The sequence below is a fragment of the Scomber japonicus genome, chromosome 2, assembly GCF_027409825.1.
Source record: "Scomber japonicus isolate fScoJap1 chromosome 2, fScoJap1.pri, whole genome shotgun sequence".
Classification (NCBI taxonomy): domain Eukaryota; kingdom Metazoa; phylum Chordata; class Actinopteri; order Scombriformes; family Scombridae; genus Scomber; species Scomber japonicus.
In genome coordinates, this window is record NC_070579.1 from 17,019,303 (window position 1) to 17,090,888 (window position 71,586).

The 71,586-nt window shown below is 38.5% G+C and overlaps 5 protein-coding genes and 1 long non-coding RNA gene across 11 annotated transcripts; 4 read left to right on the forward strand and 2 right to left on the reverse strand.

Moving 5' to 3' along the window:
* Window positions 1-214: 214 nt before the first annotated feature.
* hemgn (hemogen) lies at window positions 215-3,625 on the forward strand. 5 transcript variants are annotated; one of them, XM_053337991.1, is made up of 5 exons: window positions 215-328; window positions 1,486-1,560; window positions 1,810-1,888; window positions 2,363-3,006; window positions 3,131-3,625. In XM_053337991.1, the coding sequence occupies exons 1-5, from the start codon at window positions 253-255 to the stop codon at window positions 3,235-3,237; spliced, it is 981 nt and encodes a 326-aa protein (XP_053193966.1). In that variant the 5' UTR covers window positions 215-252; the 3' UTR covers window positions 3,238-3,625. The 5 variants fall into 5 exon arrangements, with proteins under 5 accessions (XP_053193966.1, XP_053193934.1, XP_053193941.1 ...); XM_053337959.1 differs by having other exon boundaries at window positions 216-328; window positions 1,810-1,900; XM_053337966.1 differs by having other exon boundaries at window positions 216-328; window positions 1,489-1,560; window positions 1,810-1,900.
* A 1,916-nt stretch (window positions 3,626-5,541) lies between these two features.
* On the forward strand, window positions 5,542-9,477 carry trmo (tRNA methyltransferase O). The gene is made up of 6 exons (XM_053326277.1): window positions 5,542-5,710; window positions 5,856-6,013; window positions 6,707-6,881; window positions 7,749-7,906; window positions 8,105-8,671; window positions 9,233-9,477. Exons 1-6 carry the CDS (start codon window positions 5,622-5,624, stop codon window positions 9,475-9,477), a joined length of 1,392 nt encoding a protein of 463 aa, XP_053182252.1. The 5' UTR covers window positions 5,542-5,621.
* A 2,557-nt stretch (window positions 9,478-12,034) lies between these two features.
* Window positions 12,035-12,999, forward strand: LOC128368541 (uncharacterized). Its single transcript, XR_008321971.1, has 3 exons — window positions 12,035-12,077; window positions 12,776-12,838; window positions 12,932-12,999. It is a non-coding gene; the product is annotated as an uncharacterized LOC128368541 (long non-coding RNA).
* Window positions 13,000-17,074: 4,075 nt separating this feature from the next.
* Window positions 17,075-23,420, forward strand: LOC128365613 (sperm-associated antigen 5-like). The gene is made up of 13 exons (XM_053326278.1): window positions 17,075-17,140; window positions 18,026-18,160; window positions 18,270-18,363; window positions 18,595-18,742; window positions 18,884-18,934; window positions 19,237-19,411; window positions 19,648-19,781; window positions 20,318-20,486; window positions 20,760-20,904; window positions 22,025-22,268; window positions 22,910-23,042; window positions 23,153-23,238; window positions 23,339-23,420. The coding sequence occupies exons 1-13, from the start codon at window positions 17,075-17,077 to the stop codon at window positions 23,418-23,420; spliced, it is 1,662 nt and encodes a 553-aa protein (XP_053182253.1).
* A 3,006-nt stretch (window positions 23,421-26,426) lies between these two features.
* foxe1 (forkhead box E1) lies at window positions 26,427-27,515 on the reverse strand. Its single transcript, XM_053334370.1, has one exon. It carries the CDS (start codon window positions 27,513-27,515, stop codon window positions 26,427-26,429), a length of 1,089 nt encoding a protein of 362 aa, XP_053190345.1.
* A 23,852-nt stretch (window positions 27,516-51,367) lies between these two features.
* On the reverse strand, window positions 51,368-58,843 carry sh3gl2a (SH3 domain containing GRB2 like 2a, endophilin A1). 2 transcript variants are annotated; one of them, XM_053331166.1, is made up of 9 exons: window positions 58,781-58,843; window positions 57,377-57,449; window positions 56,377-56,520; window positions 55,868-56,001; window positions 55,569-55,727; window positions 54,363-54,466; window positions 54,042-54,157; window positions 52,972-52,983; window positions 51,368-51,564 (listed from the first exon to the last, which is right to left on the reverse strand). In XM_053331166.1, the coding sequence occupies exons 1-9, from the start codon at window positions 58,787-58,789 to the stop codon at window positions 51,368-51,370; spliced, it is 948 nt and encodes a 315-aa protein (XP_053187141.1). In that variant the 5' UTR covers window positions 58,790-58,843. The 2 variants fall into 2 exon arrangements, with proteins under 2 accessions (XP_053187141.1, XP_053187150.1); XM_053331175.1 differs by lacking the exon at window positions 52,972-52,983.
* Between the last annotated feature and the right edge of the window lie 12,743 nt (window positions 58,844-71,586).

Here is a 71,586-nt window from a genome sequence, read left to right on the forward strand (position 1 = left end):
CACATTAACTATTTGGCCATGTGCAAGTTATATGTACAGTATATACAGTAAAACAGTGTTTTTAAATCAGTGTTTGGTAGTTTAGGAAGTGCACCAGAAGATGGCACTATCATATCTACTTTGACATGCTTCAAAATTGAGTTTCATTGTGCAACAGTAGGGGTGTGTGTGTGTGTGTGTGTGCAGCTTTCTCTGCTTTTGCAGATAATAATCGGTCATTTTGGGAAGATGTAACTTGGAAGGAGTCCATTTATGAGTCTGGTGGGAGTTTTATCAGCTGAAGAGTTAACTAACAGACAGGAACTCAACTCTGATACAGGAGGTGCTGGTGAGCGTCTTTAAATGTCAAGTAGCCTGAGAGAGAGAGTGTGTGTGTGAATCACCTTTTTCTTTAAATATAACAGTGGCAATGTTTTTCATCTCAGTGTTTGTTTATGCAAGATTAAGTATTTTGATTATAAATGTAACTAAATAGGTTAAAGTGCAGATTCTCTACTCTTTAGTTGTTAGCACACATGAAGTTTGTACAACATGAAACAGACTAATAATTTACTTCTGGTGCTACTAACATTTCTAAGTGTGTATGCATTAAAAGAAACTACTGACTTTAACAAAGGGGCTCTCAACAACATTTTCAGTATAGTGCTGGAGGCAATTGGCAGTTGGGTGTTATTTACTGTGCTGGACAGCTTCTCCCTTTAAGTGGCCAAAATACACACACACACTCACACACACACACACACACACATACACACACACACATACACATCAGGGCTCAATGTGCTGCGAGAAGATCGAGAACACACCCCAACTGAGCTGCCCCTCCATCTGTGAGATAAGAGGGGTATGCCCACACTGTAGTCAAAGACAGGATTTCTAATGGCTTTTGCAATGTACTATTTCCTGTACTATTGCAGCAAAAGATGCATATTTAGACAAGGAAAAAAAGTGACACATAAAAATGTATTTGTAGGCCTTTAGTAAGAAGCTGTCCATTATTTAGACCACATTAAGACCTAAATTAAGCATTTTTTTCTATTCTCTGGCAAATTTGGTCTCAGAATTTTTGTCCAAAGGCAGTCAAAGCTCACTTTTCACCTCTCTTACTTTCCAGTTTGTTTACTAGTTTAATTTTAGTCAGCATTTCACAAACAAGCGTCTCTTTTGCTTTAAAAACAGCAGTCTAGAAAGCATACAAAGTTTTATATGTATTTCCTCCATTACCACATACTGTACATATTTTATCCCTATCTCACAGTGCCTGCACACAACCTTCCGCAGACTTTTTTTTTTTCTGTCAGTGCTGTGCCAGCTCCTCCAGCTTTACAAATATGATAAGACGAATGCTGTAAGAACTCTCCCAGCACTATGGTAATGGTTAACCAGATAACTCATTTAGGGGTGGGAATAGAAAACAGTCAGAAGTTATTTTGTCTTCTTTTTTTTGGCGCTTGCCCGCCTTCAATGTGTTGAATTCATTCATAGCAGGACTCAGAATGGAGGAGACGTTGCAACAAGAGAAACCAGAGTCGGAATATAAAAATGAGACTGAAGATCAAGGTGAGTTTAATCTAAACTAAAACTCTTATTTTAATTCTACACCAGAAAGTTGATTTAGCAAGCTTTTAATTTGCATACTGTGTGGTGTCTTTTGATCAACTGAGACAGAGAAATCTTCTCATCAGCCTCTAAACTGCATTTGTACAAATGACAGATACATTTATCACATCTGTGTTTTTTATAGTATCTATGTTATATGTTTTACTGTGCTGAATTAGTCTGGTTTCTCTGGGTTTTTGTGTTTTGTAGGAGGGATCCGTCGCCGGTTGCGGGACAGGGACCTCCTCAAAAAGAGAAAGGCTGAAGCAGAGGCGAAGGAGACTAACCAGTGGGTTTTGGGGTAAATTTATATAAAAGCACAGACGATGTCAGTACAGTGACCTACATTTACAGCTGTGTTTATGTGGATCAACCATCATTGGTTCAGCAGTGCAGCACATACCTTCACAAATTCAAGTGCTTATATCAGTGTAATGATACTGTAAATAATTGCTCTGGTGCAATGGAGAGTAGAAATTGATGTTTTAGAAAGGTTTAACAAAGCTTTTTAACACAAATTGCATTTTTAAAGATACTGTATGTTACAGTGTGTGGTGAAAACATTATCAGCAGTCCGGTTGCTTATCGCTCCTTTGGTTTATATTGAATGGGGCAAGAGCAGCCAAAGGTTGCTCTGTTGTTTCTATTGACGCCCCAGATTCAGGTCAAGGACTTTGTACTATTAGCTTTGCAAAAGAATCACAAAGAGCTGTATCGATGTCCACTGTTGCTGAAGATGATTATGATTGTTGTACTCTCTCAGGTTGGAGAGCCAGAGGAAAAGACCAAGAGCTGAGCAGAAGGGTGGCTCAAGGAAGAGAGGGAGGCCCAGAAAGAGTGAGGTCACACCAGAGATCCCTTTCCTTCAGGAGGAAACAGCGCCAGCTCAGGAGGCTCCTGCTGTAGTGGTGGTGCCTGAACCTGTGGAGGTGATCCCAGCTCAAGCATCAGGCTCTTTGACCCCTTTACTTGCTGTGGGCAGTGACATGTTTGAATCCCCGCCAGCACCTGTCATTGCTGCCCCAGCTCCTGTCATTGCTGCCCCAGCTCCTGTCATTGCTGCCCCAGCTCCTATGCTGTTTGGGTCTCTGCAAAGCCCCCTCTTTGCTCCCACTCTGATTTCTCGTGCTCCAGTGAACCCGACTCCAGCCTTTGTTTCACCCTCAGTTCTTGCTCCCGCCAAAGTTCTTGATACGGCTTCAGTTCCTGCCCAAGATTCAACTCCAGCTCCAGATGCTGTTCCCGTCCCGGCTGTGTCCCGAGACCCTGTTCCAGCTGTAGCTCAAGTGGAAACTCTTTACACAGAGTCACAAGACAGGGTGGCCCTTGACCAGGTCCTGATTGAAGACTTGGGCCCAGATGACGAGGATGACATCCCCCCAACTCAAGACAAAGGAGCTGATGAAGGTATTAATTTAAAGGGATTAAGACCTTTAAGTATGGCCTGCTTGAACTGTTTCTGCCAATTCATCTCTGCCAAAATATGCATTTATTTCACTATTAACTATAAACTGTCTGTCTTCTTTTTTAGATCTGAGTGAGACGCCGTTGATCAATGTGTCCGAACAAAGTAAAATGTTGACAATTCCCCTCTATTCCTCGCTGCCTCCTCCACAAGACTATCTCTCAGGAAACTGATACTAATTTTGTAAAGCACACTTTTTAGATACTGCCTCAGCTCAGATTGCTTCTCATTTTGGTCACAATTTGTATCTGATTGTTGCTTTGATCAGTGTTCAGCCTTCTGGCCTGAAGAGAACAGGAATGATGAGTGTATGCATTGCTTGTTTGAAAAATGAATGAATTCAAATTAAACCTATATGCTTATTTATTGTTGGTTTGTGCCTTGCTGCAACGCTTGTGAATTTTGTATTTTGAATTGAACACACAGCAACTTTTGCCTGCTTTTATTTAAAAGTAAATGATAATAATCATTGGTACAAAAAATATATTTTTAATTGTGGATTTATTTCGATGGATTTTGTAAAAGTTGTTTTTCACTTAATAAAATAAACTGCTTACATCATCATAACTGTGATCATTATTATTAGAGGTGCAACGATTAGTCATCGATTAGTCGATTAGCTTACTACTTTGGGAAACAGTAATTGATATTTTTCACAATTTTTTCTGATATTTTATAGACAATAGAACTAACTGATTAATCAAGAAAATGATCAACTTACTAATATATAATGAAAATAGTAATTAATTGCATTATTACCAGTGCCATAATAACCGGCATCAGCAGTAAATGTAACAAATACATGACCAAGAATAAATAAAAGAGATGTTACTTAAATGCATTCATAGATTTGCATCCTTTAATCACTGTTTTACAAAAACGTTTTTAGTTATTTCGGAGATGTCAGTGCTCTGTAAGCTTTTACAAAATACAGAATTTGTCACTTCTTTTATTTTCACCAAGTGTATCATTGAGTGACAAATTCTGTCACATAAATTATAAAGGGCACAATTTATATGCATACGTATTGTAACAATAAACCATGTTTCCTGCTCTGATTAATGAAATTAAAAACTATATTTCCATTATTGTTTACAGACTAAACAGAAATACTGTAAAAACAAAACACAATATAGTACTTTTTATGTAGTTGTTGTTTTATTTATTCATGGCTCTATTTTATGTTTGCTTGTATATGTATTGTATGTAGCTTATGTATAATAACATGATATAAATAATAGAAAAAAAATCATACATGAATAATGATAATATGTCCGTAGTCTTCCATAGTTTCTCTACAGGTCATCAAATACTGTCCACTAGCTCCCTTTAAAAACAGAATAAAAGTGTTTTTTGCCCTTTATCTTCATACCAAACACAATATTTTCTCTTGCGAGAGGAATATATGTTGGATTTTTTTTGACAGTCCTGTAAATCCTCCCACAATATCAGAGAATTCATTCACAGGAGAAAGATGAGTAGTTTCAGTTTCAGTATCACAAATGCTGCAGTTATTGTGATCAACACTGAACCTCTTAACTTTATACTAGATGTCTTCATGTAGGCCTACTCACGGTATTTATAAAAAAACTAAAAAAATTAAGATCTTTACTCTTTGTTGATCAGAATATACAATAGAATAAACAGAGAATATACAACCAACCAGTCATTCCAGTTCATAAATAAAGGATAAATAAAACAATTACGAATAAAATATAATAATTCCAATTGAAAGAAAGAAAAATAAATAACTGAATAAATAAAAATGTAAAGGTATAAGTGAGAGACATCTTCAATTAAAGCATTCTGAATAGATTTTGATAACAGATCAATTTTTCTTATTTTTTTTTTACTGTGCAAAGACTCAAAATAATATATGTTTCCAATTAAAATTACTTTCATAATGGGGTTGTTTTTGGCTTTGTGGATATGAAACTTAACGTACCTGACAAAATAAAAAGGTCTACAATGTTAGAAATGTTGATATTTTGATACACAAAACAGGAAAAAATACCCTTTTTCCCAATACAAATCTTATGTGAAGTTTTGGTTTAAAAAAATACCACATTCAAAATACAACACAAAATGAGTAATTAAAAAATGAATGAATAACATCCTCTTTTTCAGTTTTACAAAAGGAGCATTTGTCTAAATGTACTCACTGTATTTATAAATAAAGCTTGTTTGAAACTCATGGCTGCCCTCTGCTGACGTAACTGTGCTAGTAGTGTAAATTTATCAATGACTTTGTCAACATGCTTGTCCTTTTTATATAGAAGATTTACGATGTACTGCTTAATGTTTATATGATCATATAAACATGACATGATGAATATGACAAATAGACAGAAAGCTCCACCTATCAGGTGAGCTGTCGGTCATCAGCTGTTCACATGAAACGCTCCTGATTGGCCAACGAGAAACAGGCTACTTCCGCGTTGAGGGACTCCCACGTGTTTCTTCAGCGTGTTGTTTGTTTCTGTTTAGCAGCTAGCCAAAAAGCTGACTTAGCTAAAGGTGTTTTTTCTTTTGTTATAAAAAAGAAAGAAAGAAGAAGATGAGTCCTCGATGTGAATGCTGCGATGAACACATTAATAATCTAAATCAGCAGGTTTCTGTGATGCGAAAAGAAATACAAAACCTGAGGTAAGCTCTGGAGATAATAATAGCACGGTATATTTCACTCTTTAGATGTGGCCTTAACAAACGTTTAATTGTTCTTCTGTAGACAAGCCATCCATAACACTTTATCAATCATTGGTATTCATTTTTATTTGTCCTTCTCCAACAGGAAGATGTTGGATAGTGCAGTCAGAGCTAATCGTAAACATATGATATCCATTCAGTCTGCTGTGTCAAAGATTGAACTCAGTGAACCTGACAAACTCCAGCCTCCCTCAACAGTTTCACCAGCATCACCAGTATCACCACAGGCTGCACTGGAGCAAGGTAATTACTATTAGGGCACCAACTGAAGTTTAGGGCTGCAACTAACATTTATTTTCTCAATGAATCCATTAATCATTTAGTCTGTGAAATATTAGAAATAGTGTAAAATTATTTTCTTGATTAATCATTTTGAATATAAAATGTCAGTGTTTTTTTTTTTTTTTTTAAAGCTTTCTTGGTTAAAAAATTACTGAAGTGATTAATTGATTATCAAAATAGTTGCTGATGAATTTTCCCTCCATCAACTAATTGACTAAATTGACTAATTGTTGCAGAATTACCTCATTTAGATTTGTCTGATCAAAATGTCTAAACATACAGATGTGGAATCCTCAACTCTGTCTGACAAGTTTGCCTATAAAATTAAAAAAAGAAAGAATAAGATAAATGTATTAACAAAATAGAGGCTGCTGAATTTTTTCTTGACCCACGAATTGATTAACCAGCTAAATGTTGCAGCTCTACTCATTATACAGGATTTGTTGGGGCAAATGTGATCATAGTGAAGTAAAAGTAGAAAAAAAGAGGGACATGTTAAACTGAGGGAGGTGATGGTGCAACACATGAATGAAAAGTGCAGGTTACTGGTTACTAAGTTCTTAATTACAAGCAATGAAAACGCTTCACACAATGGTGCATCAGTGTTACTATGTTACAAATCCAAACAATACTGTTAAATATGTAACGTTACAGGAAACATCCAGACAGTCCCAATTGGTTACATTAGTTCCTGTTTCTCTGTGAAGAACGGGACACCCAGACAGCCCACTGTTTGTGGCCCGTCAAGAGCAGAACTGCGCATCCAGCAGAGCGTCTTCAATAACCCCGAGCACGCTCTGGTGGGGCTGGAGCAATACTCCCATGTCTGGTAAGAAACACACACTCCATGATTACATTTATTTTCTGCATATTCTCTTTTACAGTTAATAATTTGATGCTGAGTGGGAAATATTATCACTGTTGGTTGTTTTAATTAAAATGAAGTGTTTTGTAGTCTGCTGTGTGACTCATAATATAGAGATAATCAGCCTGTTGAAGTGCTGGAGGTTTGAGTGAATATGTGTTAAGATTTGCAATAACTTCAGAGCTGCATAAACAGGAGATCCCAAAAACTCACATAAAACCTTTTTACTAAAGTAGTTTAATTATACAACATTAAATCAAACCTGTTAAATGAGACTTTTTCATTTTCATGAAAACATTTTGTCTCATGTTGACTTTTCCTTGCTTGAATGTCGTGTACTTGATTCCTGCGGGTGTTTAAAGCTTTTTGAGAAAAGTATTGTGAATAAAGTGATAAAGAAAGATATAAATAAAGTTGATTTGACACTATTTTAAAAGTAAACCTTTCACTTTCTATGTGTGAGCTACAGCCCTGGCTCCTCCATTCTGCATGTTGAAGTGTCCTCAGGCAGGATACTGAACACCAAATTGTTCCCAGTGTGCTCATCAGAGCGGGGGTGTGAATGAGTGAATATTAGCATATCTTTTAAAGCACTTGAGGAGTTGATAAGACTAGTAAAGTGCTATGTAAGCGCAGTCTGTATACCATGATAATAGCTGTAAATGTCTTAGATCTATCTAGAACTTGTGTGCTGAAGATTTATGAATATGAACTCTTTTTTTGTTTTGTTTTGGACATACAACAGTCCCTATCAACAAACCTGTCTCTGCACACATTCAGACGTATTGTTAACTGTCATCAGTGCTTATTTTCACTGTTTGGTCTGTACAGGATTATCTTCCTCTTTCACAAAAACGGGCACCTGAATTACAAAGCCAAGGTGAAGCCTCCCAGACTGAACGGTCAAAGAGTTGGTGTATACTCGACTCGCAGTCCACACCGACCAAATGTCTTGGGCCTAACTTTGGCCAAGCTGGATAAAATTGTGGGTAAGTATCGTTTAGTGAAATGTGTCAGGGTGTCGACATTTCAGTGTGTTTACATTAAAAAAGGCCTGACTACAGAGTCTTTGTCTTTTCCCTCGCATGTAGTTAATTAAATTAAACTGCACCTCTAAATGTTAAGCTGTCAAATTGAACTCTAGTCACATCACAGAAATAATTTACATTCTCGTCTTTTATTTCCAGGTGATACAGTATATCTCTCAGACATTGATATGATTGCTGGCACCCCTGTCCTGGATATCAAACCCTACATCCCAGAGTACGACTCCCCCCACACCAGGGTGGGCATGGACTCTGAGCCTTATGAATCTAACACAGACCAGTCGAAAGCATCTGCCGTGTCACTGAATGAAACAACAGATATGTTGAACCTTGATTACGACTCTGAAACAGATGCTCAGTCAAACCCAAAAGCTGGAAAAACTGAAGACAACTCTGGGAGTCAACTCTCAAAAGACTCATCCAGAGTCCGTACTCAGTTACTTCTGCCTGAAGACCTTCGCAGTGTGCTGGATGAGGTTAGGGGCTATGTGAGCCAAAGAGACCAGATAGATTGTGAGGGAAAGCCAGTTTTAGATTCACTGAAAACCAAGCCAACAGAATCGACAGCAGACGGACCTTTCTATGGGGAGGAAACGTACAGCACCATTGCTGGCTGGATTAGAGAGCCTCCCGTTGCCAGTCTGGAGGTCCGCTTCACTCCTCATGCTGAGAGGGAGTTGGCAGAATTCCTTCCCACACACCTGTCAGGTAAGTCATTTTGAATCATGTACTTAACTTCAGAACATTATTTTCCGACATGAGGAAACTCCTTTTGCAGTATAGGACACATTCAGGATAAAATAACCTATTAAAGTTAAAATGAATGAAAACAAAGACAAGCAGGAGAATAAAGATGAGAGAAATAAAGTTCTTAGCAAGAGGCAGTTTATAATGTGTTAGATATAAGAGCACTTACTGCATATATTGGATAAATGAAACCTTGAACCTGTTACTTTTTGGAAAGCTGCATGTCTAACCAGAAGGGTGGGTGTCAGATACCTTAAAGAGATTGTTGTCTGGATTTGAAATGATAAATGTAGCTTTATGTGTGATTTGTCTTCTGTAAATGTGTGAAAGAGAAGGCTCCTGCTCACCTGTGATATTACTGATAATTTGGTGTTTCCAGGAGCTTTTTATCATTTTGAGAAAAAAGTGATGTGGTGTTTTTCTCCACAAGAGGGTGCTATTGTGAGAGATTAATATGAAAGCAGCCATTCATAGCAGGACAGTGTGCCACCACTTAATAAAACAAACCTGCATACCTCACAGGAAACTCTGAAAGTGACAGACCCAGGTTCAAGTTTCTCAGCAGTTCAGACGAGGCTGCTGCCGCCATCAGAGGGGTGCTTTCAGCAGACCCACGGTCAATATACAGGAGGACTCGCTGCAAAGACCGGCTTTTCTTCTTCACTCTGGACACAGCTGACATCACCTGCTGGTTTGGACAAGGCTTTGCTGAGGTGCTGCGGGTCCGACCTGTTGAGCACCGCATTGCTTCGATAAAAGCTTTATGAAAATAAAATCAAAGCCTTTCTATTTTTTTGGCCTCTGGTACAAACACGATTACCGACAGGATGCTTTAGTTGTGTAGAAACGTTAAATGATGAGCTTATTAAGTTAATCTCATTTTTTAAAATCAAATGTCACAAATGTTAATTATTTTAAAGAAATTAAGCACATTACTTCTCCACTAGCTGAGCAATATTTTAAGTGTGCATAAACCCATTCATCCAAGTTATTGTTAAATTGGAGGATCGTGTCAATATATTTTAATATTTTTATGTATCTCTTTTTTTTTAATTTGTAAGGAGAAATTGGCTCTGTATCCTCTGTGAAAAATAAACTGATCATGAATGTGTAGACCTTTTTGGTTTTTATTTTTATTTTTTTTTACAAAAACATTCTCAAACAGCAGACAATAAATTACTGCAGCTACAGTTTACAATAGGGTGCTTATGTCAGGAAAGGTGGTGAAGGCAAATTGGATACAATAAAACTTATGCATGTGCCTACAGACATGTATGAAGACATATAATAACACTTGGAATGATAAAGTGTGTCTGATATAACCCTCCCCCCATTTCAGAAATGTAACTGGTGAATGAGGTGTCTCCTACTTCACTGTAAAATCAATTCTCTTTGTGCACTGGAGGCTTGAAGTTTCCACATCATGTTTGTGTAAGTTGAATACTGGACCAGAATTGGCTTCCAAACTAGTTAGGATGCCACAAATCCCACTCGTAGGTTCACCCATTTAAATCTGAATTTCAGTGAGCACAGATAACCTGTCAAACTGCACATAACATCATTCTGCACGGTGAAGCTCAAACATTTAACTGTGCTGTACTTTTAGGAGACTTTAAAAAGACCAACCTCAGCTTGAACTCCCCAAATTCAGGCAGCATGTCTGAATATGTCAACCATTAATGATTCATGTCACTTTTCTCCCCGTGCAGCCCTGGGTCTTTCTTTCTGGTCACTGTTTAATTGAACTAATCCTGACCTACTGGGAGAGAAGCTTAAATGTGCCAGTGGGGAGAACTGTGAAAAGATAGATGAGGGAGGGCATTTAAAATCTACATAACTGCCTGCACTCCACTGACTGGGACGAGAGAAAACATCTGATCTTGATGTGTGTGCAGACATTTGATGTCCTCTTACATCAGCCTTTGTGAGGACAACTGCATCCCTACCTGTACAGTAAAGTACAACAACATTGAGTCATGGTTACTACAGAGCTCAGGCACAGATAAGGCCTACAGGGGTGGAGATAAGGACCTCTATAGGCAGGAAGGCACACTGACAAGCTGAGGGATAGATTCACAGCCAACAACTCATCTTTGGTTTGGCAAGGCCTGCCAGAAATCACCAACTGCTCTCCTACAGGTTAGACGGACTCCCCTAATCCACATCCACTTCTCCCCACATCTCCCCAACTGCTCTACACCCCCCCTCCTTTAATAGCTTAGCTGTACTGTTACCAAACTGGTCTCATGGGGGATTTCACATCCCTCATTTACTTGTATTTCATCAACCTGTATTTAACATTGTAAATTACATTCAACCTCCACTGTTAGATTATTTATTTATTGCACACATCACATTACAGTTCTGTACTGGTCACCTTCATATTGTCACATTTCATACACTTTATTTATTTGTACAGTCAATATTTCATCCAAAGTTGTACATCCAAATTCAAAACTATGCTTAGTCTATTTATTGTTTATTTCAATTTTGCTTTTAAGTTGAGGGCATGCAGGGCACAACCAGTAAACCCTGGTCAGAGGACCTAAGGGGTTTATTGGTGATATAAGGATTAAGAAGGTCACAAATGTACATGGGTGCTGACCATCCAGGGCTTTATGTGAATACAAAAACCTTAAAATGAATCCTTAACTTGATGGGAAGCCAATGTAAAGATGATAAAATGTGATGTGAGTCATCCTGCTGGATCTGGTCAACAGCCTTGTGTTTTGGACTATTTGTAAAAAGTCCAGGATTGTTAAAAGGGAAATGGGAATTGCAGTAGTCCAGTCGGGATGATATAAAAGACTATACCTATACCAGACTTGAGTTTGGTAATGTTTATTAAATGGAAAGAACATACATAGATATATAGATATATAGATAGATAGATAGATAGATAGATAGAAAAACAAAAAAGGTTACTACTAAAAATACACAAAAGTTGCACTAATAACACAAATATGTGTATATATGTGTAATAAGTAATAATAAAATACTTGGTGTGCAAAAAGTCCCAGTAAAAGTACCTAACACCTAGAAAAAATAAAACGTAACCTGTGTACACATCCAGTCCTTAATGGGAATCAGACAGACAGAAAAACAGTGAGTTTGTCAGTCAGGGTATTGATATGAGATGTGATAGGATCCATTAGTGCAGTTACATGAACGTCCTGTGGAGGCAGCAGTATATAATCGTGCCTAAGTACGTCACACGGCGTCACACAAACAGACGTAGAAGAAGAGAAACGGACCAATAGGAGAGCTGACGTGTGTGTTTTGAATGAGAGGCGGTTGATGGACGCCCAGCAGCAGATTTAGTTCTCTCATTATCTTTTTCGGATTAAAGTGGACAAACAATCGGAAGGTAACATGAATTTACAGTATTTCACACATTAGCGTTAAGTTCACAGTTTGGTTTGAAGAAAGACTCGTTAGTTGCTGCTGTAAAATGTGGTCACGATAACTTGCGTTTACGTTAGCGTTAGTAAACTTAGCTAACTCTTCATAGTTTACAGTACAGCAGTCTAAAGGAAAGGTTCACAATTGTTCAAGTCTGTCTTAAAATAACAGTCAGTTGTATAAGTGAAAACTGAAATATTTTTTTCTCGCCATATTAATTCCTCCTGTTCATTCTGGCCATTAGACCATCCCGGATTCATTATGCACTGACAGTGTAAGTTAGGGGGGCCGATATAAACACACCTCCGTCTAATATGAAGCTTCAGCCGTCCATATTAGCCAAATAAAGTAGATATGTGTAAACGTTACAATCTTTGTAATACCAAAGCCCCTCTTTGTGTTACTATACTTCCTCCACATCTCAACAGGGAAACACAAAGAGGGAATTTGATGCCAGAAAGACTGTAAATGTGGCATATACTCACTTAATATGACTAATTTAGACTGCTGAAGCCTGTTTTCACAAAATGACTGTGTGGACCCACTCGATTTTGGCCCCTATCACTTACATTAAAAGTGCATCAGAAGGGGATCTTTCAATAGCCATTATCAGTTAACTTTTGAAAAAACAAATAAACAGGAAATATTTGTTCTCATTTGCAGTGTACAGGTTGTTTACCAGCAGTCATGTCCTCCAGGAAGTCATGGTCCAGTGGGCAAGAATTGGTAAGATTTTTGTGCTCTACACTGCATAACACACATTGTTAAGTAACTACTGAGCAAGCTAGTAATACTTAATTTGACTTCTGTTGATATTAGCCTTCAAGCAGATCTGGAGTGCGTACCCCTATGAGAAGTCTGGAGAACGAAAGACTGCATCTGTCAGCTCCATCATCAAAATTCAAATCAAAATCACGGATCAATACTGATTCTGTGAAAATGGCAAAGGTTCGGTGATACTAATATTTGGAAATGCTCACATTGTTTTCCATGTTTCTGTAACTTTCTAACCCTTTGGTCATTCTCATCAACAGGTTGATGTTCCTCCTCCAGCCAGTGTGATACAGACCAATGTTCCCAGTATTGATAAGACAGCCTGTGAACTTGGAGATGTAACATTTAAATCCTTTATCTGTCCTGGTGGTGAGGTTGAGATTTCATGTCCTTCAGTATGTGCAGAAGAGAGCATTGTTTTGCTTAAGGACCAGACTATGAATCATGCCTGTGAAACTGAGGATACAGTCATATCTGATAGCATGATAGTGCAGTCATGCGGTGACCACAGAGAACATCCCTATTACAATCCTGAGAGAAGTGATGCTTCTTGGGTTGACATTGATGCAGAACGTCTCTCTGACATCCAAAACATTTCACCGACCACTGGAGAGTTGGATGGTACACAGACCACACAAGAATTAAGCGTTTTTCAGGATTGCAGAGGGGAGAACAGTGTCACTTGGAAATCCTTCGTCTGTGATGGAGGTGAGGTGGAAGTTTCAGATGTCACCAGATTACAAGATGAGACCATTCCTCTGCCCAAAGGAGGGTTTGGAGAGCTTTTACAAGACAACAGTGTAAATTCAAGCAACATCTTTGACTGTAGCCAGTTGGGTCAAGCAGAACATGCTGAACATCCCTACTCCAGCAGCGAAAAGTGTTTTGTTCCTATCATCACTCACTTGACTACCATCGCTGAGACCCAAAGGGGTTCTGAAAAGCCCGGACTAAGTGAAGTAACCTTCAAATCATTTAACTGCACTGGGGGTGAAATTGAAGTTTCAGATGGTACCAAAATGGCAGATGAGACTACGGTTCCTCTACCAGCTGACCAAACTGTGACAAACAGTGAGTCACGCAATCATGGTATAGATCAAGGCAAGTTAGCTGATGATCATGATGGTAAAGACCACTTAGATCACCAATACTGTAATAATGAAGAATCTCTACCAACTTCAAGTGACAACCTCCCCGCTGCCCAGGAAGCATGCAGCCTTCATGTGCTGGATAAGGTGGAGCTGAGTAGCTTAGTCGTACCTGATGAGCAGACTGCTAAACAACAGGGCGCCGCATTTGACTCTTTCATCAGCGCACAAGGTGAAGGTGAATTATCAGGTGGTATCCAGTTGTCTGAGAAGACGTCCCCTCTACTGAAGGACCAGTCAGTGATCTGCCAGCTCCTGGATGACAACAGTGTAACTACTCACATCACACAGGATCACATCAAAGATAACGATGAACATTTTAACAGCCATGTGGAAAATGATGAAGATGTCTCGGATACTCAGCCACCAGCTGCATTTTCACTGATGGACACCCCTTTAAAGGCTTTAGATAATGAATCTATTAAATTAGAAGTCCAACAAACATCCAAGCAGCACTCCATACCGGCTGATGACAGTGTGTTGCCATCTTTGCTTCATAAAACAGTATCTTCTGACTGCAATCATCTCGTGGCTTCAACAGAGACTCCCACACCTGTGGAAGTGCAGCAGCATCCAGAATGTGATTCTCAAGTGCAGTCTGGCAGTGGACCCTCTGAATCCAGTGAGACAAAAGACAGTGCTCTTGGTTCATCTGGAAATGGACCACTTCCTTGTAGCTCTGAAGAAAAACCTCATGCAGAGACCCTCCCTGACGTTTTGAGAGTGCTGTCTGAATGTCCCTCAGTAGCATCAGCGTTGCCGTTCCTCAGTCCTGTTATCAGGAGAGCTTCTCTATGTGTGTTAAAGGCTCGAAGAGATCTTGCTCTGAACCAGTTGTTGGCTGATGATTCTGCTCTCGATGGTGAGAAGAGCTTTTTGGCTCCTGCTAATGTCGACCCCAGAGGTTTATGGGCAGAACACTTGGAGAGCCCCATGCCTCGTCCTCTCTTCAACTCTACTGCTTTAGGTTACAAGGCCCAGCCAGACGCAGTCACAGAGGCAGCTGAGGATTTGGACGAGAAGCTCTGTGCAGCTCCTCAGTCAGAAGCAGAGAATCCGGCTCTGGATGTGCCTATGTCTCTAGATGGTCCTCTGCAGCAGCAGCTGCGGCAAATGGCAGAGTTCCTCCTCCTGGCATCAGGGAAGATGGACCTTGCTGGCATCTCTGCTCCCATCTCTGCGCCTGTCCCACCTAGCACTGCCCCCACAGTCACATCAGCAAGAGCTACTCCTGCAGAAACCCACAGCATCTGTGTGGGCACCAGTCCTGTAAAACTGGTAGACCACAGCTTGAATACATCTGGCCAGTTTGAGAGAAAGAGGGATTTCTCTGTGGATGATGCCTGCACTCTTACTGACCCTCTCCTGTGGAAGTAAGTGTTGTCTCTGAATGTGTTATTAAATAAAACCTAGCGTGCATTTCCATTGACAATTTGTTATTATGGTGATTGAGACTGTTTTCCGCCTCTCACTGTTCCTTGCGTCCTTTCAGTGTACCTGCAGGCAGTCTGGAGGGTCTACCCAGAGAGGAGCTGGAGCAGAGATTAAGATCTAGCATGATCATGGTGGAGGCCTTGGTGCAGCAGTTGGCTATCGCTAGAGCACATAGATCTCCTCCTGCTGGCCCACCGCCTTCAGAGCTCAGGGAGAAGCTAGTGCAGACAGACCACACTGAACTCAGCCAGGTAAGGGTACATTTAGACAACTTAAATGAGCTGACATATGGACATTTGAAGCATTTTGAGTTGGAACTTGTATATTTTTCTGTTTTTTTCTCTAAAAGAAGCCTTCATTTTCTTTTCTTTTGCATTGTGTATATAGACCACAATGTACAGAGACCTATATATGGAGGCTTTGAGACGGATTGATGATTTGGAGCTCGATGGAAGTTCACTACATAATCTCACCCAGTGTATGCAGGACATGAGGGTCACCATGGTGAGACATAATGACACAACACATGCTCTCTAATGCAATAGTTTAAACTTTATTGAAAAAAACAAACCCCAAAAAGCAAAAAAACTGGCATGTCACTTCTTACCTTTCTTTCACCATAAAACATATTTCAGTTTTAACTGTAATGATTCACATCCTCTGTCTTTATCTGTCCCAACAGACTTCTTTGTCTTGTGACACGGATGCTGCTCTCTCTAACATGAAGCAAATGGGGGACATTGTCAGAGAAGACCATCAAAGCCTCGTTTCACATGTATGTAAACATGTATTCCAATTATTCTTATATGATACAGTATTAAGTGTGTGCTGTGCATGTTGATGTATATTCTCCCTGTGTTGTTTAGTACGGTGAGATGAGGTCTTTATTTGAGAAGTCAAAGGAGACGCAGACACGAATGATGCAGAAGGTCAAAGATGCTCTTGAACAAAGAGATAGCATGCGGAAACAGATGGAGGAGGCCTTCACAGTTAAGGAAGCGGTAAGCACAGTGACTAATCTGTAATTGTTATGTCCTTTAGTAGTTTAAAGGATACTGTGGATACTCTTTTGCTGTTGTTGAAAAATAACCACATGATTTTAGTTATTGCTGAGATGATTTAATGATGATGGTTTACTAATAAATTGAGGCATTTAAACAAATATAGTGAGAATTAGAAAAAATCACAGACCTCTGACGATTTATTAATCAGGAGTTTCCTGCTCTGACAGACCTGAACATGTGTACTAAATATGAATGTGTTCATTATTATTATTGATAATATTGCTTTCTCAAGTTGTGTAATGCTTCTTATCTTCATTTCCGGAGCCTTAAGTGTGTGTTTGCTTGTCTGTTTCTAGACCTTCAGTACGATGGAGCAGCTGAGGACACACTGTGCCACAGAAATCTCAGAGCTACAGAAGAGTCTGGGGTCTCAGCAAGAACTCCTGGCTGCCCTAAAGACAACCCACCCAGAACAGGTACAAAAAAACAAATACATCAGTATTGTAATGTATTTAACATCATCTAATACATCTCACATCAGTGTCTAATTTCTGTTTTCCTTATTTTTAATGCAGGTTTCATTAAACACAGCCTACACTGAGATGCTAGATTCTGCCTCTGGTCTTTTGTCCCAAACTGTGGAGGAGCACTCCAGTTTGATGAAAGAAGTATGTTCAGTGTACTCTACTATGTTTTTAGAAAAGAGGCTTAGTACTCTAGGTAGAGATTAAGTTTGATAACATTTTATTGAATTTAAATCCAGTAACGAATATGATATGAGTTGGTATAATATGACTATGAAGTGTAACTGGGAGACTCTTAACCCTTACATACTGTACAGACCCATTTTTTTTACATTGGAGAGAAGAAAAGAAAACATTAAAAACTTTTCTTTTAGTCACAAATTTTAGGACTTATCTTCATGTCGCGCAGAATATATAAAAATGGAAACATTTTGCAACTTTCTAAAAATGTTTTACACACAAAATGATGTATATGAGCTGATCATTTCTCCACTTGTGATCTTTAATTCACAAACAGTGTGGGCTGAAAACAGACATCAGCAGCAGAGACACATTACCATAACCAGAGAACAGCTAAACATTTCATTTTAGCTGTAATGGATTTAACATAATTAGCTATAGCTGATGCAATCTGCTGACAGTGATTGTCAGTGCTGGCTAACTGCTACATGAATGTTTTGTACATTTCTACATCTACCAGCTCATGAAAAGGAGAGATAAAAGTGATAAGAGATAGAGATTAGTTTGAGTCAGAGTGGAGATCGTATCTAAAATGGAACTGTAAGCATTGAACGATACCTTCACACAGTATGCTGCAATTTGTTCAAAATCATGATTTTATAAGACCCTGCAAAAGATAAGCTGGAATGACCAAAATCTGATATGACAAAGCACTAACAAAAAAAAAATCAGCAGTTTTATCAATTGTACTTTGCTATTTTAAGCTCAGTAACATAGTGACAACTTTGTTCCGTTTGAAGTAATAATGCTCACAATGCTGACTTTTTTTGTGTGGTCATGTTTTCACAGCTCTGCACAGTCAAGAGTCTCCTGAAAAAGACTACTCCCATCCTCCTGAAGCTGAATGAAAAGGCAGCGGATGCATTGAGAGAAAGAGATGAATACATCTCTGAAAGAGACCAAGCTGTTGAAGAGAGACAACAGGTCAGATTTCTCTTGCATCTTTTTTCACTTGTCTTGTAAGAATAGTGATGACTGCAAATCATGACGACGACGACGATGATTGCCACTGAAATGAATTTTTATTTAACAGATTGAAGAGGAGTTGAACCAAACTAATATGAACCTCCAAACTGCCAGAGAAGAGATTGGTGATTTAAATCTGCAAGTGACAATTCTGACCTCAGGTAAAAATGCAAATGAAGATATTACGATTGCTTATTGTTTATTATGATATTTTATTCCAGACAGTTTTATACTTGTTTAAATTAGTTTTCTACCTGTGAAAATTCATTTGTGACCTTTGTGAAATGGTAGCTTGACAAAGTAAATCTCAAGCAAGTAAGTGGACCTTGAGTTAAGATTATTTAGCTGACATATAAAAATATAGACTTTCCTTTCTTGTTATTGCATGGTAGAGATGGGTGTGCTGCGCCAGAAGCTGACAGAACGAGAAGAAGACGGGGTTCAGCTGGAGAGGAAGGTGACTGAGCTGTCTGCCACGGTTTCCTCCACACTGGCCTCCTACACCTTCCTGGAGCAATCCCTTGCAGCTGAAACCAACAAGTAAGATCCCCATAACAACACTAACAGCTCAGGAATATATATATAAAAAAAAAAAGGAAATAAATACTGTGCTGAAGCATTTTTATAAAAGGAGAATTTAAAAACGCTAACAAAAATGCTCACTGAGGAATGTTGTTTTAGGTTGCAGGAGTCATGGAAGGACATCGAGCAATCCAATGAGAGGATCGCTGAGTAAGTGCTGACAATTTTAATCTTCTCATTGGGGATGAAACGATAACTTCTGCAAGTGTTTCAGATTGCGGTGGGTTCATGGTTTGAAGAGAAATTTTGAATCAATTCACAATACAGACAAAATGAGTGAAGAAAATCTAAAAACATCTTATCAATAATTATTAGTTAAAACTGTCCACAAACTGTATATGAAGACATAGATGTTCTTTAAAAGAGTATTAACTACTTGAATTATGACTGAATAGGACAAATGTCACAGGAAACACAGCAGCTTCTTTACTTGTATCTGTCTGTGTGTCCAGGTTGGAGATGTCACTGGAGCAGTCGGAGCAGCGCGTGTGTGAGTTGAGTCAGGCTCTGGCTCAGAGTGAGGAGCAGCTCGGCCAGCTGCAGGAACTCTCACAGTCTCAGAGGACACAGATCCAGCAGCTTCAGGATGGTTGTACACAACTCGGCAACGTGCAGGAAATGAACGAGGTTAGTTTATTAAATGTGCTGCATTTGTGTTACTTTTTGGATTCTTTGCTTGAAATAGTTCCGAGATTTAGACTCTCCAGTTTTTTCTTTGTATGGTTTTCCATGTATGTTGTCTAAGGCCTGTATTTTCTGAGAGGATTACCTTACGCAAAATTATTCTAATTTCCAGCCTTAATTAGGACACCATATACACTTTTATGGTGAATTTCTGGTTTCATTTCCTGTTTTTGTGTCAGTTCTTACAGATGGAGAACGAGTTGGTGAGGGAGCAGGTGACTGATAGTGAACAAATGCTGAAGTCCAACCTGCAGAGCCTGCGGGAGAGGAACATCCAGTGTGAAGACCTAAAAGGAGAACTTGGTCAACTTCAGTAAGTCTAAACATTCCTTTTCTTTGACTTGGCGTGATCTTATTCCTTTTCTTTCCCCATTAATTTTAGAATTGCATTATTGTACAATTGTATGTATTTTAGTGCAATGGTACAGTGCATTTACTGTGGTTGAAGCTCTATTGATTAGATTAATTGCATTTGTTGCACCTGCCTGCTTGACAACATAGTGTTGTCTTCATTATTTAAGTAAATTACATATTTGCCATCGTTCTCTGCTATATTTTTTGGCTTCAACTACCAAGTTTTGTCACCATATTTGACAATATATACTGAATAAACCAGTTGTTTTGCAGTTTGAATAAATATCAGAAAAACAAACAAATATCTCTGCAGTAACTTTATATTTAACCCAAATCAAATATGCTCAGTTGGGAGATAAGTCCTCAGTTTTCCTGTGTGTTGAGTTCCCTGCTTGATGCTGTACACATTTTTATTTGAACATCAACACATCTGGTGCTAATCTTGTAGTCTCCTGCATGCTTGGTGATATTTTATCTGTGTTTATCTTTGTGCAGGATTGAGAACAATAGTTTGCAGGAAGCGCTGGAAATGACAAGAACCAGAGCCAGAACAACCCAGCTGGAGCTCGGAGAGAAGCTCGCTCAAGCAGTCACAGAAATCACTTTGCTGCATCACACACTGCGAGGACTGACCAATAAGCTTAATGCAGCTCTTAATGAGGAGGTAATACACAGGATCACAGACCAACACAATCAGATTTCACCACTTGGACTATACATGTGCTGCAAGCAAGACTATAACAGGAATGTGTTACGAGTTGTGGTTGAAACGGATTGTTTTTTAATAATAATTTTTGATACGAAAGATGCTTAAATTCCCTCTACATGTGGTCTCAACCTTAATTGACAGACAGCATTACCGAGAGGAAAAGCTAGTATGTGGACATGTTAGGGAAGATCTCTTTTTTCATGTCTGCTTTTATATCCTTCTTTTTAGAAATCAGAACCACAGAGAGATAAAGAGTCTCAACCAGTTCACAACACGGAGCGACGTCATCCCTCCAGCTCCTTTATAGACAGCATCATGGTTGCATTAACCGCAGAGAAGGAAGACTTGAAAACAGGGACAACTGCTGAACCAGGTACTGTAGCTCACCCCAGATGAATTGGAGTGACCTAATATCTATTTAGCCTTTTTTTTTTGTTTTGTTTCCAAAATCTAAACCTTGACACAAAGAATAATTTTGATGCTGGTTAAACTCAGACCGGGGTATCAGTGTGAAAGAGACGAGATGCGTCATGATCCTCCTTCCAAACTTGGTTAAATTCAGGTTGGACGCTTTGATGATTATGTTGTACAGCTGTCTCTTTTGTTTGGGGATGAGAATTTAATACAACGTTTAAACACCATTAAGAACTCTTCTTCAGCTCAACTTCAGCACTTTTCAGCTGAAATGGAAACCAGTGTCCTGAACAGTAACACCCAGAGATTTACCTGTGACCCCTGTTTGATATTAATGTCAAACAGGGGTTAAATGCTCATTTATTAACTATAAAACCTTCCATTGGTAGTCATAAGTGAACAGATTATGAATGACAATATAGTAAGATCAGCTGTAATAGTATACACAGTCTCCATAGATTAAGTAATTGCAGACAAATACATTTCATTAACAAACACAAAGTCCTTACCTGCTTACTGATTATAGCTATGTTATTATATGTTTTAAGAAAACATAATATTTTAAAGGGGGAGAGCATAGCTGCATCTACTTCATGAGACAGGGTATAGACATCATTCTGTGAATTAAACTGATGAGATAATTTCCCAAAGAGAACTCAAAATGTTCCTCCGTAAACTAGAGGTGACAGTTAGACGTGTTCCTGCGTGTTTTCTTCAATATTTCAATCTTCTGTTGCAATTACCACATTTCCCCCCCCAAGGATAACAAACATTGCAGTCATTTTCTGCCTTACCTGGTAAAACTAACAGCTGAAATTGTCCACTTTATTTTAAATTAACGCGTGTTTCAGAACCATTTTAATCCCATCATAATTTACACACAGTGTTTGAAGCAGTTATTGATTTTTCACAGCTTGTGTCTGGATTACACGGACCATAACTTTTGCACGTTTTAATTACCACTGGCTCTGTAATGCACACCCATTTCAGAAAGGGATTAAACATCAAATCTAATGGTTTAGAGCGATTTAAAAAAAAAAAAAAAAAAGAGTCTAAGTTTTAGTTCACTGTCTCTTCAGTCCCCTCAGATGTGGCCGAGCCCCAGTGTGACACTCTGTTCAGTGAGACGAGCGCCTTCACCCGAATTGCAGCCATCACTCCGAAAAAGAATTTGAACGCAGTAGAGTTTGAACCAGAAGAGGAGCAGAGCAATGTGGCGGAGCTGCTGGCTGACCTGGGCGGCACCGTCACAGAGCTCGTCAGCACCCTGAAGTTGTTGCAGCAGCGCAAGAAGACTCAGCTGGAGGAACTGCATAACACCATGTAAGTGTATGCTTTTTTTATTTGCGATTCTTTCCTGAGTTTTTGTCTCATGTGTAGGACTGATTATTTTCAAAATTGATTAACAAGCACATTTTTTAGATTTACTGATTAACCATTTGGTCTATAAAATATTTGAAAAAAGCAAACGTATGCAATCCATCATCGGTGTCCAGATCCAAAGTGGCATTTTCACATTTTCAGTGCTATTAAAAACGCAGCAAATCATCTTGAAGCTGGAACCAGCAAATGTGGTGTTTTTTAATACACCACATTTGCATTGAATGACTGAAATTAATCTGATGGGTAATATATTAATCTCCATCAATGAAGTGAATAAAAACTATTTCAGTACTAGTTGAATTTGTCTCATGTAAAGTTTATTGCTTCACCTTTTGAATTGAAGTGATAACAAAATTAATTTTGACAGACACTTTGGAACATCTACAGATTCACTGAAAGTTTAAAATCAAATTGTTGCAGCATAGAGCCTCGATCAATAAATATTGAGTAAATTTAATGGATTTTGAAGCCACTGAGTGAAATGAATTAGTAGTGTGTCATGTAGAGACAAAACTGCATTGTTCACAAAAGCGTAATGTAAAATATTTGCATCCTCTCTAATGTTGTTTAATCTGTTCCAGATGTGGCCTCCAGGTGGAGCAGCAGGCTGCAAACAGGAGACATGAGGCAGAGGTGTTTGAATTAAAACAGCAACTCGGCCGTTTTAACAAGCTGGTTGAGAAGGGCAATCAGGCCCTGCAGCAGAAAACACAGGTATTCTACATCTATGCGATGTTGACTTCATTTGTATTACCTAACAAAGGTCCAAAGGGCTGGAGAAGAGCTCTGAAAAGTTATTTTAAAAAATGTTTCTCTTTTCACAGGATGAAAAAACAATAATGAAATTGATGGCAGACATAAATGAGGCCCAGGACCTTCTAACTAAACACAAGACTGACAGTAATGTGAGGCACATTTGAATAACTACTTTGATCATAAATATTTTATGCACCAATTATTGTGTGCTGCTGGCAGAGTCACAGTTTTTTCCCTGTGTTAATTTTTCACAGGAATTACGGAAAGACGTGGGTGAGCTTCGTCGATCTCTCCAGCAGGCACAGGTGGAGTCTCAGTTCCTGCGGGAGGAGTTGAAGAAAGCTGGTGGCCAATCAGCTAAGCCAGCACATTTCATGGAGGAGAAGATCCAGTTATTGAAAGAGGTATGATCTCATCATGTAAGAAATGCCACATGTAGGAAATGTTGAATAAATCATCATTCACTATATGCATCTATTTGGGGTTTATTATAATAGATTTCTGCCTATTCCCTGTGCAAACACTTCAGGATTTAATGTGTTTTTTCTTTAACAAATACTTCTGTGATTTCATCCATAGGTGGAGAGACTGAAGGTGAGTCTTCAGGAGGCGGAGCAAGCCAGAGTTAAACTCCTCGAAAGAGCAAAAAGACACGTAAGTACAACCTTTATACACAAACTCCTGACTACATACCATCAACTTTATGTATCCTTTTTAAAATAAGATTAGATTGACTTTACGGGTAAGTAATACAGTGTGTGTTTTAATATTTTGTAACATTTCTACAGCAAATCATCTACCAGACCAACCAACAGAAAAGTGAGAATGAGCTTCACCTGTTAAACAGCTTGATCACTAAAGTCCGAGAGGTGAGAGCTGCTGTTTGATATTTGTTTGTGTGCTTTCTTTTACCTTGGGTTTACTGTCAGAAGTATACAGAGAGGATATGGATATTTAATACAATTCATGTTTTCATTTTCTCCACACAGACGTTGCTGTCTCTGCCAGATGGCGTGAAGAATTGTGAACCCCTTCAGCGGCTTCTTGAATACATCGGCTGAAAAGTTTCAGTCTGTTTGTTGTAATTTATGTGTATTAAATATTTTAGCTCATTCTTTGAATCAACACACACTGTTTTATATTTAAAGTATCACACTCGAGCACTAATGTCTTTGAGTACATAAATGAGTGTTGCCCCTACTAGATGACATTTTTTTAAAGTAGTTGGCAGTTTATATGTATGTGTTACTCTTCTTTGTGTTTTTGTTGAAGTAATTCCACATCTTGCTCCAATACTGAGTTTTATAGTATATATTTTGACATCAATACATTGATTCTAATGTGTTGTTAATGATGCCAATTTTTTTTTTAAAGTGCTAAAAAGAACTAATACTTTCACCACACTCTTTAGATTTTAACTTGGATGTAAGAAATACACAAAAACATCTAATTTAGAAAGTTTCTACCTGCTTTTGTTTATATCTTCCTCTGAAAATTAAAATAAAAATGTTTCCTCCGTAGATGCTTTGTGTTGTCACTGCACAGTTCAACAGGGTGCACTCACACTTGTACACATGTAGGGACGGCACTAGCACTGACAGCGCAAAACAATTTAATTTAAATTTGTTTTCCTCTTTGTAAAACTCAAGTTGATTATTATGTGTACACTGCTGTTTTCTGTAGCTATGAACTTTTTAGGTCAATGAGGTTTGCCTCTGTAGATGTCCTTGTTTTACATATTGCTTGTCTAAGTTCATGATATTATAATAAAGCAATATATCAAAAGAATTACCAAAAAAAGAAGCCTAATTCTTTTTAATATAACTAACATATAGCCACCATCATTAGATCCAAACTGGTGTTCATCAAAGGCTAAATCTTCATCTGTCACTGTTATCAGATGTAAAGCAGTTTTAAATTCATATAATACTTGCACTTTTTCTCCTGGATAACTTAAAGGCTCACAAATCTTTTCTTGCTTTAATACCTTTGAGTATTACGTTTTATTATATCTCTTTATAATAATTAAATATTTGCACTTTTTTTTTGATTTTTATCATCTGCACATTACTGTTATTTAATCCATATAGATTTTAAGATTCAGTAGCATTCAAGGAGAACTAGGATCTCTTCAGCCAGCCACATCAAGTCAGATCTGTCACCAAAGCTTTTCTGATAGTAAAATCAAACATCTTCACCATAATGAAGTGTTTCTTTACAAGTCTCATCTTGTCAGATATGCAGACTTTGTGGACGAAGTTCTAATGTTGAGATAAAGGACTTGCACTACTTAACTTTATAAACTGAAATATCAAGTTACAAGTCAATTCATTTTCTTGATTAGTGCATCTGTGCGGTAGATTAACTGTGCGTCTGTGTAAGTGCCGTGTCGATGTCTGGGCATGATAATTGAGGCCGGTCACGCTGACTGGTAATACTGTGGCTCCAGACAACACTTCAGACCAGCTGAGCTGAAACAGTATAGAGAGCAACACACACACTAAAGAAAAAGCAATGACTTAGGGGATTTTTCTTGATGATGTATGTCTAGATATGTTTGGTCTTTTTATTTTGTGATATTATAGTGTCTTAGAAAATTTCAAGTTGAGTTATTACTATTACAAATATCTGATACTTAACTGATGTCACCTGGCCGCAAATCAAATGTCCCTCTTCAAGACGAGGAAGATGCAAACAACAATATTTTTACACATTGCTTAAATTGTAATACCAATTATGCATTTATCATTTAAATATTTTATTCTTGAACAAAAGCTCTATAATTCAGTTTATTTCCAAAAAGGCAACCGACTACGCATTTTCATTTGGCAATAAAATACATGCAAATGTACTAAAGCTGATGTTCTTCATACAAGCCATTTATTGCAAAGACCATGAAGCACAATAATTTATAACATTTCAAATATCCGTTATTTAAACTCACCAGTAATGTAAATATTAAACGTGCACATTCAATTCATTACCAAAAAAAGAGGGAAAAAAAGCAACCACACACACACGACATTGGATGAAATTTACACTCACATGCTGAAAAGAGGCCTTGACATTTAAATTCAGATTTATAGTGTCTATATAGAAGTAAATTAACTTCAGTATGGAAAATAGGTTGCACGGTCAGTGTACTAAATCACAGTTGTGTCAGAAGAGGTGTTCTTAATAAATCTGCTCAGTTTTGTCCTTAATTAATGTCACAAACAAAAACAAAAAATGACAGTGTTTGCGTGCAGAAATGTCTGGCTCACTTTGTGCCATCTCAAGTCTCTGAGCTGGTAACACGATCATGAGATGCTCAAATGCAGTTTCCTCCAAAGTCTCAGCACTTCAGATAGCAGGCACAAACCTGTCCATATTCCCTGGGTATGTGGGGTGTCTCAGGTAGCCCCCAGTGTTGGTGATGGGACCTGCAGCACTGTTATACTGGGAGAAAGAACCCAGCTGTGCTGGTGATATCCTGCCGTAGTGGTCCAGGCTCTCTGCAGACCCGTGACCTGATGAATGGAGGCGACCTGTCGCTCCATACGCCTGGGTATGGCCCTGTCCATATGAGACCTGGGGGGCATGATGGTGTGGGTGGCCGTTTGGTCCAGAGTAGGAGAACCCTGCATGTGTGGTTGAGTGGGACGTCACGGCCCCTCCGCATGGTTGGCTCTGGAAACCTGCAGCTCCCAGACTGCAGGGACTGGATCCGTTTGGAAGCCCCTCTGGACTGAAGCTCCGGTTGGGCTGCATCACCTCTGGCCCTTGGCCTCCCAGCATGCTGGCTGAAGTTGGGTGTCCTATGATGTTATTGATACTGAACATGCGGGCCTGAGCAGGTCCAAACCCAGGAGGGGATGAGGAGGGGTAGTAGGCAGAGGAGAGCTGCTGCCCATAGGGTGGACTGACTGTCATGTTAGAGTAGACAGAGTTGGTATATGCAGATCTGGCAATCTGGACAGGAGAGAACACTGGCGTCTCATGCACATACGAGGCGTAGGTGCTTAGGTCACAGCGCTTGAACCTCTTCCTGCGCCTCAGGAAACTGCCGCTCTCAAACATGTCCTCAGCATTGGGGTCCAAGGCCCAGTAATTGCCCTTCCCTGGCCTCCCCGGCTCTCGAGGGATCTTGATGAAACAGTCATTGAGAGTCAAGTTATGTCGGATGGAGTTCTGCCATTTCTTTGAATTGTCTCTGTAGAAGGGGAATCTCTCTATTATGAATTTGTAGATGCCCCCCAGAGTCAGCTTTCGGTCAGGGGAGTTGGCTATTGCCATGGAAATGAGTGCGATGTAGCTGTAGGGGGGCTTCCCTCGCTGAAGGGGCCTCTTCCTCCTCCGACCTCTTGGCTGCTCCTCCGTCTGTGCCGGAGGGTTGGAGGCAGCCAAGGAAGTGTCTGCTGAAGAATCTTTCTCCACTTTGACCACTGGCATTGTTAATATGGACAGTTCAAAAACGTCTCTAAAAAGTAATGTTGCAAAATGAACTTACTGTAGATGTTGCACAATACTAGTCCTTGCACAGTCTCAAAGAAATTCCCTCTGTCTGAGCAAAACAAATTAAATCCTGCATTGGTTTTTCAGCATTTGTTTTTCAGCAACTCAATGTTTTTGAGTCCAAATCCAGCAGTTCTTCAAAAGCAGTGGAAGCATGTAAGGTGGAAGGTAGGTGTGTTTTTCCCGAGAGATCCTGTTGCATTAAATGCACCACTTATTCAGCTTATTCCCACAGTATGTTGTCAGGTAAAGTTCAAGTGTTAAAGTGTGAGAGTGCCATCCGCCGTGTTTAAGGTGTGTAAGAGAATGAGTCACTCAGAGTTACCTGCAGAGTGTATTACCTCCATCTGAACAGCCACACCTCCCCAAGCATCACATGCTCTTGACATACCTCTGCTTTATAAGGGTCTATTGTTCATGCTTTACAAAGTCTGCATACTTGGTGGAAATTTTTGTTTCAAGTGTTTTGACATGTTTTTAAGTGTAGATGCAATAAATATTTGATATATAAATGTCAATATCTAATAAATATTACATACATTATACTCTATATCTTTAAATATGAACTATTGTGATCAGTCTACTTTTCTAATTATAAGTTTTAGCAAAGTTTATTCCTGTTTTTATTTTTTTTTAAAAGTGATTTCGCATTGTATTCACAGTTTTTTATACCTGCAACTCTCACATTTATTTTATGTAGAACATTTTCAGTCTCAGTGACCAGAAACTGTCAAAACAAACATTGTTTCCTCTTAATATTCAAATTCACGTCTGAAGTCGACCTCAGTTTATTTAAAAAAGTCCAAAATGGTCCATGTTGTTTTGACGTTTAACACTAAAAGACCTCTTTAGTGGTAACTTAACCTGTGTGTTGTTTTTCTACTTTGCTTCCTTGTTTGTTTTGTGCCAGTGGTTGGACAAGCCAGCTGTGTTAAGAGATGTAAATGTTTTCCAGACAAAGGCCGTCCTGTGATTTCAGCATGCAAAATAATAATAATGCCGATACGCAACCCGAGAGACAAGAATAACCAACTCTTGCGACATGGAAATTGTTCATTGAAGTTTGTTTTTGATTGTGAATGTTTCAAGGAATTGGAGATAATATTCTCGGATGTGTTTTAAAGTGCAATGTCAGTTTTTTCCCCAGTCCATTTCTGTAGTACAGATTTGATTTTAAGTAATCAAACTCTTTCCTGGCTTCACTAATGGGTAGGAGCTTGGCTTTTAAGCTGACTTTGACCACTATTAAATTTCACCGGCACCAGTGATGCAGACAATACTGATGATCTGAGGAGCTCCACTGGTAGGAAGTCTGGGGACTTCACGGGGGCTGGGGTTCACCACCTTAATCTCTTAAACAAACATAGAGGAAAACAGGACTGCACACTACCACCACTCAACACCAGGCTGGGTTAACACGGCGGGCATGTGACAGAGCGAGAGCATGGCGAGAGAGCACAGTTTTGCTCAGACAACAGCCTGATGAAAGGTTGGCTCCCTCCCTGTGGCTCTCCTGAGCTGGAACTGGAGTCGACCTGTTGTATGACGGTGCGTCAGCGATGGTTAGGAGCTGCTCTGGGTGCACATTCCTGCAAGCTGTTAGGTAAACCTCAGAGCTTTGTAGAGCTATCCTCAGTGTTTTAAGCCTACTTGGTGTGTTTTGGTATTTTGGAAAGCCCCAGATGATGAGGGAGACATCAACAGGAAACTTATTGGTGCAATATTATGCCATCACAGATGTGACACAGACACTATTTTCATTTGTAGAAGAGAATACAATACCAAGGTGGAAAGTTATCTTAAGCCACTTCCTTAAAACATACACCACATAACAACACAAACAGTATGAACACTTATAGTAATACAATACATACAACTTAGAAAAACACCTTAAAAAATCATTAAAATTGATACATTTCAGTGGTTTGAAGTTTATTTGAGTTTTTAACTGCTGATTCACTAATTGTCTAATGTTTGAGCTGACCAGCATTTCCAGTTAAACTCATCGTCACACATACTGAAAAAACTTTTCAATTTGATCAGCTCAAAATGTTTATTTTTATCTATTTGCTTTTTGCTGCTTGACTTATAAACTAACATGGAATTTGTTACTGGGTGGCAACTGTTTAATTTTGCATTTGTTTGTTAGGCATTACTATGATTTGCTTGAGGCATCTGTGTGTGTGTGTGTGCGTGTGTGTGTGTATGTATGTGTGTGTGTGTGTGTGTGTGTGTGGGGGGGGGGGGGGGGTGTGTGTGTGAGTGGGTCGGTTGAGCCTCCAACGCTACCCGACACCTGTCAGCCTAAGCAGGTCCTCTAGTGAAAGGACATTAGGAGAAATACAATACACAAGCTGCTGGATCACACCGAATATAATTATTTGTTGATGTGAGCATTTACAACATAAATTTGTGAAATTGTTTATTAATTGTCAAATTTGTTTTTGCCAGCTATTGTGATAATTCAGTATTCTTTTAAGTCATTTATCAGGTAAAATTGCCAAAGATTCACTCGTTTCTGACTCTTAAATGTGAGGATTTTATATAACTGTGATTTGTAAAATGTAATTTTTTTGACTTGTTGAACAAAACAATATACAGACTAAACAATGAATTGAAAGAATAATCGTCAGATTAATTGATAAAGAAAGAATTGTTAGTTGCAGCCCTGATGTAATTGTTATTGAAAATGTTACGCTCATGTGGCTGCTATATCAATCATAAACAAAATCACATTAACAGTTATGTAGCTGATGTAAAAGTTTATATAAAAATAAAAACAGTTGTTGCAGTGTGTAATTTCTGGATCTACGGTTTTGGATCTTTTCACCCATCCTTTTGCTTTTTCTGTAACTTATTGTAGTTCAATTCACTCAGACCCCCCCCACCCCCACACACACACAAAATCCCCAATCAGGATTTTTTTTAGCAGCAAAACATTCTAAAAGCACAATAATATAAAACTTAGAACGAGTCAAATATACCATGCACACAAAAATAACTGTCTGTACAGTAAAAACAACTGCAATTAAAGAACCTGACGGCGTAAATGTTTTTTTAAACAGTATATTTATGTTGTCTGTTTAAGACACTGTGTAAATGTAACATGTAGTTACTTCAACGCTTGACAGATATGATGGACATGTATTGAAGTTTGCAATGGACCTCACCCTTTGTCTAAAACAGCTACTTATGCTTTCTGGTGATGAGTAAATTCTCAGGTACCCGTCCTTACTAGAGCTAAGACTCATCGCAGCCATAGTTTGCTTATGCATCATGATTTGGCGCTTGTTCAGCATTTGCTGTTAATATTTGCTCATAAGCCTTTTATCTCAGTGTTTGTGCTGGTGGATTAAAAATATGAGTTATGCTGCTGAAAGGTGACTCTTCTGTCAACATTTGTGATCAAGGCCTGTTGATGTGCTTCGGTGACTTTAATGATTCTCAGTTCATGCCAAATGGATGGTGTGGCACTTGAAAAGAGTTCTCATTTGAAGAGAAAACAAATGTTAGCTTTTTTCAAAAACAATATTTTTTTGACTGAGTGACAATGAACACAAATCTATGAATACAAAGATTATTCTATGCTTGCTTTTTTTTCTCAATTAGCCACATAGTCATGATTTTTATCCAAGAAAGGATGAAAACATTTGTCACACAAACTGTTTTTTATCAGTGACGCATGCATTGGTTTAAAAAAAAAAGAAAAATAAGTGAAAAACTGCATGTAAGCATTAATATAACCAGTTATCATTGCAGTGCTTCAAACTGTGATTTAGTTATCTTGAAGTTAAAGTGCATTTCTTTATGAGTTTTGTGTTATTTTGTCTACTCTTTGTACTCGCCTGAAGGCACTCAGCGAGCAGTTTCAAGTCCTAAATTTGTATCTGGGATTTTTAAATCTAGTGAAGCTTTAGCTGCAAACAGAGCCCCAAGTCCTACCGTTGAAGTGTTCTTGGGTTTAGCATCATTGAGTATATTTTAGGGCCTCCACGTCTAAGAGCCCTGGAGCCATGCATTGATGCCGCTGTGAGAGGCCTCCACCTATCCATCACAGCACCGTGCAGAGACACAAACTACGGCTAGAGGCCAAGTCAGCTGCACAGCAGAGCAGAGCTGCAGCCAAGGCAAATGAAGAGCTCTTCACTTTGTGTCTCACATACACCACTTTTGGCTGTGCCAGAGAGAAACGGCTCTCTCCAAACAAAGACAAACAAATTAGCCATTTGAATTTGAACACTTTACTTTAACCATTTGATGGCCGTATACAGGTGGCGGATGACTTTTGCACTCACGACATCAGGTCACATGTGGCAACGTTCAACGAGCACATAATACAAGGTGTAGAACAGTAGCTGCAGGACACAGATGGGCATCATAGACTTGATTTGATTTAATAAGGTATGTATTGATACAAGTACAAACAGTAAAAAGTGAAAAATACTTTTATTCTAACAAACTTGACGAACTGAAATACTCAAAAGTGTATTTGTGGCTTTAAACCAATTAGTCATGAATAAATGCAAATGAAGCTACATCTGGGTTGAAACTGATTAATTAGAAAATGGTAGATTAGAAGTGGTAGCAATGCTCTGTTTAGTACATTGTTATTTATTGGTACTGTTGCCAATATCACCTGGCTCAGGATCATGGCATATGCTTAGATATGTTTTTTAAATTTTCATATGTGGCAAAAAAAATATCATTGTATATATTTTTAAATAAACGTAAGGGTTTCTTGCATCAGACATTTACTTTTTCAGATTCCATCTTGTAGGCAGCTTATTTAGAAATATTTATATTATTTATGTTTAAACGAATCATGCATTTGTTTTTCAAGTTTTTTGAAAACATTTTGTGTAATCTTAAAAACTATTTCTTAAAAGACACCATCATTCATTTTTATTATTTTGTTGGCATAGACGCCTTTATTTATCAGTAGACTGACAGGAAACATGGGAGAGAGAGGGGGCGTGTGACATGCAGCAAAGGACCTCCAATCGGGATTTGAACCGGGGTCGACTGCGTATATGGCATGCGCTCTAACCACTCGATCACCTGCGCGCCCACAGTTCATTTTTAATTGCATACTATTAATTATTTTATTAGAGAACGTTTGACTCTTTTGAAGCAGTGGAGATCGTGTTATTGGATCAAGTTTTTCATTCCTATTTGAATTCAAGTCTACAGCTGTTTGTGTGTGTGTGTATGTGTGTATGTGTTGACCCAGTCAGGCCTCTGTGCAGTGAGTGAGGGCTTCGTGTTTGCATTAGCAGCTGCAGGGGATTGGTGAGGATGCAAAGTCCTGACGGTTGACTTGCTCCTAACCTGGGCCAGTTTACATAACTGAAGCGCTGCACTGCCCGGGGAGCCTGCCGTTAAATCACTGTATGTGTGTGTGTGAGTGTGTGCACCTCCTGTATTCACACTGACGCAAAATAATAAATGTGTGTATGTGCAGTATATCTACATGCAAATTAAACCTTTGTGCTGGACTGAAGATGTTTCACAACTCGTCCAAGACTTTTCTTTCATGCTACCGAACTGTGGCAACTGTGGTATTTAATCCTCTGTGGGTTACACGACCATCACATGAGAGTAATTAATGTGAACTGGTGCAAAACTATCTGAATAGGGGGTGTAAGGGTGACACTTTGAGTAACTGATAGTCTAAAAGATTTTTGCACTGAGGTGCAGTGAGGAGTATAGGTGTCAGGACTGTTGAAAGAAACAATCCCTCAAAAAATGCATGACAGATCATGGTAGAGCAAGCAGCACTCACTGGTATTTATTCATTTACTGCACAACTAAAGCAATCAGGAACCAACTGTGCAAATCCAAGACAGAGAGGACAAATAGTTTGTGTGGCAAACTGGATGACAAGGGTCCTGTCTACTGCCAAAACATCTCTACTTCAATGTATCTCCAGCAAACGAGAGGATGCCTCTCCTCAGGAAGGGACATCATTTTCAGTGTGGCTCCTCACTTCTAGTGACTTTTGAACAAGTTGCCTAAACCTTTACTTGGACTGGTATCCTGATATCCTTTCCCAGTCAATTCCAGACTAATTCACAACTTAATTCATGTTAATCAATCACATGATACTTGTGTTATATCATGGTGTAAAAAACCTCCCTATGAATATGTGGAAGCAATGTGTGTAACCAGTGAAATCTTTACGGTCCAGTGGCGACATAAATTTTGACTTTACGTCGAAATAAAGCTTGTGCCATACAAGATATGTCTACAGAGTAATACGACTGGTATTGGGATTTAGTTTATTTTGTTTATAGGCATGTTGATTTTCCTTTAGCCTTTAGTCATAGTTACATATGAGAAACAAAATAAACTGAAATAAAGTAAATTGATCAATAGACAAACAATAAAGAAAGCACATTGGTACATATTCAATAGTTGCTTAAATGTAGCCATGATTATTTTACTGAATGCGCAGACTTCTAATAATTCAGCCATAATTCAAATTCAACAGTGCTTTGATTAAACCTACTGTAACATTCATGCACAGCAAACAGCAAACAGTTTAAAACCACAACACACCAAACTATACTATACTATATGCATTTATGTCCACACCCATCAAAGTCAATTACAAACGGTTAAACTTAGACTAATTTTCACTGAAAAATCAACTTTTGGACTCCACATGTATATTCAGTCAGTTGTGGATCAGGTTTTCTTTTGTATGACTCACACACAGTGTGACTCACCCCTTACCCAATAGAAACAGTATCTCTCTCCTGTGCTGTAAAAGAGCTCACAATTATAGTCATGCCTGGGTGCAAATGTCAGTGCATCATGCCAGTTGGGTTGTGTTAGGATCTATGTGTCAACACCTCATAGATGTCTCAGCCTGCCAGAGCCAAGGCCGCCGCACATGAGCATTTTTACCCGTGCCTGCACCTGAAAAGGAGCCTCAGTTGCACAATAGGATCTCACGTTAGAATGGTTTTAGAAGTTGAGCACTATCCTCCTTATTTTGTTCTACTTCATTAACCTGGATTCATTTCTTTCTCTCCGTGTGTCTGCTGTCTGACAGGGAGGCAGATGGGGAGGACGGGAGGGGAGGGAGAGTCAGAGGAGATGTGTTGTTACCACACAAGAGCTCTTGCGGCTTTGGCAAAGTATTTCCCATGAAGTAAAGCTTTAGCTGTCTTTTCTCGTGAGATGTGCGGTACGGTGCATTCTGTGTGTGGGCACGTAATGGCATGCAATTCAGTCTGCAAAAAGCTCAAAAGTGATGTAATTTAAAAACAGGTTATTTTGAAGTCAGTTCTTAGAAAAAGGGAAAAGTTCAACAAGAGATTATTGATTTAAAAATACAAGTTATAACATGTTAATTAGTGAGTTTAGAGGTGATTGTGGGCAGATTTTGTTACCTTTAGACATAGCAAAGTCAGTTTCTAGCTTTTGTGCTAAGCTAAGCTAACTGTCTTCTGGTTGTGGCTTTTTATCTACTGTTCAGACATGGGGGTGGTATTTACACAGCAACAATTTAGAAGGACAATCATAATACCCCAGTGTTTACTAATAGGTATGAGGATTAACTTGACTGATTTATTACATGTTCTCTCTCTTATCTTGATTATCTGTGTGAGCTCGGCACCCTGCCAGTAACATATCTACATTTTTTCCAGCATTAATAAGCGATCCATTTTTAAATCATCAGTCTTAACTTGATCATAATTGCAGCTTTAGTTGAAGGCATTGCAATTGTTCAGTGGTGCACAACAAGGCTTTTGTGTGTCATCTCTGACAAGCTTTCACCGCCACCCAAATCCTCTGATTCCTAAGCAGGAAGATACAGGTATTCATCCAGCTTCCACCGATATCCTTGAGCACAGTGTTGTGTTTTCTCAGCTGTCAAACTCCTGACATGTCTTTTTAAGCTTGGCAGATGAAGCATTTGTGGAAAGGGCCTTGGCTCTGAAAATGAATGTTTGTCATTAAACGATGTTGAACCTGTTTTTTCTATACCGAGGGATGATTGATTTTTATATAAATCAATTGTAAACAGTGAGTAGGTTTTGTAAAGAAAAGGGAATATTTGACTTTTACTACTTAAATGATAAAGTTCACACTGTGCTTTAGTCTCCCTCCTTTTACGCTTGTGACCCTTCAACTTCAACTTTTTGTCCCTGAGGGGAAATCAGCAGCCAGATAAAACACAGTTAAACATGAGATATACATGATAAAGTACATAAAGCATATAATAAAGATACTGTATGTAAAACAAATGCTAAAACCCAATGCACAAGTTCACATAAAACAGTGTCCATCAAGAGTGCATCCACCCATCCATCATCACCACTCACCTGATTTTATATGAAGACACAAAGATCTATCTACATTAAATAGTCATGAAATTTAATCTATAGATTCATGTACATGGACACAAATGTTTCGTGACACTCAGCAAGACTTTCAAACTAATGTACCTCAATTGGAAGTATCATTCACGCCTCCACATTTTTTTCTGTCAGCTGGGACTCGGAAACTGTTACACATCAATGCTAAAAAATAATAATGTTTTATAGTGTAACAATGCTGTGGTTAAGGACTGGTTAGGTTAACACACAAAAAACACTTGGTCAGGGTTAGGGAAAGATTATGGTTTGGGTTGAATGATACTTCCTTAAAGTGAAGCAACCTGCGTCATCATGGCAACATAAACACAACAACAACAAAAAAGTCCCCACTTGCCACTGAAATCATGACACAAACAGGAAGTGAACAGCGCTCTCCTGCAGCAGGTCCACATTTTGCCATTTATCTATCTAGCTATCCACACAACCCGCTTCCACCAACTGAAATACACTAGTTTGAAAGTCGTGCTGAGTGTCACGAAATGTTTTGAAAAGTCGTGTTCACGTAAACATATCTATAGATTAAATTTGGTGACTATTTAGGTTGATCGAGCAGAGCATCTAAAGTCCTCTTGACAATGCAATTGCTGATGGTAACCTTCGAGCTTTAACTGGCTTATATTGACAAGTATGATGAGTTGTGATCAGTTCAACCAGAGACTGATGTTCCTGTCTCAGATCATGGATATAAATAGTTCTCAGAGGCCTAAAACAAGAAGATATTTGAGGAAAAATAAAGAATTTTTCAACATTTTTTTTTTCTTCTTCCCTATTTTGTTAAAGGAATAGTCCTTTTTTGGGTAATACACTTGCTAGGAGTTGAATAAGAAGGCTGATACCACTGTCGTGTTTGTATGCTAAAGTATGTATATAGGGCTGTATGCTATAGAGCTGGAGCCAGTGGCCTCTTAGTTTAGCATAAAGGGAAACAGCTAGCCTAGTTGTGACCACTTGTCAGGAAGCCAACAGAAACTCAAGGCAGTTATTGGCCAACTAATAGTCCGGCACATAACTCTCACATACGACATTGAATTGTCATTTTCACACCTTGGTTTTGTACGCATTAGACTACTCAACAACAAAAACATGTTAATTGGTGAGCTTTAGAGGCACTGGTCTGCTGTTTTGTAACCTTCGGACAGAGCTGGTCCACCTGTTTCCCTGTTTTAATTCTTTGTTTTATGCTAAGCTAACTGGCTACATATTTACCGCAAAAGCATGAGAATGGTATCAACATTCCCAACTAACTCTGCAGCAAAGCAAATAAGAATATTTATATATAATATTTAACTATTATCATAACAATCTTCCAACCGCCCAGATTTACTTGCAAATTCTTGAGGGGTCCCAGCCCCCTAAGTAAGGAACCATAACCTACTTAAAAATAAATTTTCCTTGGTACTTTCTTCAGTTTAGATTTCTTTATTTGGTCTCCTGTGGGAGAAATTTGTCAGTGCTACATATAATAATATAAAGAAAACATATAATAAATAGGTAGTTACAACAATGTAACAATGTGCATTATTAAAACAAAAACAACATACCAGAAATACATACATACTCATAAACATACATACACACATACGTACATATCTGTAGGCATACCCACATACATCTTGTTGGCATAGTGGCATGTATTTGCAAGTCATTATACTATAAATCTTCAGTTAGTTGGTCTTAGTTTCAGGTTACGTTATTGAGTTACATGACACGGTAATTAAAGCTCTTTCCACTTGAGAGCATTCAATGGTGATAAGACATTGCCACTCAAACAGGATGTGGTGGGTATTGGAAAGAGGTAGCTGTGTGTTGGGTGTTACAGGTCTCACGCATACCTGTATCTGGGCCATGCAGAGGGAGGCTGCTGCTCTGACTCAGCCTTGCATGGTTATTGGCCAAGTAAGAGAGAGAGAGAGAGAGAGAGAGAGAGAGAGAGAGAGAGATATCTAGCCTGGTATGCTGTTTCTTTCCAGTGCCACCTGTGTGTCTGTTACTGTTGGATTTGTATCTCCTCAATCACTGACACATGTGGATTATCTGTACTTAAGGCAAAAAGCCAATACAAGCCACATCTTGTGTGCAAGCAATCAGGCACTCAAACACAACATATCTTTCCCTTTGTGGATAGAATCTTCTAAAGATCTGCTACCAGTATAATTGCTGTAATTAGCCTAAAAAAGAATGTTTTTTCAGTGTAATGCTACCCAATTGTGAATTTAATACATTTTTTAAAAACACACATAGATCCCTGAGGCGGTATTGTCTTAAAATCTGTGTTAGATTGATGCCATATGTGGCATAATTCTGGATTTATTCCCTTGGTGCTTGGCGGGTGATAAGTGGTCTTTTGTGGTTTTGTCATAAGGTGCCCTGGGCTTGTGCTTGGCAAAGATAGCCAAACTCAGGTGCAAGCCCCGGTCAAAGGTAGGTCAAATGTTGAGGAAACATTAAAAGTGAGTGAATGAGCCAAAGACAGAGAGAAAATAAGAAATATGGTTGAACAATGCTTATAATCACCCTAATCAGAAACAAACTCCTGGATTCTTTCTCTGTGCAGGTGCAGGAGGAAGTCTGCCCCAAAGCAGATAATGGCCTTTTCTTTGTTTCGGTTTCTTGGGTGTTGTCATGATCTATTAGCAGTCTATGCTGCCAAGGGATTTATATTACTACATGACATATGTCGATTATCATTCATATATAATATACAGTAACTAAGAGGCAAGTGGGTTGTTGAAAAGGTTCGTGCAGGTTTTGTTTTCAAAGAGATTAAAAGCATGATCTGTAATTCGAATATCAACAAATCAATTTAGTTTAAAGCCCAATTGTTACAAACATCAATCAGCAATTTCATCAGCTGCTCTGCATGTAAAAGAATAATTATGGTTTATTAAAACTTGAGTCTTATTTGACAGCTTGCCACCATTCCTTTTGATAATAATGTGGGACTCAACAGGTTAATTGCAGAGATCTGGGCAAGAAGCAACATCGAGACATTGACATTTGCCAAACATCCATTAAATTTGTTAAACATTGTTTTCACATGTTGTTTCAATTAATGTGGTTTAGATAAATGATATTGATGGCCACAACTATAATAACAAGTATAATTATAAGAGCAGGTGCAGCACTGAAAGCAGAGCTGATGGAGTGCGGGGAAAAATGGAACAATGAGGGACAACATATTGCATGATCAAACTTGAAGGATCAAGATTTAATCTGGTATAATTTGGTTGCTTAATGTGTGTACGTAGACTTTTCTAAAAGGTGTTGCTCAGTCAGATGAAACCTTGCTGTTGGACAAGTTATTCTGGATTCTAACAGAAAAGAATAGACTTTATTTTTTATGTGTGGGTGTCTTAAATACCCAGCTAAGCCACCACAGTCACACAGAGAGAGAGACCATCCTAACAGTGCTCTTCCAACACTTGGATGCAAGTCTGGGGCCTAAAGCTGCATTTATATAGTGAAAATATATAAATGGAGTAACTAAATAACTAAAATACATCTAGTTGCATGTGTCTGAGTGTCATTGAGTTTGCACGGCTGGGTGCATTTATGTGTCTGCGAGATATTGGCTGCGTTCGTAGGTTAGTCAACTTGGGCACCCGCACTCTGTCATGCATGGAGAGGCTTCAGCTGCACAATGGCAGTGTGATGGGTGTGACTGTCTCCAGGATTAAAGTAGGAGAATAGATACAGAAACAGACAGGTTCCACCGCCTGGCTCACTCTGCAGCGTCTCACTTAAACTGCTCAACACCGAGCGGGGGAAATCCTGACACTCTTAAAGGGGAACTCCACTCATTTTGTACCTCAGTGTCAGTTTAAAGGTTTTGGGGGCTGCATGTGTAAAAACAAAAGTAGTTCTATAAAGCCTTTTGAAAATCTGATAAACTGCGTCTATTTGGTTGGTTTTGAAGACAACAAATTTGAAAATGAGTTTGCAGGTCTGGAGTTGGAAAGACGTGAGGTTATCAGACATTTGAAACCCTCTCCTCGTCTCTGCTTGAGGCTAGCATCTAAAGGCTACAGCCACTGTTAGCACCAAATATCCAACTGAACCTTTGGTGGTCAAGCTGCATTGTGGGTAATGTAGGGGCCAGGTTTTGACCAGGATAAACAACAAATTCTGCTGCATCAACTTTTATCAACCTTTTTAAAACTTACATGAGTCTGAAAATGTTAAAAAAAAGTAAAATGCAGAATTGGTTGTTTACTCTTTAGTACCACTGTATTTATTGTGTTTGAGTAATTAATTGATAATTTTGAAGGTGCCAGATGTGTCCCTGTTCTGTCCTTTGCAAATCAAAACTGATGAACTTAAAAAAAAATCTGATTTATTTCTTCCTCAAGTTAATTGATTTGTTTGTGTATCAACTTTTAGTTTGGGACACCATTTGAATGGACTGATGGATTTGCACACCAAATGTCCCATTGTGGTGTTTTGCATGCTGTGCAGCTGGCCCTTAACCTGGCACTATTTGTCATGAGAGCCCTTCTGTCTGGCTCACTGTTGGCTCATACTTAAAAACCTTTTTACAAACTAAACCACTGTGGAGAATTTATGACCATGAATAAGCAACGCTGAAATGAATGTGCCCAGTGGTGCCAAATAGTGTTGGCTCGAAACCTAGTTTTTCATAAATAGCCTGGTGTGGAGGTTGAGCTCAGTGTCTCCGATGTTGACTTTTTTCCTCAACAACTGAACTACAGTATCCTGCCTGCAGGTGTTATATCATGTGATTTATGGGGATAATGCTATTAAAGAAATTACATATTATGTTCTAATTCATCCTCAAATTATATATTATTATACATCTTTATTATCATTTATGTAATTGTATGTCAATTATTACAGTCAATCTTGGGTGTTGTTTTGATATGTCTGCTCCCTGTTTTTGAGTATTTCTAAGAAATCTGTATCTATTTTAACCAATCTCACAATTTCAGTCAGTGATTTTACAATGTTTATTGCTGCTCTGTTGTTTCTTGAAATATATGTGTTTTTAGCATTTGACACACATAATGTTGTGTTTTTGTGAACTCTTGTATTTACTGTGCATCTTCACATTGTTTATCTGATGCTCCTGTCCAGAGTGACAAACTGTGAACAGAGAGGCACCAAGTCTTCAGAGTAACAGATTGTTGCTGTCCTCTGTAAATAATTATACAAGAATAATAAAAAAAGTAGGAACATCATCTGAAAGGGAAAGAGGTAGAGGGCTTTAGTTGTTAATTTACTATCAAATCCTATCCAGGTGATTTGAATGCACAATATGTACCAATTAATTGATGTAATTAAATCAAGTATTAAACATAACTTGTCTTATCATCCTTGAAGGACTGCTACTTTGCCTAAAAAATTGATTATTTTGGCTTTTAAAACCCTCTGGAGTATGTGTATTGATCTCTGAGTACTGAGCATTATATATGATTAGAAACAAGCTGAGAAAACCAGTAGAAAAATGTTGATGTGATAGGTTTCATGCAGTATCTCATGTCTGTAGACCATAACAATGATATGAATTAATAATGTTATTATTATTGGCAGTAGTTTACAGTAGCATGCATGTTAACTTCAATGAAAAAGACACAAAAACAAGTTGAGATAGGGTAAATAGATTAAGTTGACTGTAATAGTTGTTGGGGTTTTTTCACATTTTTCTGCTGTATTTCTGTGTATGAGTAGAAATACAATATTTTTTATAACTTTGGCTATTATCACAATTACATTATGTTTGTACTGAGAACATTTGGGGTGATTTTAGTTTTAAAGCTGCTAAAAAACAGAATAGAAGATTGTCAGAAATCAGCCAAATTAACCTGTACCCAAGAGAGTTAATGGAGACCTTTAATAGCTTTAGTATTTTCTTTAAAAAAAATAAATAACCTCAATAGTTTTGTTGTGGAAATTGGCTAATGTAAATACATTATCCACTGGCACAAAATATTTACTATCAGCATTTTTGGCTGTTGAATCATATTTAGCTGCATGCTGACTCACTGTGACACTAGATGTTTTGATATGTGCTTTGCCTGTTATGATGAGCCAAAATATCTGCTGTGAAAAAGCTACCAAAAATGTACCATGATGATGTCATTAGGGCCACCTCCTTTCCTTGTGGAGCCTGCTCACCTCTTCACCTCTGCCTTCACCCCTTTTTCATTCAACTTCCACCCTTCGAGTACTGATTGATAACAAGATCGAGGCCTACAGTTATGAACAGAGGTGAGTCCTGACACACACGCCTCACTGCCACGCTTGTGTTGACGAATGATGCTGATTGTCACAATATCTTTAGATTATTTGGGGTTTAAAATGTAGGGTTTTTGTGGATGTACTTTCACACACACATATACACACACACACACACACTCACAGCTGTTTTCTCTCCTCTGGATTCCTGTGTATAAGCCTGAGTGACAGAGCTGGTGTTGGAAGTGAATCCAAAGCCGGAAACAAACTTCACAGTCCTGCAGATGTGACAGACAAGTGTGGCGTCAGACCCCCAGAGACCCTCACAGTATGATTAACAAATACTCAAAAACTCACACACACACACACACATACATACACACAAAATACGCCTCCCCTGTTGGCAGTTACATGCATCTTACAGTCCCTGCCTCCTCCTTTTTTGCTCCCTCGCTGCTGCTGTGGAGCTGCCTGACCTGTCTTACTGCCTCGTTTGTCATCTCCAATCACTCGCTCTTTGAGCAGCTCTGACAGACAGGGGTATTAGCTGCCTCTGTCTGGTGTTGAGAGCTGGGCTTTCTTGCTGAATAGAGAAACTATGTATGAACACCACAGGAAAACATGTAATGACACACACTGGCACACTCCCACCAACAGCTGCTCCTCAGAGTTTGTATGTATGTGAATGTGTGTGTGAGTCTGTGAACTCCTGGGTTGGTTGGCCTTTAATTGCATTTTATTTACATTTTTTATACTTTTTAAACTTTACTTCTCTGATATGTATTGTTTAATATGTGTAAGATGAGGAGAGGAGTGTAGAAACCAGAGATGGAAGAAGTTCTCAGATCCTTTACATAGTAATACCACTGTCAGTGTTATACTATATTATTGAATAATGAATACTAATGCATGAACATGTATTTCAAAGTTGTAGGCGGTCAAAGTTGAACTAATTTGAACTTTTTTTACATACTTTTGGGCAGATTCTTCTGTAACGATGCATTTTTATCTATGAGTTCATCACATTATTTATATGTAAAATATTAGTTACTTTAGAAACTTTTATGTATATTTAGTTGACACAGTACAGGACTTTGTATTTATTTATTGTGTTGTTACAACTATTACTTAAGTAAAGGATCAGATCTTTTTAGATACATGGCTTTAAAATAAATTCAGACTCACACAACCCTGCAATGAATCCCAACCACAGTAGTGTTTCAAAAAGTTTTTCAAAGAGGACAAACTAAATATTAGGAAGAGTGTCAGTGTAACATAATACAATTCAACAGCACCAACTGCACCCTTCAAAATGACCGTAAAGTCAAAATTTTAACAAAAACTCAACATTATAACTCAATTCTTTTTTAAGAATACATGCAGTAGTATATACATTATATACTATATCTTATACATACTGTGTGACTAAGTAGTAGAACCAGTTTTAATTTACTGTACGTTGTATGAGGTATACACTGTTTGTTCCCTCTGCTTCAGTGCAAGAATGAAACATGCCTGTAACTGGTGTGCAACCTGTGGTCTGCTGTGGTTTTGGGTTGGCCAGATACCAGATGAAGCCTGCCATTCATGCATTGAGAGCGGCGGCTGATTCAAGTGTCAAAAATGATTGAGTGGCTGACTAGCTTGCCAGTTTAAACTAGCTGAACAGCTCACTGAGTGTGCAGCATCACTCCTCTTTACACGCACACTAAGTGAATTGTGGAGTCTAAATGCTGCAGATGTGCTCGTTCAGCTAGTTTTTCTCCCTTAATTTAGATCAGAACAGCTGCTTTAATGGAAAAAAACAAATACACAAAAGCATGTAGTAAAACATCATTGGGGCAATATGTGTTTCATAACACTTGTTGAAATCAGCTCAGTCATCTGCCATCGGTTGTTAGAAATGTTCAGTGTCTCGGTGTGGGCAGACACAATGACTGTGAGGGATTTTTGGAAAATGGAGCTGCTGTCTCGGTGGTGCTGTGTCCAAGCAGGCCACCCACCAGGAGACGGGGTCTGAGGAATGCTTTTTACTGGATTGCTTGTCTTTACCCCACCACCCCCCCCAATCTCCCCCACCCACCACACTTCTACCTCCTCAGACCTACAGTGTGTGTGTGTGTGGGCATGTGTCACAAGTGCTATTATATACATTACCTGGAAAAGAGGAGAGAGTGTGTGCGTGTGAGGGGTATTTGTGCGTGTAGCAGGGTGTGTTTGTTTTGCCTGGACATGGATTGCACTGTGACCACCAGTGTTGCGGTTTTCAGTCACTTGTTTCTTTTTTTATCCACCGAGCTGATGCTGACAGACTATTCAAGGAAAGCGTGAACAAGAAAGCTTTGTGTTTTTCTCAGAAGTTAGAGCTGTAATGATAGATAGAAAATGAATAGCAGCAATTCTGATAATCAATTAATCACTTTAATTGTGTTCTGTTTTTTTCAAACAATTCCAAAAATGAAATCTTCTATGATGGTAAACTAAAGACCTTTGCCCATTTGTTTGTTCCACAAAACAAGCATTTTGCGCATGATAAATTGAGTTTTTCCACTTTTTTCGGACATTTTTATATAGCAAAAGATTAATCGATTAATCTAGTTGCAGCGCTATTCACAGTTTTGATTGTGAGCCTGTATAAGACATCCTATAGGCCTGAATGAAGAGAACACTGATGTCACTGTGTCTGTCAAACAAATTACAGTATCAAATCCAATAAAGTGCAGATCAAAGATGTGATATCAAAATATAGAAAACACAGAAAGTAAGAAGAGTACGCCTGCAACTACTGATCATTACTGATCAATCTGCTAGTTAATTCGGATTAATAGATTCATCTTTTTGTCTATGAAATGTCAATGCTTGTTTTAGCCAACGAACAATCAAGTGGAAAACAAACAATCTTTGCATCTTTTGATTAATCACTTCCACAGTAATCTACGTCCTTAATACAAAGACAAAGAGCAAGTTGGACAGGCTCCTGACATTTCTATGTCGTACATATTACAAGTGAATTTGCTTGTACAAATTGAGGGACAGTGAATACATGTGTAAAATATGTTTTATTTTCGGTGTAAAGCACCTTTTTTCTCTTCTTCAGCCTTTTATGGCTCAGGACTATGATTCTATGATGCTTGATATTGTTGTGTTGAGCACTGTTCCGAATCAGAAACAGGTTTATTGCCAAGTATTTGCACAGAGCCGGCACAGACTATGTTGGTGCCTTAGGTCAAATTGAAGCCCCAAAATATCTAGTTTGGAGCCCCCTAAAAAAGTACAACCTTCAGTCCAAGAACTTCAGATATGAAGTCACACTAAAACTAATCACCACAATGGTACCTCAAGCCCAGATAATCAGGCCCAGGCCAGCCATCAGGAATTATGGAAAGGGAGACAACATTTTCCAAATTCTCCAGTACTCTAGTACTACCACCCATGCTTAGCTCTAATGAGCTATTTCAAATAAGCTCTTGACCATTAGCTTTGCAGTGACACAGATGAAATCTCTAACAACCATTTCCAAATCCAGTTTCATAGGTCAATCGTGTCCATGCTCTGTTTTCCAAACATACACTCAATATGATTATAAAGCACAAATAGTCAAGTCAAAACACATAAAACACAGACTGGGTCAAGGTTCATTCACCTGAGGCAGCACATAAAGTTTAGTGGCTGTCGTGCAAAAACTGACAAAACAGTAAAGGGCAGTTCACACCAAGAACTTTAACTATAATGATAACGATGTGAGTATCCACACTGAAAGTGATGACGTGTTACTGCTGTATGCTGCATAGAGAAAGAAACAGTAAACCAGAATGGTGTTGCTCAGAAATATTTCAGGACAGTAGCTGCTGTGATGTTTCAGTATTTGCAAACCAAACTGCACCGATGCCGAAGCACGTTGCGTAAAACTGCGCAGACAACCAGCTTTTATTGCGCTGTGGCAGGAAGAGACAGCACAGATCGTTGTCAACCTTGTCGGTTTGTTTTAATATAACAATGGAGAACAGTTCCAGCATAATTATATAATAAAGAGAGAGTAACATATCAAAATAAATCACCTCTGGGTGTCATCCTGTTCCAATTTAAAAATTTAAAAAAATCTGTGAATGGTGAGAAAGGAGCAAAACAGCATTAAAATAAATAAGTAAATATAAATAAATGAAGTCATCATCAGTCAGTTTCAATTAAGATAACCAAGGTTTTGAAGTTTTATTGGAAATGTCAGGCAGGATGAATAATTTGTCTGACATGGATGTCAGTGTTTCTAACTTCATCAAATCCTCCTGAAAGTGATCCCAACGATTTCATTTGCCACTGTTGTTGTTTTTATAGTTGTTGTGTAGTCTCTGCCATTGACTTGAGTTAGAATGATTTTTAAAACTTTATACATAGTATAGTAGGAGTATATATAGTTATCATTATAGTTATCATTCTTGCCTTGGGTGGCCCTTAAAACTTTAAAAATCAAACCAGATTAAAAAAAAAAGAAAAACATGCTAGTTACTGGGGAAAAAGACAGGAAAAACATCAAGAAGGGAGCTCATGTATGTATTTATATAAGATAAAAACACCATACTTTCCACTAATACAGTGCCCTATAGAGTGACCATCTACGTGGCCTATGCCGAAAATAGAAAGTGAGATGTAAAAAGTAACTGAGAGAGAAAGCAAGTAATTATAATTTGTAAGTATAATGATGTATAATTAAAGATACGTAAAGTAAAGATAAGCATAACAGTTATCATCAACAACATGTGAGAGCCTCCATGTTGAGCACTGTGAGTTTGCCACCACTAGAGGATGCTTTACTTCTAGTTTCGGTTTTAATGAGCAGCAGAGGGAGTGGGAGTCATGCAGGGAACTGGCATGGTTTCATAAACAACTTTGGATAGGCGACGCCCTATATCCACAATATCCACCTGTACACATATGACAATACCAGTTACTGTAACTTGTGGTTGGCCTAAGCGTTTGTGGGTTTATCTCACCTGCAACATGTCAAACAAAGTACAGGCTGTGTCTATATTTGCAGTTATCAGCGGAGCGACAGGCCACAGGGTGTGTGACTGTGAGGGTGACATGCTCTAATGCTCTTCAAAAGATGTGCAGGATGTTACAGCAGACCCCCAGTACTGGACCCATGTCAGTGCAGCAGAGGAGTGCATTAAGGTGTGTGTGTATGCAAGCACGGTAGCGGCAGGACAGTCAGAGTTCATCTGTAGGAGGGTGTAGCTAGATTGACTGGTGGTGACAGATGATGGGTGGGGATGCAAAAGATGTCATCCCACACCTGATGTTAACTGTCATTTAGTTACAACCTGAAATGACTTATCAGATTGTCGTGGATGCTGACCCACCTGTCTAAAGCACAAAAAGCAGTTCATATTGGACTATTTTATGATCGCGTTGAGTCGATCTCACAACAGTTTCAAAGTGAAAAACACAAAATTAGGCTTCTCAATTTGAACTCACATGTTCATAAAGCACACACATAAAAATAATCATCAAAACAATCACCAAGTTTCTGAATTATAATGTTTAAACTTTTATATATAATATGAGGCACTATGTTGCACAAAATGGTAATCTTCAACAAATCTTGTGCTGTGTTGTGCTGTGGCTTTATCCTGAGGAGTGAGCATGTGAATTTAATATTATGCAAGACAAGAATTTTATATTTGAAGTTAATATTTTAGGAAGTAATTTGGCCTTTTAGCTTTTAGACTTTTCTACACTGAAACTCTGTGAAAACTGAGCCAGAGCAATTATAAAATGCTGTAATACATTTGAAGAAAACACACAAATGAAAATATTGCAGTAGAGGTGAAGTGATGAGCAATTACTCTCATTTGGGTGATTTTAAAATAGAGAGGCATGTTTGCAAACACACACTGAGTTGATTAAGTTAGCCGTACATAGAGTGATAATTATGAAATCAATGCTAATATGACGTGGGTGTATTCTGCAGTCTGAGTGTGTGTGTGTTTAGGGTTTTGCACTCTGCATATAAAGAAATCATTTTGTGTTAAAGGGAATTTAGCCAATTGGGCTCTTTGCATTAGAGGTTTAATTCATAGAAATAGAAAGCAAATGCAAAATACTGAAAATCAACTGCAAAAATCTCGACTTGAAGTAGGCTAATAGCAGTATAACTATCTGTGGCTCCTAATTTGTGATCATTTTTACTGTTTTATTGTGTGTCTCATACTATTGCTGCATATTTGTTAGTGGATTTATTCTTGATGGTAGTCGATTTATAGTGAAAACTACAGCTCTAAATTAATTCTTCATATGTGCAGGATGTACAATGTTTACATTTTAGGTTCGACATGCATAAGATGCATATCCTTTGGAGCCTTTTAGATGCTTGAAGCTGCTGTCACGACTTTGATAATGTCACACTAACAGGATTATTAAGACATCTCAGCTGTCTTGCGGATTTTCTTTCTTACCTGACCTATTTTTTCCTGTTTGGATTCTTGCGAGAGGACATGAAAGAATCCACCAGGCAAATGAATAATGCATCTATCTTCATCTATTTGCTGAGCCAAGTCCCTGCTGTGTGCTCTCCATGTTCTGAGAACAACAGCTAGAGAGGCGTAAAACGTAAAATAGCTGCTTAGAGAAATACCAAATAATTTCACATTATTTTTCATAAAAGATTTCAACCTGCAGGAGATTTCCGAGGTGTGAGTATCTATAAACAGAAGGTCATTAGAGTAATAACCATTTGCCGGTATTTATTTGAAGAAATTACATTGACTTATCACATTTTTTTCTTTACATCAAGCATACAGTCTTAGAATCCAGTGCAAGAATAAAATAAATCAGAAAACAGAGAAGAAGAAAAAACAATCCAAAGACAATCATGTGCAGCACAGAGAATCCCTCTTTTCACATTGCTTCTGGATAATATACTGTATATATACATCTATATGTGTATACTTTTGTCACAGTTACAAAAATAAGTATAATACGTTACTGTTGATGAGCGACCATACACACAAGGTGAAAACAAAACACAGAAAAGCTGTACAGTCCTCATTGAGGGCAAAGATACACACGATTGTTTAAAAAAAAAAAAAAAAGAAAAAAAAATCAGGGAAGGAATTTTTATCGCCTTTAAAAAAAATAAATACATGACCTCTTCAAACTGTTATTCATCACCAGCCAACAGAGTATACTGTTTTTTTTACTGCTATTTAAAGATGTGCTTCCCTTCAAAAGAAACACTTGATATGGGTTACCAGTCGATTTAGTATAATTTATTGTCATTCTACTGAATATAATGAATCGGTCCTTTGATCAAAGAGACATCCATGTTTGTTTTAATGCTGAACACTGTCAGAAACAGTATATCTTAAATACCTCAACATCAGAGGTCCTCTGCAACCCTGTCCCTGTGCATAACATGAACAGTATGCAAACCCAAATACCCCACCCCAAATACACGCACAACATCATTACAGGATGGGTGAAAAGAAACAGTGTTACTGCTGCACAGATTATTTTGCAGAAGGATAATACGTTGTCGACATTGCAGAGAGTAAAACCTCAGGGAGACCGTGTGCACTACAGCTCCTAACTGCTCAGCTGACTAAAACATGTTTTGGTTTGATTTCTACATTATCAGTACATCATTAACAGAAGGGAAAAAAACATCCCACACAATACTCCATACAAGCGTGTAGCTGGTTAGAGAAAATGAAACAAAACAGTAGAATATCTAACACTTTTTCAGAGGTCTGACATGACATGGAAAAGGAATACCAGCAGCTTTTTGTATGTATTATCATGGTGAAAGGGGATTTAAGTGTAGGTAGCATCACTTCAATTGAAAGAACATTTCTATCAAGACAAAAAGAAAAGATTTCTCATTCCATTCAGACATTTGTGCACTCCTTTTTCCTCCTTAGAAAGCATTTCAAAGAGAGGATTGGTGGCTACGTCTAGTTTCATCTTAATGGCTTATAGACAGCTAATCTACAGGATACTAATTGGTCTACAGTAGTAGGGATGCAGCAAAAAGAGCTACACCTTCTGCTGCAGAAAGAAACAGGTGCCTCAACGAGCAGTAAAGTCCTATAAGTTATTATATCACAATACTTCGACCATTTGTCACACAAGTTGCTGATAAAATACACGTCAGAGGATTGTAACTTATTTCATACTGAGCAAAATGCACCATAGTTTTCTTACATCACTTCAAACAGTTTAAACTGCACAACTTGTGTGTGTGTGTTTTTTTTTTTTTTTTTCAAATCATGTCATCACTTCACTAATCACTGGCTCAGACATGTAATGTCACATACTGAAGAATACAATTTTGCCCCCCACTGATAAAAATACCAAAGAACTAAGAACTGTTGCATCAGATTTATTCACACCTTGCTGTCTTGTCGATTCACGTTTCTGCAGGTAACTTTGGTATCTATATCACATGATCACACGCACATGTTGATATGTTAAAAATGAACTGTGGGTAATCTTGGTTATTAGTTATCAACTAGATTAATCAGTCTACAGCTTTTTTCTAAATGAGCGGACATCCTTTGGACTGATTTTTTTAGAGTATGACAGGGACGAGGTTTCTCTAGAAACTGCCCGAGCATGCCAAGAGACGACTACTATTCAAAAGAGGAAGATTTAAAACAAAACTAATCAGCTCAATGTATTTTGTATAAGATAATCTAACACTTGAAACCATGCTTGATCTAGAGTCTCTAACAAACATGAAGCATGTGGATTTTTTTTTCTAGTATGTGAGAAAAAAGTTCTATCTACTGTAGAGGTTTTCCACAAAGTACAGTGAATGAGATAATGTGTGATTTTTTTGCGAAGATGTTCTGTTAAACTCATGAGAGACTGACAGCCAACCTAAACCGAGACAAAAGCCGGGACAGAAATGGTCAAAATGGCTACGGAAGGCTGAATGCACCTCCTATTGAAGGTGGGGGGAAGCAACGACATCAATACAGATTAATCTGCTTTTACTTTTAAAGTTTTTACGCTCAATTGGTGCATTGTTGCATTTATTCGTCTTCGTCAATCTCGTTCTTATCTTTATTGTGTTGCTGCTGTTTTGACTCCTTTAAAGCGGAGTACAGGTGGTTGGTAGGAATGTTTAGGAACAATAACTGGGTATACACAGGAAGGAATTGGAGGCCAGGATTTATTGTAGACTCAGCTGGTGCTGGACAAACTGCCGTCCTAGTGGGGCAGTGGCACCAGGATATCCACGTAGTTGATGGGGAAGAAGCCGGAGTTGCCGTGCAACATCCCCTCGTACCAGTTGTCATCGATTTTATTGGTCAAGGTGATGATATCGCCTTCCTTGAAGCCTAGCTCACCTTCGTTCTCGGGGTCAAAATCATACAGTGCACGACAGCATGGCTGGTCCAAGGGGGCTGGAGAAAAAGGAAGACGGTTGGAGAGATAAGAGAAAAAGGGGAGTTAGAAGAGAAGTAAGAGGTGGAGATAAGATGCTGCATATAGATTAGAGTCAAAATGCTCATGAAAGCCTCACCTGGAGACCTTGCTGAAAGGGTTAAATAGAAGAGAGAACCAGCAGAGAGGGGAAGACAAAGCAAAAGACACAAAACATGATCATCAGTGACTGGAAAACAATAAGTTGGCATACAATCTTTAAAGGAATAGTTCAACATTTTGGGAAATATGCTTATTTGCCTCCTGACAGAGAGTTAAATGAAAACATTGATACGGCTTTCATGTCTGTACACTAAATATGAAGCTACCATCAGAAGCCAGTTAGCTTAGCATAAAGAATGGAAACAGCTAGTCTGTTCTTTTACCTACCAGCAACTTCAAAATCTCACTTATAAACATGTTTTATATTATTTGTTTAATTCTTAGAAAAACATGCTTTTATGAGGTTTGGAGGTTATGAAATGGATCATTTCTTGGCTCTGAGCAGTCAGTGAAACTCCCAGACAAGTAATCCCCCATAAAATGACGTATTGTCACTTTTATACTTCATTTGTTATAGAAATAAAACCAAACTAAGCTAACCAGCTGTTGGAAGTAACCTTACATTTATTGGACAAACATGACAGTGATATCAAGCTTCTCATCTAACTCTCCACCATTAAAGGAATAAATGTATTTCCAAAAATGTAAAACTGTACCTTTAACAGCAAAGGAAAGATAAGTAATTTCATAAAATACAAGGACAAAGAAGAAACCAGGGGTTAGACAGAAACGGCACTGCAGACGAGCTGCACTGCAAACAAAAATGCAGACAAAAAAAATACAATCCACTTAAGAAAAAAAGATTTAAAAAAAGAGAGTAATAGAGAGATTTCGCATCTCTTCCCAAGTCACTCTTGCTCACCTGGAGATCTTGCTGCAAAGGGGAAAGGAAAAAACACAGATGAAACAAGAGTACTTCAACAATAGTATTTCTTTTTTAGATGGATAAATGATGAATTAGTGATGTCAGCAATGAAGAGGTCAGTAAACAACAAAGCAAGAAGTTGGATAACAAATTGAAAGAGAGGCGGGGAGACAGACAGACAAAGAAACAGGAGGATAAGACCGATCAGAGGATTGACAAGAGAACAAAACAGAAATAGCAAATGCTCGTCTGCTGCCAGTCTTTTCGTTGTTATTGGAGATCTGCTTCTTTTTATACTGCGAGCGGACTGCACTTGTTTTTTCTGTTTTTTTTTTCAATTGAATGAAACAATTTTTCATACAAAAAAAGAGACAAACAGAAAGGTGAGATTAACAAGGAGATGATGAAGTGATTATAAAGAGATATTGTTGTATCTCTCCAGGATTCACTTTTGTCTCACCTGGAGACCTTGCTGCAAAGAGGACAAGACACAAGGGATAGGGGGAGGGGGAGGGAGGAAAACAGCACTGAAGGTTGAGTTTTTGTAAAAGACTGCAGTGTAAATGAAAAGGATGTAAAAAGGGAAAAAAATGAATTCTTGAGTGCACAGATGGAAACACATATTTGACAAGCATGACCTAGGCTCACCTGGAGACCTTGCCCCTAAAAGAACAAACAAAAATCATAAGAGGAAAGAGAAGAGTGCAGAGTTGAATCTATTTATTCTGGACTCAAGGACATTCTGTTCAGTTCAGGTAAAAATTGAAATTTTGGGAAAAGAGCTGGGGAAAAGAAAGATAAAATTAGCAAACAATAAATACACCGTAAATTCTCAAATTGTGGCCTTGATCTCAATTGAGTAGAGAGAGCTCTGCTTTTATTCCAAACAGGCTTTTGTCACAGATTTTTCTATGTAAGCCTCGTTAAAAAGCCTTCCTGTTTTCTTATCTGCTTCCTTTGCTGTATCAAAGGAAGGGAGGAGAAAGAAGACTGCAAGCCAGTAAACATGAATGTAATGCGGGGTTTAAAATCAGCTTTGGAAATGTAAAGATAAGCATTCCACTTGTTTAATAGGCCTTAATACACAGAATGCATTTTGATAGGAAATATTGAATATTAACACACTCTAATGTTGCTTGTTTTCAAGAAAACCCCATTTGGTATTTGCTATTTCAAAACATCTGCAGAAATGGGACTTTCAAGAAAACAAAAAAAGATATCAATGCAAGCATGTGGTCAATATGATATAAGTGTGTAATTTTACTAATTAAACTTGCTGTAGAGATGTAGGCTAAATGTATTTACTCCTGAAAGCATTTTGGACACCTATTGGATATCGGATTATCCTTTTTTTACTGCTTTGTATTTGTTTGAGACTTAGCTATCACTTCAGTACTGGCTTTCATTTGAGAATTTACAGTAGAAATAAAAACATAGAGAGGGTTAAAGGAAAGAAAATCTGAAGTGTGTCCACTCAGGCTTGTTTCTGGACATGTTTCTGAACGACAAGGTTTCTATTACTGGACTCACCTGGAGAGCGAGCACTGTGGATGCCTCCATTGTGGTTCTCACTGATGGAGAAGTCCAGGGACGTACGTGGTTTAGGCATGTACTCTTTCCTTGGTTTGTTAGAAGCATCCCTTATCCTGTAGTGGAAGCGGAAAAAACAGAACTCATCAACGTTTTGCTGCAGAAATGTTCAAATTGTAGCAATTTGTTGCGCTGGTGAAAGGTCCAAACAAGTGTTTGACATCACTGAAATTCTACATTGTTGGAAATACATGTACTATGAATCTACAGTAAAACAAGAGAGCGGAAGTGCTGGTGGAATAGAAAAGTGTTGATACTGACCGTTCATCAATCTTACTGTTGAGCTGTGTGAGGATATCCGCAGCCCGTCTGTGATACTCCATCTGAGCATGGACCAGCGCGGCGACCTGGCTCACCTGTTCAATCTGTTGATGCACAGAGTCCAATGTTACATTTCGATAAGATGGCTGCCGGCAGACATTACAGAAGTGCATGTAACAACATAATGAAGTTTTGTTACTGGAAATTGGAGTCAAAGTCAGTCATATATATATATATATATATATATATATATATATATATATATATGCAGCAGTACATTTGGATGGCTGGTAGGACAAACTTAATACTTGATATTTTTAAAGGTACATTCATTTTTATGTTTTTTCTTTCAGTCATTAGGAAAAAATGGATTTATGTGTATCCACTGCTGTTTCCAAATATTAGACTTAGTTCATCCAGATAAACAGCTGGTGGCACAATTTTTGAGTTGGGGCCATAAAACCATTTCATGTATTAATTTAAGAAGCGTCTCGTCAGTAAAGCAGAAACCTAAATGGACACATTCTTCATGTACATCATGATTTAATCGCTGAATTTGTTTTATTTTCCTTTGCTACATCTTGCTTTTCCACATAACCAAACGTAAAACCTTTTTGCAATATTTCAAGATTTTTCAGAATTTTCTTTTTTCTTTTTTATGAGCGAATTAAAAATGTGAAATAAAAACTAGTGGATAGAAATGCACCTGCTGACTCAAACATACAGAATTAGCACATATATTTTTTTCAAATGTAAAGTGCATCACAAATAAAATGTATTATAATTATAATAATAATACTTATCATTATCATTATTATAGTATTTGCAAAAATGGCTCCCCTGTGTGTCAAGTATAAGACCTGATTCTGTATAATTGGTCTACCATTAGTAAGGTCATACCCTCCAAATTTAAAAGGATTTCCCTTTTCGCAAGTGCAGAATCTTTATGTTGTTTGGTTTAGAGGTACATGCCCATGCAAAAACAAAGATGTAGTATACAAAGACGCATGCTGTATAAGTAGGAGTGGGTATGGTGTGTATATATATGAATATGTGTCTATACGTGACTACTATGTGTGAACTGACTGAGCTGTGAGACTCTCCATCACAGCAACATATGCATTTACATTTGGAGACTGGCTATGTTAATTATAAGTGCTATTAACCAAGTTAGCAGACAAGTGTTGAGGGTGAAATGATCCTTACATCACTCTCCAGCAGGTTGAACATGCTCTGCTCAGCAATGTCCTTGGATTCATCAAATTTCTCTAGTGCTTGTTTGAGCTCATCATCCGTTGTCTTGGCCTGACGCTTTTTCTTGTAATCAAAGTCCAAGCGACGGCCCTCCATTTTCTTCAGGTGATGCTGCAAAAGACAACAGAATAAATCTGAACCCCTGACAAAGCTAATCATTTATTTGGTGTTTTTGTAGCCTATCAGTGTTCCTAGATGAATGGGTGTTACTGAGAACTGGCTGACTACACCTGTAAGCTCTGTAGTCGTACCTGAATCTCCTTGAGGTCTTTCTCGTGAAGGTTCTGCAGTGGATCAATGAAGTTCTGTTTCACTTCCATGTCCAGAGCATCTTTCACCTCTCCCAGCTCACGCATGGCTTCCCCAACATCAATCAAAGCAAGGCCTAAAAAAAGACACATTTAGGCTTAGAGAATGATGCAATAAAATAGTTCAATGTCAGCATAAAGTGCAGAACATCTCCAAATTTGATAATAAGGCTTTATTTTTCCTAAACTCTTTGATTGAAATCTACAACAGATTTTGAAGACAGGTATTTCTCTTTAAATATTTTAATGTCTTCATTTATGAACTAAATAAAGCAAACTGCAGGCATCTTGTCTGGAAAATAAGCTCATACATTTTTCATGACATTGTTACTGCATCCTTCAGGGAATAAAATTATGCCACTTAGTTTTTGTGAAGCCTATAAAAAAGAGTTTGTGCTTCAGTCTGAGGCAAGACTTTTTATGCAAAGTGCTTTTAATGTGCTTCAGCTCACCGAAATTAGACTCCTCTCCAAGCTCCCTGCCAAACCGCTGCATAGCCTCTCCCAAGGTGGCCTCAGTCTGTGTGTAGCACGGTCGATTCTCCTGGCCTCGCATACGTGACATGGAGTTCATCATGCTCATCTTGGCTCTGGTGGCTGAAGAGACAAGGCATGAATAATATTAAACACCTCCGGTAATTTATTGTTTACCTGTAATTTGAAGGTTATTTTCATTGTGAGTCTCATGCTTAAGTCGGCAGTAGAACAAATGAGATACTATTTAGTTGCAATATTAAGTTCAAGTAGTATCCAGGATACTGAAGTGAGACATAAACATTGAGTCAATATAAGCAGTAAAGTCTACAGCTGCAGTGCTTTGAGCTAAATGTAATGAGAAAACTAACATGCTCACAATGACAACGCTAACATGGTGATGCTAAACTGGAATAATTTTTGCCTGGTTCACCCACTGACTGCATGGGTTCACCTTGTTTAACATGTTAGTATGCTAACATGCGCTAATTAGCCCTAAACAAAAAGGACAGTTGAGGCTGGGAATTAGTCATAAACCAAAATATTGGACAAATAAAAGCTTGGACCTGATGATGGCGCTAGATTAAAAGACAGAGGATGAGCAACGTCAGCAGTGTACATCCTCTGGGCACCATGAATGTCAAGAACATATTTATGGAAATCATTTCAGTAGTTGTTAAGGAACTCACCACGCTGCTATGTAATAATGGGACTTGAAGGTGCACTCTAATTTACAGGATAATTCAATTATTGAACTATAACAACAATGAACTTTTAAAATGAATAATACAACAGCTGTACTGCTGTTTATACATTTTTATGCATCAGTGCATTATTGCCTTGGTAGCATGTGTGTACTAGTATAGGCAAACATGAAATGGTGCATGTTCTTATTGGGGACTTTGTATATCTATGTGTAATAGTATATTTTTTAAAACATCACATGTACTAATTGTCTTGTCCATTTGGTTTATATCACCTGGGTTTGGCTGCAGATACTCAGTGGTCTTGGTCATGATGTCCAGCACTGCCCGAGAAGTGGTGTCCATTTTCTGTAACCCACAATGTAAACAAACATGTGAAACGAGAGAAGAAGGTACAGAAATAACAGTTAAGATGACGATGTATATAGTAACGGAAATATGCAATGGCTGATGTGTTGTGGAGAAAGGATGAGCGAAATATAAAAATATAAAAACAGCGGTCAAATTAATTTTGGATCTATAAACCTGCCATCTAGCAAAGAGAATAAAAAAAGGTGGAAGAACGTGTTGCTTTGTTGTGCAACATGCTGGTGAAAGCGTGACGCTCCCTTGGCTCTGCATCACTCAGCTTCTTACTATTTTCCCACCACTAATATATAAACACACACAAAAGTACACACACAAATACAGTGATGTTAAAAAAATGTATTACTTTTGTATTTTTACTGATAAAGACATGCAATATTGAGGCATTGATGTTGTCAGATATCTGTGAGCACACCCATACAATCAATTACATACTCAAAGATATAAGAGTATTTCTGATTTTGTGATAAATACTCTTCCTACAAAAGTCCAGCAGCCATATTGTGAGTTAAAAAGACATTTCTACTGAAATTGTCCAGATTTGACAAGTATTCTCTGCATTTGACCCATCCCATAAACACAGACACACTAGAAGCAGTGAGCAGCCACAGTGTAGCACCCAGGGACCAACTCCAGTTCTTTTGCCAGTGCCTCGATCAGGTGCACTGACAGGAGTCTCAACACTAAAATACATGTCTTTGATGTTGGGAGGAAAATAGAGCACCTGGCAGAAACCCACACAAACTTGGAGAGAACATGGTCCTCCAGCATGTGAAGGTTGCAGTGTGCAGACATATTGTAAAAGCTTTCGCCTTGTAAAATAGTTCATGGAACACTATTAAAGTGTTAAGTGGTAATTTGACATTTTCAACCACATTATCTTGCAAAATTTGAGTTTAAATTTAATTTCAACCTATGAGCAACATGCTTCAGTTGGTAATTTTAAGTAAACTATGACTTAACAGTTTTGGGAAGAACAAGTCAAATCAAGTATGACTATTGACTTTGATACACAACATTACCATGACCAGCAATTTGGTGTGCACTCAGACTTTTCCTGAATTTAACTGCCGACAAAAGTTTGTTTCATTAAGACTGAGCATGTTGAATGTGTTTAATAATGCAGGACAACACTGGTAGACCTCTGATAACATGACAGTCATTTTTGACACCAGAAATAGTCGATGTAATGATTAAAGATGCTTCACAGAATTTGATTTTTCTATCTAGCAAAAGAAACAAATCTAGTAATAATCTCCAGTATTAGTCCCTAACAAGCTGATAATGGGACAATGAAAAGAGTTCAATCTTGCCTTTTCCATGTCGGTGAAGTCCACATCGTACTTCGTTCCCTCTGCACCTCCAACTTTCTCACTCACTTTCTGCAAAACAAACAAACAAACAAACAGACAAGCATGTTAAACTTTAAGCTTTTGTAAGTTTCATACAGTAACTGATGCAAAACATGACACATTGCAATTTCCAGATAGTTCAAATCTATTTCAGCAATCCTCATTTGAGAAATTAAGGTAATCGTTTCAGTGACATGAGGAAAAAAGAAGAATCTGTAAAATAAACAACCTTATAATAATAATATTAATATTACTGTTGTGTTATATGTGGCTTGTAAGATGTCCTTGAGTGCTTTGAATGGTGCCTTTAAATAAAATGCATTATTATTATTATTATTATTTTTATAATAGTTTGTCATTTTAAGTGTTACACAGGAGAACTCAAATAATGTTTGATTTAACAAATTCAGAAATGTAAGATTTGTTGTTCAGATTACATGTATTCATTTAAAACTGCATCCCTGCTGCCAAATCTTAACCAAGACTAATAATAAAAGATAGTGAGATCATGCTGTTCTATAGTAAATAATTCATGAAATGACAGTTTAATTAACGTGGTATCATAACGTACATGTTGTAATGAGAGTCATTTGCCCTGTCAGCATGAGCAGCCTCTTTCTCCTTTATCATCCTTGGGCCACAACCTCTCCATTCCAATTAGGATAATGTCAAACAACAAGTAATACCATATCAGCTTGACCTTGTGCTTTATATAAGAGTAAGCCTTTCATTTCACAGTATGAAGAACATCACCGACATTTTAGGGGCATAAAGTACAAATAAGTCAAATTTCACAAGAAAAATAGCACAAAATAAACATGTGTACAAGAAATATGTTGTTACTTCTTTCGTAATACTGTTAATCCAGTGTCTATTTCTGGACCTCTCAGATTAGGAAAGCCATGGACTAGCATTACTGCCAGAATATGTACATAAATAATACTGTCACTGTCACGCTCACACTGACGTATAGTTTACAGCAAATATAGCCATACTGTTAATACAGCCAAACAAAAGGCAATGTATTAGTTTGTGCCTTTGACATGATAATGATGAGTCACTGAGTGATCACCATAGCAGAGACTCTCCATTACTGCTGGAGACAGGTCTAGCAGTAGAGAGGTAGATAAGATAAGAAATAGACAGGAAGGATATAAAGTATGGGTAGCAACAAGCTGCCGGCATGGACCTCAAAGCTTCAGGCATGGCACGGATCAACGTGCACAGACATAAACACAGAAATAATTCCTAGGAGCTCCCTCTCTCTCTGTTTCCCTGTCTGTGTCTGTCTGCTGATAATATTTCCAGCTCTGCCACCATGCAGCTCCTGTCTGTGATGTAACCAGACACCTTGAGGGGGCAGAAATGTGACACAACGAGGCCAGACACGGCCCTCAGAGGATGGATGGAGGGAGGAAATTGCGTGACTAAAGAAAGCATGAAAGCTAAGGTCAGTGGATGAACACTTTCCTCGAGTAAAAGAAAAGACAAATCTCATTGTGTAATGTATGTTTGTTCTTTGACAGAATTAGTGAATCTGTTCATGTTCATGCTGTAGTAGGAGACAGGCTGAATGGGAGTCTTGATTCTTAAAACAGTGTGTAGGATCCATACCAAGTGCACGTGTGCAGGAAAGGCAAAAAGGGCGTGTGCCAAAAAATGATCAGATCTGTATGCACACACAACTGCATTTTCCCTTTATAAATATAGAGGAACCTTATATCCCACACCTACACTCCCACAAGCAACCATAAAAAGTCAATGCAAAAGCCTGAGTGAATATCAATGTACATGTTGTTCTTGTGGAGAACGGCAGCAGTAACAGAAGAATGCTTGAGAAGGTGATGGCTGCAGCAGCTGTTAATGCAGTCAATGCAACATATGAAACAATTCCTGAAATTAAACACAGTGGTCACACATGGAGGTGCCAAGAATCACATTGCTGCACACCGTCAATGTATGGACTAGTGGAGGCACTGGGAACGCCAAGTTATTTGATGTCATCTTGGACTTTCACAATTGGTGTTGATAATTTCAAGAGTTACTTGACATGGTTTAGGTAAAAGGAATCAGTATATTCCCACTTAATATTCTGGCATTTTTAGTGTGGGCACTATACAGCTTGGCCCTCTCCTTTGAGCTCTGGAGGGCAGGAATGTGAAGGTGAAAAAAACTACATTTTTTAATTAATATTTCAGTAATAAATCACATATATTATTGGTTAAGATTTGAGTTGGCTTTTATCTTTTAAAATTGAAAGGTTCTTATGGAATATTTATGTCTCACTGCAAGCACACAAGTAACGCTTCTGGCTGAATGTTTATGTTAAAGTGGATCTATGATTAAGGTTTTATATGAAGTAAAATTAAATGTGTGAGACGATTACTAATGTCTGTTCGCACGGTTCAGAGTTTCCGTACAGGTGTGCACATTCTCCTGTCAAGTTTGTTTTTATAGATCCCAACTTTTTTACGGGAAGCGACAAATGTATTTTTCAAGCTCTGTTCTTAGCACAGCTGTTATAAACGAGGCCCCAGGAGATGTAACTAGAAAAGAGTGAGAATAAAAGTAAAGACGTATACTTCCTGGGGTAAAATGCACAGGGGTTATCTGTGACAGACACGATGAGGGGATGAGGGGTGTAATAGCACTAAGCCTGTGACAGCAGTTCATGCAGTGTAGGACTTTCTGAGGATTGGTGCTCTATGATTCATCTCAGCAAAATCTCCACTGATCCCACTTGTGAAACAGCTCAATATTCAGCAATGCAAAACACAGACACACACACACAGACACACAGACACACAGACACACACACACAGCAGCAGCATACAAAGCCATATTTCCTGTCACTAGCTTCACCTGCACATCACTACAATGTCTTCAAATCCCCCTTGAGGTGGTTTCCATGGAAACAAGTACCTGCCCGCACGAGGCTTATCAGGTATGGTGTATGTGTGTGTGTATGTATATCGTTAACCTCCTGCTATTTCTCGCTACTTTTGCTCTGTTCAAAGACTAATGGGGACGCCTAATTCATGATTCATCGTCACTAGGGAGACGATGATGAACCAAGCTGCTAAAATGGAAGTGTGTGCGTGTCACATATGTTTATATGTATATGTTTGAGTTGATTCATGTGCTTGTGAGCCACAGCTGTGCCAACATAAGCAATGTACGTAGCGACACTTGGTGTTGATCCATGCAATCAAATCACACACTGTACAGTTTTACACCTGGGCTGCAGTAAAAAGGCAGTTACATGTAACTACTAACTGGTTTTAGATGAGAATTGCTGCCCATGCCTCTTTTTATATAGTTTTGTCTTTTAAAAAATGAGGCTACCAAGTACACACATACTTTAATGAGCTTTATCCTGGATTGGCAGAGAAGGATAGCATCAAATAAGGTTTTTTTTTTTAGGGGGGGGGGGGGGGGGGCTTTAATTTTTCAGATTGTAGGCACATAATATATAGCAGTGGGTAACAGCTGCATTTCATGATGCAGTCACTGTTTTGATGCTATCAGAGGATGCTGCCAACTGTTTTTTCTCTACAGCATCAATTTGATATTGTTTGATATTTTGACCCATGATGATGATCAGTGTTAACGTCCAAACCAGGCAACAACTGCATCAAGGTAGACAGAGCAATTCCTTGTTTGGAGGGTTTTATAAAAGGAGGAGAGTATGTTTTCTTAGTTCTTAGTCCATAATCGCCTTGAATATACAGAGAAGTTTACACAAGTGCTTGCATTGAAATAGAAAAGGTGCCAGCACTTTAAACAAGCAGCCTGCTTAGCATGCACATGCAGCATTTGCAATTATAAACGGTGCATTAGAATGACTCATTTCAGGGTAACTAAAACAATATTTTATCTATGAAGAAATAAAATATACTTTAAGTGGTAAATAAGGTGAGTTAAAAAACCTAAAAAAGTCAAATTTATTCATTTGTAATATGAAATACTAAAATCAATTTGCACAAACAAACAAAAATGTTACACCTGATAGCGGTCAGGCTGTGTAAATTAGACCACCTATTGTGGCTCACACAGCTGCACATTTTTGACTACATTCATGGCTTGTTTCAACATGAACAATAGCTACACAACAAATACTTACATTCATTATAAAGGGGAAGTAGTGAGTAATCAGTGATCACACTGAATAGAAATGCAATATGCGGATACTTCATAGCAGCGAGCTCTTGGTTTACACATCTGACCCCTGATGGATGATAACGCCAGCATTACTTTGAGTTTTGAGGACCAAGTTTGAAAGTATCAAGGACATTGAAGGTAGGTTTGGATGATTGAGACACTCACCTAACACTACACGCAGAGCTCTAAATTCAACCATATCTGTGTTTGTTATTGGCTTAGTTGTTAGGGAATGGGGGAGTCAATAGAAGTCATTTATTTCTTAGGCTAGATGGATGAAAAACAACTCAGTCAAACAGTGCCTGTGGGGACCTGCGTATAGCTAGGCAGAGGAAGTGCAACTGAATGAATAAAACAACTGTTAGTGGCTGTAAGTGGAGCAGTGCTGCTGTCATCGCATGTTCAACCCCCAGACATTTACAAAGTGGAGAGCAAAGACGGGGACTGTGTTGTACTTTGATGGCTGCAAGCTGAGGAGGCAGAGATTTAATGCAGTGATGGAGAGGCGAGGAATGCCAGAAAGCCCTCACATGCATGAACGCAGGCACACGTAGACACGCTGGGAATCACTAAAGGACTATAGCATGTCACAGATAATAACCGAGACACTGATGATTGATCCTTAACGTCTAGTGACTTTCTGCACACTATGTAAATGTGAGCCGAGCCACCAATCTCACCTAGTGGCCAGGAAGCAGGTGAACTCAAATCCCCTCTGAGAACCAGCAATGTCACTGTGCTTTCACACATAACTGTTCTCTTTGTCCCCTTAATCTGTCCCTCTCTCAGCAACCAATCTCATCTTTTTCTGTCATCACCCGTCACTCTCTCAGCCCTCCCACTCCACTTCCCTGTTCTCCCTGCAGGGAAAGGACACAACAAGGTGAACTGAGTAGTAATAGCGGCAGTGTGAAGTGAACTTTACAGGGCAGAGTAAAATGCGTAGTTGGCTTTGGGGAAATAACAGCAGTGGCGTCAGATGATATGTAACCTGTGACGTCACACACTCGTAGTAGTAGTGAAGGCTGTCGTGCAGAAACATATGAGTCGTTATGCCTCTGGACAAAGAAGCATTGCAGGGATAAGGTTTCACTGCAGAGCTTGGGCTGCATTATTTCTAAGACACTGCAGCCTTTTTATTCACTTTGATACCATTTCATTTAGCATATTATATGGCTACAACTAACTATTTTTTCATAATTGATTCATCTGGCAAATATTTTCTCAATTGCTTGATTCAATGTTTGCTCTGTAAAATGTTAAAAAATAATGAAAAATCTTGATAATTTTTGTCGCAGAGCCCAAGATGAAGCCCTCAGATGTCTAATTTTGCCAGTCCATAACCCAAAGACTTTCAGTTTACTATCACAAAGGACTAAAGAAACCAGAAAATATTCATGTTTGAGAATTTCTTTAAAAAAAATTCTCAAAATTATTAATCAATCCTCAAAATAGTGATAGATGATTATTTTAATACGTGGCAACTAACTGATTAATGGACTGATCGTTGCAGCTCTAAATCATTGTAAAAGACAAACAATGCTAAAACTAAATGGATAAGTGGGAAATAAGGGGGAAATAAGTCACTGTGCTTCCTCAGTCACAAACCCCCCAAACCTCATCAATTTAATCAAGTGTTGACATTAACATACAGTGGACTAGATCAAGAGCAGGTGAAATAAGAACACGAAGAAGAACCTACAACCACACTAGCGGCTCTGTAAGGCTTTGAGCTAAATGCTAAAATCAGCATGTTAACATGCTTATAATGACATGACAATGTGAATGTGTGAATGAAACTCACACAGTGAGAAGTGGCACACATTAGTTAAATATGTGACAGGATATTCAGTTGTAAGAAATCCAATAGTCACAGTAGGGCTTTGAGCAGCAAGCTAACGCAGGTATAATGTTTACCATGTTCATCATCTTAGTTTAGTGTGTAAGAATACCAATTAGCACAAAACATAACAAACAGTTAAGATAACACCAAAATGAATGTAGCTCATCTTGAGGAATGTATGAATGTATTAACTATTTTTTATGACAATCCACCCAATAATTATTGAGACATTTTGCTCAAAATGACAAATGTTATCCTGATGGTGGTGCCAGAGGAAAAAGTCGGAGGATTACTAGTAGTCAGTAAGATCTATCCTCTGGAGACAACAAATGTACAAAATGTCATGATAATCCATTGAATAGATATTGAGACATTTCCGTCTATAACAAAGTGAAGTGGAAAATTAATTTAAAAAGGGAACTTTCAGCCATAACATCGTACTAGCTACAAACCCTCAGGTGTAGTTCACAGCCTTAGGTCTCTCTCCTCACACAGCATTTCTCTCCAACCTGCACCCATGTCAACCACATCGGACCAGCTTAAATATGCTAAACGGCTAGAGGAAAATAGCCCAGAAATCTTGCCAAAGGCTCCAGGCAGGACGTCCTCCCTCCCTCTATCGTCCCAAAATCTCTTGCATCATTGCAAGAGGTCAGATAGTGTGGTGTGTCCTGGCGTGCTCTCACAGCAGAGCCTCTGAGAGTACATCAGCCTCAGGTGACAAAAGTGAGGTGTAGTAAAGCTGAAAACCAGCATGACATAACAGGTCAACTTACAGTGGATTTACCGCTGAGAAGGATTTTGCTCACATGCATTTGGTGAAGAAAAAAAAACAAACAACTTATGCAGCTTTTCTGCAAACCCAAATGGATCTCAATGAAATTTCTCAACCCAGTATTTACTCATAAAATCAGGACAGAGTCGAAAATACTCAAATGCAATAGATTTTAATAAACATGATTAAGTATTTGGCCTAATGATTTGAGGAATTACTTGTCTCAAACTTCTTTAGTTTCATCCGACATTGATATATGTTGTAATTTCTCCTTCTCTTCTTAAAATCACAAACCATTACCAGGTATTGGATCCCTCTCTGCTATATTTAGTTAGCAGAAACAATTCGCCTGCAGGCCAAAGGTATTTTGTTTCCTATAAAGAGAGCTGTCCAAACAGATTAATGAAAACACTCCTGGCAAACAGCGTAACAGAGTTTAAACAGCAGGGTTTTACACCTGTGTGCGACACCCTGAGCTAATACTATTAAATGGTTAACGAGGAAACCAACCTAAGACATGCTCTGACAAATAAAGCGCTTGCCGCTTCTTTTAAACGGAAGTTGGGGATTAGATTACGCTACTTGCTGCAAAACACGGTGTGATCAATTTTACTGTACAATATTGTACCTGCACATACATACACACGCCATGAGTTTCCCTTAATTATTTTAGTAGACAAATACATGTTGACTGGTTGAATCAAATCCTACAAAACAGAACTCTAAATTCCTCCACTGAAAGTACCTGTGTCTTAATATATTCTTTATTACTTCTACAGTAAGTAAAACAGTAGCATCTTTATCACTTTTAATATAATGTTATTTTGGGTTTACTTTGTACATTTCCACCTGTGTGTCTGTATGCCAAATATACAGACACACATGTACATTTGCTGTATTTTTGAAAACTCCAGTGATTATCAGGCTTATTCCCTGAACACAAGAAGTATACTTGTTTTAAATAAACAATTTCTTAAAGATACAGTATGTAAGATTTAGGGCCATCTAGCGAAACACCATGTTTCACCACCATGTTTCTACAGTAATCCATAACAGATACACCAAACACTGGCTCTAAGAGGGCCTTTTGCGGTTTTTGAAAGTTTTGCAGCCACCACAGGGACAAGGTTGAAAGATCAGGGTAAGGGTGATGGGTTGTAATCTGTGACCTCACCACTAGGTGCCGCTAAGTCCTGCACAGTGTTCCTTTAAGTAACATTTGGCTAGATTGTGCACCATCAATAATTTCCTCATTTATTATTTTAGTCTACTATTATTTATTTAGTTGTCTTTTTGCAAATGTTTAAGAATGTTACTTATATATACTCCGGTCAATCAATTACACAATCTTGTAGGCGGGTGGTTTGGGTGGACAGACATAACCTTGGGAAAACACTGCGGTTGCTAAAACATAACCATGCAGATGTTTAATTATGCTTTATTTGCGATGAGTGGCAGCTGAAGTGAAAACAAATAAGACATGTTGTGAATGAATGCTTGATTGACACATTCAATATGGACATTTTGTGGTCATTAAAAACATATTCTCAGTGTGTTTATAAAACCATCAACCATTATTACATTTCTCTCTTTTCTCTCAGATGCAAAGTAGTAGTTCATTCATTTAATTTTGTAACAGAATATGATGGTTTAAATGTATTTTTGTGATATGACAAGACAAGTTTTTAATTTGCTAATTCAATATGGTTTTATATGTTCAGGATACATGCATGAATACAAAGTACATCCACACATCACCCACACTGTTCACACAGTAATAATGAAGCTCAATTTTCATTTACTGCTGAGAGACAATTTCTCAGCTTGTTTGCACCTCTTCAGTACATCATCAGTGGGTGTATCTTTGTACTATCCAGCACTGTTAGCTTTCACAACTGTACTGTTAGCATTAGCACTGGTCACATGGCGCCCAATGTGAGCGTGCTGCTGCTGCTGCTCTCCTCCGCCCCCGCCCCCACCCCCACACATCCACCCTCCTTTCCTGCTCACTAGTCTAATCCTGGACGGGCACATGGAGGCCCCTGCTTTAAATACGCCCAGGGTGGAAGAGGGAGATTAAAAATGACAAGAGTGATTAGTGAGGCTATTAGTAGGACAGCCCCTGCTGCTGGACAATAACAGGAGGATCTGACTCTTCTGGCAGCATTAAAATACCCTTCCTTCTCTACTGTACCTACCTGCTCCTTAACTGTTCTGTACTCTCTCTGTGGGGGAGGATCTGAGAGGTAACATGTTCTCCCTCTCATTTAGTCTGTGCTCAAGTTTTACAGATACATTTTCCCCCTTCCAGCTCTCATTTTTACCTTGAATGTCGTGAGACAAGAAAAAGACTATAAAGGAGGACAGATGTATAGGGAGAAGAATGGCTCAGTTGGGAATATGACAATAAACTTCCAAATCTTGAAAAGGCAAAACAATTGCATAACAATGCCCAAAAGTCCTTTGTCTAGTTTTCTTTTTCAGCTTGTTTTCTGCCTCTCCCTTCCCTGTTTGTCTTCATGACTCCCTTTTTTTATTTCCTCTTCTCACCTCCAAATACTCTCAGGGCTTTGCTGTTCTCATTGTCACGTTTTTCATGCGCCAAGTACATTCACTGCTGGACTGTGACTCAACAATATGCCTGACTGCATTCACAGCAACTGGGAAACCATGACTTCGGCTGACCAGGATTTCTAAGGACACAATGTAGCACCACAAAGGCCAAAATGTGTATGGATGTTAAACACCTATCGAGTAGCTAACCTGTAATCGTCCTGCCTGCCCTAAGAATTGACCTGTGCTCTTTTGGAATCAAGGAAAACCATTTGTTATTCTTAAATCCTGGCATTCAGAGTGAACATGGGGGTAGTGGTTGGTTCCTGCTCCAACTGCAGCTGTTTCAGGATGACAGTAATCCTGCACAGCATCAAGGCTTGGGGCAGAATTAGGAGGGACAAACTCCAAAGGTACAAAACCACTGAGAAACAACCAATGACAGGAGTCGACACAGCCTAAAAGTGGAAACGTAAAGTGGCTGCTCAGCTCCATCTTATACGACTGATAAGTGTCAAACACAAGACTGATCGGTCGAGCACCCAGACAGGACAGGATGCCAACGTCTCCTCTGTCCAGACTAATGCCGGCATCAGTCTACTGGTTGGCCATGTTGCTTCACTGACCTCTATCCTCCGTGAGTGTGTGGCCTGTGGCTATTATAATCTGATTTGTAAGCCTTTGCATGGCTCTTACGTAACAACAGGGATGAGTCTGATGCTGGGGAGATGTGTGCACACTCCAATCTGTCTGTATACTGATCAGTAAACGGGGGAGGAAGAAGAGGAGCAGGGCGGGGGACCAGCTGGCACCGTGCGTGTGAGGAAAGCATGCCAGAGCTTGAGAGCATTGGGATATGTGATGGTGATGGTGATGAGACAAAGATGGAGGATGAGTAACTGCATGCACAACATAACTGATAGGAGCTTTTGTTGAGTGATACAATGGGATTTTAGGTGTAATGCTGGTGATGAATTTCAGTGAATCTCTTAACTGTACGGTACCATGACAAGACATGTATGTTCTTATTGGTGTGTTTTCATGCTGTTTCAAGGTTGAAGATTGTCCATTATCTTTTATTAAAGTATTTATTCACTCCAGATAATTTTAGCCTTCATCATGAGACAAACACTGATTCACTCTTTCTCAGTCAGATAATCATTCATGACAACCTGAAGTCCATTTTCAATCAGATTCAGGTTTATTGTTTTCATTTGTGTTACAAGGTTTTAATTAGTTTTTCTTAACAGTGTGACTTTGTTTTTCTTTGATATTGTATTTATGTATGTATATTACTCAGGTAATCAATACACCTACTAGGCATCTTTATTCTCCATGTACATTGATTGTTTTTTCTTGTTGTGTTTTTGAATTTGTTTGATTTGATCATTGTAATGTACACTATATTGCCAAAAGTATTCACTCACACATCTAAATAATTGAAATTAAGTGTTCCAATCACTTTCATGGCCACAGGTGTATAAAATCACTGTGATAGGATGCCACCTGTGTAACAAGTCCAGTCGTGAATTTTTCTCGCTCCTAAATATTCCACAGTCAACTGTCAGTGGTATTATAACAAAGTGGAAGCAATTAGGGACGACAGCAACTCAGTCACTACATGGTAGGCCACGTAAAATGATGGAGCGGGGTCAGCAAATGCTGGGGTGCACAGTGCGCAGAGGCCGCCAACTTTCTGCAGTCAATCGCTACAGACCTCCAAACTTCATGTGGCCTTCAGATTGGCTCAAGAACAGTGCCGAGAGAGCTTCATGGAATGGGTTTCTTGGCCGAGCAGCTGCATCCATCCATCACCAAGTGCAAATCAAAGCATTGGATGCAGTGGTGTAAAGCATGCCGCCACTGAACTCTAGAGCAGTGGAGATGCGTTCTCTGGAGTGATGAATCACATGTCACCATCTGGCAATCTGATGGACGAGTCTGGGTTTGGCGGTTGTCAGGAGAACAGTACTTGTCTGACTGCATTGTGCCAGGTGTAAAGTTTGGTGGAGGGGGTTATGATGTGGGGTTGTTTTTCAGGAGCTGGGCTTGGCCCCTTAGTTCCAGTGAAAGGAACTCTGAATGCTTCAGCATACCAAGAGATTTGGGACAATTCCATGCTCCCAACTTTGTGGGAACAGTTTGGGGATTGCCCCTTCCTGTTCCAACTTGACTGTGCACCAGTGCACAAAGCAAGGTCCATAAAGACATGGATGAGAGAGTTTGGTGTGGATGAACTTGACTGGCCTGCACAGAGTCCTGACCTCAACCCATTAGAAGACCTTTGGGATGAATTAGAGTGGAGACTGAGAGCCAGGCCTTCTCGTCCAACATCAGTGTGTGACCTCACAAATGCGCTTCTGGAAGAATGGTCAAAAATTCCCATAAACACACTCCTAAACCTTGTGGAAAGCCTTCCCAGAAGAGTTGAAGCTGTTACAAATGGATTAAGAATGGGATGTCACTTAAGTTCATATGCGATGCAAGGCAAGTGAGCCAATACTTTTGGCAATATAGTGTATATTCTTCTTCTTCTATTAATTTTTTACTCTTTAAAACCTATATAAATGTGTCTTTTTATGTCTAGTCTTACTTTTACGTCCTAATTTAATACCTATTATGTTTAATATCAAGCACTTTCTTGTTGCTGAAAGGTGCTACATTACACAAATAAACATGCCTTATTTTTTATATATTAGCACTCTCACTATTGTTTTTACAATTAGTGGCAAGACTGATATGCTTACAAATGAAATCAGGGTAATACAGAAGTGTACACTTTAATAATACTATAACTAAAGAAAACAATCCTCCATCCATTCGAAGTAAGACCCAAATTTTTATCTGTGGTTCTAAATTTGCTTCTATTCAGTGTTCGGTATTGCTGATGGTCTCAGTGACCCTCTCGGTTACAGTGTTCCCCTACCAGACCACCTAAAGCTCTTTACAGTAACTATGAAAAGGTGTGAAAGACTAAACATGCCAAGCCCTGTCTTTGAATTCCCTCTGGCAATTATTTTTATACCTCGCTCATTAGTGAACTTCACCTATTACTGGAATTTGTTTTTGTCTTGATCTGAATCGTCTTAGTAATACAACAGCACGAGTTATGCTGCTGCACTTTATTCAGAAGCTCTAACTATAGTGTGCTCTCTAAATCTAATCAGTTCAGATCCTGTCTCATTAGGCCTCATTCACAAATCTGTGCTTAAACCGTGACTTCCAACGCTTTAAGCACAAATCCGGGATTCATCAAACTGTTCTTACCTGAATTTGTTCTTACTCAGTGAACAAATTTATAACTGACTCAGACCATGAGTATGCACAAATCGAAAATTTCAATACTTATTCAATGTAAACAGTATATTAGAACCACAATTATATAAGTACACAGGCTGTATACAGGATTCTCAGTCAGGCCAAACATGTTTACTA

Coding starts and splice junctions, on each gene's coding strand:
- foxe1 (XM_053334370.1), bottom strand. CDS start 27,515: ATGCCAGTGGTCAAAGTGGAGAAAGATTCTTCAGCAGACACTTCCTTG.
- hemgn (XM_053337959.1), top strand. CDS start 253: ATGAGTCTGGTGGGAGTTTTATCAGCTGAAGAGTTAACTAACAGACAG. Junction 1,561..1,809: donor AAATGAGACTGAAGATCAAG/GTGAGTTTAATC, acceptor TGTGTTTTGTAG/GAGGGATCCGTCGCCGGTTG. Junction 3,007..3,130: donor AGACAAAGGAGCTGATGAAG/GTATTAATTTAA, acceptor CTTCTTTTTTAG/ATCTGAGTGAGACGCCGTTG.
- sh3gl2a (XM_053331166.1), bottom strand. Junction 56,521..57,376: donor GTATCTGCAGCCAAACCCAG/GTGATATAAACC, acceptor TTGTCTCTTCAG/CCACCAGAGCCAAGATGAGC. Junction 54,467..55,568: donor TCAACCTGCTGGAGAGTGAT/GTAAGGATCATT, acceptor GTGCATCAACAG/ATTGAACAGGTGAGCCAGGT.
- trmo (XM_053326277.1), top strand. CDS start 5,622: ATGAGTCCTCGATGTGAATGCTGCGATGAACACATTAATAATCTAAAT. Junction 6,014..6,706: donor ACAGGCTGCACTGGAGCAAG/GTAATTACTATT, acceptor GTAACGTTACAG/GAAACATCCAGACAGTCCCA. Junction 6,882..7,748: donor GAGCAATACTCCCATGTCTG/GTAAGAAACACA, acceptor TGGTCTGTACAG/GATTATCTTCCTCTTTCACA.
- LOC128365613 (XM_053326278.1), top strand. CDS start 17,075: ATGCTAGATTCTGCCTCTGGTCTTTTGTCCCAAACTGTGGAGGAGCAC. Junction 20,487..20,759: donor ATGCAGCTCTTAATGAGGAG/GTAATACACAGG, acceptor CCTTCTTTTTAG/AAATCAGAACCACAGAGAGA. Junction 23,239..23,338: donor AAGACTGACAGTAATGTGAG/GCACATTTGAAT, acceptor AATTTTTCACAG/GAATTACGGAAAGACGTGGG.